A 72,089-nucleotide genomic window follows, 5' to 3' on the forward strand; every position below is an offset into this window, starting at 1 on the left:
ACTCCTGGAATACGTTTTAGAACCCGAACATCTCTACTGAATTTTGAAATACTGAGAATATGTATCCAAAGCGCTGTGAAAGGTAGGATAGACTGTCAAGTGGTAATAATGTTGAAAGTGCTGGTATATTTGTAAAAAAGGTTGTTTTACCAAATTAGAATTCACAATGAAAAATCTTGAGACACTGGAAGAGAGAGACTCCAACTCCGGAAATTCACAATGATAACCTAGGTTAATATCTAAGAAAGTGCTTCAAACACTAGGAATACGTGAATAAAGGGCCTTAATATCTGTAACACATTGTTTCCTGACAAGGAAATCGTGTTCAAAGAACATAGAACCGAGTTGGATACTGGTTACATTTATTATCCCGGGACAATGAGTTGGCGATTTTGAAAGAAGCCTGGTTAGGCCATTAAACCGGATGTGATGACGTCACCAAGGGGGAGGGGCCACGAGGGCAGGCTTAATTGATCCCAGGTGATAATGATTTGGCTAGGGGACCAGCTGGGAGTGATGACGTCATCGAGATTAGTTCTGGTATTAGGGTTAGAGAATTGGGGCTCTGTTCATGCTTAGGGTTAGGATAAGGTTTTGGGCTAGGGAGGGTTCAGGATTAGGTGTGGGCTAGGTTTAGGGTTTGGGTTAGAGGTTTAGGGACAGGGTTAAGGTCACAGTGTAGTAATGTTGGCTATTCACAATGAATGAGCTTCAATCACTGGACAATTTGGTGTGTAGCACTCAGAACTTACGACTCCAGACTAGGGAAATATTTAGAAATGTGCTTCACACAATAGGAATACATATTCCAATGGACTGAATATCTGAACAGCACAATTTTGTCACTGGGAAATCTTGTTCAAACAGCTGAGAACCAAGTGTGACACTGTTTACATTTATTTTTCCCATGAAAAGGAGTTGGCGTTTTCGGGAAAAGGTTTTGGTGAAACACTGAAAAACTCATTTTCCTAGAGCTATAGAACAGTATGAAAGTATTGAGAACACGATGAAATTAAGATATTAGTTAGGCTAGGGTTCCAAGTAATGTTTTACTGTGCCTTTAAAAAGCCGGAATGACACCCGTGTTAAAATGAAAAGTCTCATAGCTCAAAACAGCAGACCAGGGGAATGGCAGAGTGTCTCTAGAACTCCTGGGATACGTTTTAGAACCCGGACATCTGTACTGAATTTTGAAATACTGAGAATTTGTATCCAAAGCGCTGTGAAAGGTAGGATAGACTTTCAAGTGGTAATAATGTTGAAAGTGCTGGTATATTTGTAAAAAAGGTTGCTTTCCCAAATTAAAATTCACAATGAAAAAGCTTGAGACACTGGAAGAGAGAGACTCCAACTCGGGAAATTCACAATGATAACCTAGGTTAATATCTAAGAAAGTGCTTCAAACACTAGGAATACGTGAATAAAGGGCCTTAATATCTGTAACACATTGTTTCCTGACAAGGAAATCGTGTTCAAAGAACCTAGAACCGAGTTGGATACTGGTTACATTTATTATTCCGGGACAATGAGTTGGCGATTTTGAAAGAAGCCTGGTTAGGCCATTAAACCGGATGTGATGACGTCACCAAGGGGGAGGGGCCACGTGGGCAGGCTTAATTGATCCCAGGTGATAATGATTTGGCCAAGGGACCAGCTGGGAGTGATGACGTCATCGAGATTAGTTCTGGTATTAGGGTTAGGGAATTGGGGCTCTGTTCATGGTTAGGGTTAGGATAAGGTTTTGGGCTAGGTAGGGTTCAGGCTCAGGTGTGGGCTAGGTTTAGGGTTTGGGTTAGAGGGTTAGGGACAGGGTTATGGTCACAGTGTAGTAATGTTGGCTATTCACAATGAATGAGCTTCAATCACTGGACAATTTGGTGTGTAGCACTCAGAACTTACGACTCCAGGCTAGGGAAATATTTAGAAATGTGCTTCACACAATAGGAATACTTATTCCAATAGACTGAATATCTGAACAGCACAATTTTGTCACTGGGAAATCTTGTTCAAACAGCTGAGAAGCAAGTGTGACACTGTTTACATTTATTTTTCCCATCAAAAGGAGTTGGCGTTTTCGGGAAAAGGTTTTGGTGAAACACTGAAAAACTCATTTTCCTAGAGCTATCGAACAGTATGAAAGTATTGAGAACACTATGAAATAAAAATGTTAGTTAGGCTAGGGTTCCAAGTAATGTTTTACTGTGCCTTTACATAGCCGATATGACACCCGTGTTAAAATGAAAAGTCTCATTGCTCAAAACAACAGACCAGGGGAATGGCAGAGTGTCTCTAGAACTCCTGGAATACGTTTTAGAACCCGAACAACTGTACTGAATTTTGAAATACTGAGAATTTGTATCCAAAGCGCTGTGAAAGGTAGGATAGACTGTCAAGTGGTAATAATGTTGAAAGTGCTGGTATATTTGTAAAAAAGGTTGTTTTACCAAATTGGAATTAACAATGAAAAAGCTTGAGACACTGGAAGAGAGAGACTCCAACTCGGGAAATTCACAATGATAACCTAGGTTAATATCTAAGAAAGTGCTTCAAACACTAGGAATACATGAATAAAGGGCCTTAATATCTGTAACACATTGTTTAATGACAAGGAAATCGTGTTCAAAGAACATAGAACCGAGTTGGATACTGGTTCCATTTATTATTCCGGGACAATGAGTTGGCGATTTTGAAAGAAGCCTGGTTAGGCCATTAAACGGGATGTGATGACGTCACCAAGGGGGAGGGGCCACGTGGGCAGGCTTAATTGATCCCAGGTGATAATGATTTGGCCAGGGGACCAGCTGGGAGTGATGACGTCATCGAGATTAGTTCTGGTATTAGGGTTAGGGAATTGGGGCTCTTTTTATGGTTAGGGTTAGGATAAGGTTTTGGGCTAGGTTGGGTTCAGGCTCAGGTGTGGGCTAGGTTTAGGGTTTGGGTTAGAGGGTTAGAGACAGGGTTACGGTCACAGTGTAGTAATGTTTGCTATTCACAATGAATGAGCTTCAATCACTGGACAATTTGGTGTGTAGCACTCAGAACTTACGACTCCAGACTAGGGAAATATTTAGAAATGTGCTTCACACAATAGGAATACATATTCCAATAGACTGAATATCTGAACAGCACAATTTTGTCACTGGGAAATCTTGTTCAAACAGCTGAGAAGCGAGTGTGACACTGTTTACATTTATTTTTCCCGTCACAAGGAGTTGGCGTTTTCGGGAAAAGGTTTTGGTGAAACACTGAAAAACCCATTTTCCTAGAGCTATCGAACAGTATGAAAGTATTGAGAACACTATGAAATAAAAATGTTAGTTAGGCTAGGGTTCCAAGTAATGTTTTACTGTACCTTTAAAAAGCCCGTATGACACCCTTGTTAAAAAGAAAAGTCTCATTGCTCAAAACAACAGACCAGGGGAATGACAGAGTGTCTCTAGAACTCCTGGAATACGTTTTAGAACCCGAACATCTCTACTGAATTTTGAAATACTGAGAATTTGTATCCAAAGCGCTGTGAAAGGTAGGATAGACTGTCAAGTGGTAATAATGTTGAAAGTGCTGGTATATTTGTAAAAAAGGTTGTTTTACCAAATTAGAATTCACAATGAAAAAGCTTGAGACACTGGAAGAGAGAGACTCCAACTCGGGAAATTCACAATGATAACCTAGGTTAATATCTAAGAAAGTGCTTCAAACACTAGGAATACATGAATAAATGGCCTTAATATCTGTAACACATTGTTTCCTGACAAGGAAATCGTGTTCAAAGAACATAGAACCGAGTTGGATACTGGTTACATTTATTATTCTGGGACAATGAGTTGGCGATTTTGAAAGAAGCCTGGTTAGGCCATTAAACAGGATGTGATGACGTCACCAAGGGGGAGGGGCCACGTGGGCAGGCTTAATTAATCCCAGGTGATAATGATTTGGCCAGGGGACCAGCTGGGAGTGATGACGTCATCGAGATTAGTTCTGGTATTAGGGTTAGGGAATTGGGGCTCTGTTCATGGTTAGGGTTAGGATAAGGTTTTGGGCTAGGTAGGGTTCAGGCTCAGGTGTGGGCTAGGTTTAGGGTTTGGGTTAGAGGGTTAGGGACAGGGTTATGGTCACAGTGTAGTAATGTTGGCTATTCACAATGAATGAGCTTCAATCACTGGACAATTTGGTGTGTAGCACTCAGAACTTACGACTCCAGGCTAGGGAAATATTTAGAAATGTGCTTCACACAATAGGAATACTTATTCCAATAGACTGAATATCTGAACAGCACAATTTTGTCACTGGGAAATCTTGTTCAAACAGCTGAGAAGCAAGTGTGACACTGTTTACATTTATTTTTCCCATCAAAAGGAGTTGGCGTTTTCGGGAAAAGGTTTTGGTGAAACACTGAAAAACTCATTTTCCTAGAGCTATCGAACAGTATGAAAGTATTGAGAACACTATGAAATAAAAATGTTAGTTAGGCTAGGGTTCCAAGTAATGTTTTACTGTGCCTTTACATAGCCGATATGACACCCGTGTTAAAATGAAAAGTCTCATTGCTCAAAACAACAGACCAGGGGAATGACAGAGTGTCTCTAGAACTCCTGGAATACGTTTTAGAACCCGAACATCTCTACTGAATTTTGAAATACTGAGAATTTGTATCCAAAGCGCTGTGAAAGGTAGGATAGACTTTCAAGTGGTAATAATGTTGAAAGTGCTGGTATATTTGTAAAAAAGGTTGCTTTACCAAATTAAAATTCACAATGAAAAAGCTTGAGACACTGGAAGAGAGAGACTCCAACTCGGGAAATTCACAATGATAACCTAGGTTAATATCTAAGAAAGTGCTTCAAACACTAGGAATACGTGAATAAAGGGCCTTAATATCTGTAACACATTGTTTCCTGACAAGGAAATCGTGTTCAAAGAACCTAGAACCGAGTTGGATACTGGTTACATTTATTATTCCGGGACAATGAGTTGGCGATTTTGAAAGAAGCCTGGTTAGGCCATTAAACCCGAAGTGATGACGTCAACAAGGGGGAGGGGCCACGTGGGCAGGCTTAATTGATCCCAGGTTTTAATGATTTGGCCAGGGGACCAGCTGGGAGTGATGACGTCCTCGAGATTACTTCTGGTATTAGGGTTAGAGAATTGGGGCTCTGTTCATGGTTAGGGTTAGGATAAGGTTTTGGGCTAGGTAGGGTTCAGGCTCAGGTGTGGGCTAGGTTTAGGGTTTGGGTTAGAAGGTTAGGGACAGGGTTACGGTCACAGTGTAGTAATGTTCGCTATTCACAATGAATGATCTTCAATCACTGGACAATTTGGTGTGTAGCGCTCAGAACTTATGACTCCAGACTAGGGAAATATTTAGAAATGTGCTTTACACAATAGGAATGCATATTCCAATAGACTGAATATCTGAACAGCACAATTTTTTCACTGGGAAATCTTGTTCAAACAGCTGAGAACCGAGTGTGACACTGTTTACATTTATTTTTACCGTGAAAAGGAGTTGGCGTTTTCGGGAAAGGTTTTGGTGAAACACTGAAAAACTCATTTTCCTAGAGCTATAGAACAGTATGAAAGTATTGAGAACACTATGAAATGAAAATGTTAGTTAGGCTAGGGTTCCAAGTAATGTTTTACTGTGCCTTTAAAAAGCCGGTATGACACCCGTGTTAAAATGAAAAGTATCATAGCTCAAAACAGCAGACCAGGGGAATGGCAGAGTGTCTCTACAACTCCTTGAATACGTTTTAGAACCCGAACATCTCTACTGAATTTTGAAATACTGAGAATTTGTATCCAAAGCGCTGTGAAACGTAGGATAGACTTTCAAGTGGTAATAATGTTGAAAGTGCTGGTATATTTGTAAAAAAGGTTGTTTTACCAAATTAGAATTCACAATGAAAAAGCTTGAGACGCTGGAAGAGAGAGTCTCCAACTCGGGAAATTCACAATGATAACCTAGGTTAATATCTAAGAAAGTGCTTCAAACACTAGGAATACGTGCATAAAGGGCCTTAATATCTGTAACACATTGTTTCCTGACAAGGAAATCGTGTTCAAAGAACCTAGAACCGAGTTGGATACTGGTTACATTTATTATTCCGGGACAATGAGTTGGCGATTTTGAAAGAAACCTGGTTAGGCCATTAAACCGGAAGTGATGACATCACCAAGGGGGAGGGGCCACGTGGGCAGGCTTAATTGATCCCAGGAGATAATGACTTGGCCGGGGGCCCAGCTGGGAGTGATGACGTCATCAAGGTTAGTTCTGGTGTTAGGGTTAGAGAATTGGGGTTCTGGCTATGGTTAGGGTTAGGATAAGGGTTCGGGCTAGGTAGGGTTCAGACTCAGGATAGGGCTAGGTTTAGGGTTAGGGTTAGAGGGTTAGGGACAGAGTTACTGTCACGATGTAGTAAAGTTGGGTATTCACAATGAATGAGCTTCAAGCACTGGACAAATTGGAGTGTAGCACTGAGAATTTACAACTCCAGACTTGGAAATATATTTAGAAATGTGTTTCGCACACTAGGAATACATATTCCAATAGACTGAATATCTGAACAGCACAATTTTGTCACTGGGAAATCTTGTTCAAACAGCTGAGAACCGAGTGTGACACTGTTTACATTTGTTTTTCCCATCAAAAGGAGTTGGCGTTTTTGGGAAAAAGAGTTGGTGAAACACTGAAAAATTCACTTTCCTATAGCTATAGAATAGTATGAAAGTATTTAGAACACTATGAAATCAAAATGTTAGTTAGGCTAGGGTTCCAAGTACTGTTTTAATGTACCTTTCAAAAGCCGGTATGACACCCGTCATAAAATGAAAACTCTCAGAGCCAAAACAACAGAACAGGGGGATGTGTCAGAGTTTCTCTAGAACTCTTGGAATACGTTTTAGAACACGAACATCTCTACTGAATTTTGAAATACTGAGAATTTGTATCCAAAGCACTGTGAAAAGTAGGATAGACTTTCAAGTGATAATAATGGTTAAAGTACTGGTATATTTGTAAAAAATGCTGTTTCACCAAATTGGAATTCACAATGAAGGAGCTTGAGACACTGGAGGAGAGAGACTCCAACTTGGGCAATTCACAATGAAAACCTAGGTGAATATCTAAGAAAGTCCTTCGAACACTAGGAATCCTACATAATAAAATGGTAATATGTAAATTACCATAACTCCGCTACGCCCACGATTGGGCCAGCAGGATGCGCAGGGGGCGGGACTCAGGGTGGCCAGGGTAGCTGATTGGGCCAGCAGGACGCTGAGCTCACGGCGCCACTGGCGCCCGAGCTCAGCGTCTGTGCCATGGCTGCCACGGAGACTTTCGGAAGGCCTGGGGCACCGGCAGACAGCCGGCCAGGTCCCCCGCGATCAAAGGCCAAAGTGGGGGACCTGGCCGGCTGTCTGCTCCGGCGCAAGGCCTTTCGAAAGCCTCCACAGCAGCTGGAGGCTTTTGGAAGGCCTGGGGCACCGGCGGACAGCCGGCCAGATCCCCCGCGATCAACGGCTAAAGCGGGGGACCTGGCCGGCTGTCTGCTCCGGTGCAAGGCCTTTCGAAAGCCTCCGCAGCAGTCGGAGGCTTTCCGAAGGCCTGGGGCACCGGCGGACAGCCAGCCAGGTCCCCCGCGATCAAAGGCCAAAGCGGGGGACCTGGCCGGCTGTCTGCTCCGGCGCAAGGCCTTTCGAAAGCCTCCGCAGCGCCGGAGGTTTTCGGAAGGCCTGGGGCACCGGCGGACAGCCAGCCCTCTGGTGCACCAGGTGCATGATTAAATCATGCACTGGGCCTCTAGTATGTAAATAAAGGGCCTTAATATATGTAACACATTGTTTTCTGACAAGCAAATCATGTTCAAAGAACATAGAACCGAGTTGGATACTGGTTACATTTATAATTCAGGGACAATGAGTTGGCGTTTTTGAAAGAGGCGTGGTTAGGCCATTAAACAGGAAGTGATGACGATACCAAGGGGGAGGGGCCACGTGGGCAGGGTTAATTCATCCCAGAAGATAATGATTTAGCCCCGGGCCCAGCTGGGAGTGATGACGTCAGCGAAGTTAGTTCTGGTGTTAGGGTTAGAGAATTGGGGTTCTGGCTAGGGTTAGGGTTAGGATAAGGGTTCGGGCTAGGTAGGGTTCAGGCTCAGGTTAGGGCTAGGTGTAGGGTTAGGGTTAGAGTGTTAGGGACAGGGTTATGGTCTCTGTTTAGTAAGGTTTGGTATTCTCAATGAATGAGCTTCAACCACTGAACAAATTGGAGTGTACCACTGAGAATTTACAACTCCACACTAGGAAATACATTTAAAAATGTGCTTCACACAAGGAATCCATATTCCAATAGACTGAATATCTGAACAGCACAATTTTGTCACTGGGAAATCTTTTTCAAACAGCTGAGAACCGAGTGTGACACTGTTTACATTTATTTTTCCTGTCAAAAGGAGTTGGCGTTTTTGGGAAAAGGAGTTGGTGAAACACTGAAAAATTCATTTTCCTAGAGCTATAGAATAGTATGAAAGTATTGAGAACACTATGAAATCAAAATGTTAGTTAGGCTAGGGTTCCAAGTAGTGTTTTAATGTACCTTTAAAAAGCCGATATGACACCCGTGTTAAAATGAAAACTCTCAGACCTCAAAACCACAGACCAGGGGCATGTGTCAGAGTGTCTCTAGAACTCTTGGAAGATGTTTTAGAACACGAACATCTCTACTGAATTTTGAAATACTGAGAATTTGTATCCAAAGCGCTGTGAAAAGTAGGATAGAGTTTCAAGTGGTACTAAAGATTAAAGTACTGTTATATTTGTAAAAAAACGGTGTTTCACCAAATTGGAATTCACAATGAAGGAGCTTGAGACACTGGAAGAGAGAGACTCCAACTCGGGAAATTCACAATGATAACCTAGGCTAATATCTAAGAAAGTGCTTCAAACACTAGGAATACATAAATAAAGGGCCTTAATATCTGTAACACATTGTTTCTTGACAAGCAAATCGTGTTTAAAGAACATAGAACTGAGTTGGATACTGGTTACATTTATAATTCAGGGGCAATGAGTTGGCGTTTTTGAAAGAAGCCTGGTTAGGCCATTACACCGGAAGTGATGACGTCAACAAGGGGGAGGGGCCACGTGGGCAGGTTTAATTCATCCCAGAAGATAATGATTTAGCCCCGGGCCCAGCTGGGAGTGATGACGTCATCGAAGTTAGTTCTGGTGTTAGGGTTAGAGAATTGGGGTTCTGGCTAGGGTTAGGGTTAGGATAAGGGTTCGGGCTAGGTAGGGTTCAGGCTCAGGTTAGGGCTAGGTTTAGGGATAGGGTTAGAGTATTAGGGACAGGGTTACGGTCACGGTGTAGTAAGGTTGGGTTTTCACAATGAATGAGCTTCAACCACTGGACAAATTGGAGTGTAGCAATGAGAATTTACAACTCCAGACTAGGGAAATATTTAAAAATGTGCTTCACACACTAGGAATACATATTCCAATAGACTGAATATCTGAACAGCACAATTTTGTCACTGGGAAATCTTGTTCAAACCGCTGAGAACTGAGTGTGACACTGTTTACATTTATTTTTCCCGTCAAAAGGAGTTGATGTTTTCGGGAAAAGGAGTTGGTGAAACACTGAAATATTCATTTTCCTAGAGCTATCGAACAGTATGAAAGTATTGAGAACACTATGAAATCAAAATGTTAGTTAGGGTAGGGTTCCAAGTATTGTTTTAATGTACCTTTAATAAGCCGGTATGGAGAGGGGTAAGATGGCGGCTGGCAGGACAGAGTGGAGAGAGAGGAAGTGAGTGAGTGAGGGTATAAAAGGAGAGTGTGTGGTTGTACGTGGGGTGTGTGAGAGTGAGTGAGGGAAAGTTAAATCTCGCAGGAGCCGCAGGGTCTGGCAGAAAGCCTCTTCTTGACAAAGAGAGACTACCACTGCTGCGGGCACTCCCGGGATGGCGGGACCCTAGCACAGAGGCAGCCCACGCCATCTTGAGCGGAGAAAGGCCTTAGGTAGAAACTCATCAACACTATTAACAAGACAGGCCTTGGAACTGCCCCGCAACCCAGCACCCACTCCAACCAATATCCTGCTACCCCAGCTGCAGACTCGGGGAACCTGGGACCTCCACCTCCAAAGACACAGCTTTCAGCAGCCGTAAGTGCAACTCCCCCTCCCCAATAGCGGAACCCCTGGTTCCCGCCCGCGCGTGCAGGAGCATGCACTCGTGTGGTCTCATTCCCCAGGACACTTCCCTCCGGGTGTACACCCGAGGGTGAGATTCTGTGCAGACGTGGGCCCGCGGCCCCGCAGTGGAAATTCCTTCTTCCTTCTTCCTTGAGGGTTGCCTACATTAACCCCAGCTGCGCATGCACTTGCGCGTTCTCAGCCCCAGGTCACTTTACTTCAGGTTTGCACCCGAGGCTGTGATTGTGCGCAGACGGGGGGGAAAGCTCAGCGGAAATTCCAAACTCCCCCAACCCGGAGGGCTGCCCACATTAACCCCAGCTGCCCGCAGCTGCTTACGCACTCGCGTGCTCTCATCCCCAGGTCACTTCACTCCAGGTTTGCATCTGAGGGTGAGATTCTGTGCAGACGGGGGCCCACGGCCCCGCAGTGGAAATTCCTTCTTCCTAGAGGGTTGCCCACATTAACCCCAGCTGCGCACGCACTAGCGCGTTCTCAGCCCCAGGTCACTTTGCTCAGGGTTTGCACCCAAGGGTGTGATTCTGCACAGACAGAGGCGTGCGGCCCTGCAATGGAAATTCTGAATTCCTGGAGGGTTGCCCACATTAACCCCAGCTACTCAACCAAAGTGCCAGGACCCCTCAGAGTGCATCAGAGATCTGCGACCAGAGAGTGCCCGTCCACAGATACTAACACACTGAGCCCAACCAACCACAGGGCGCTAGTGGGAGCCACCGTGAGCTCTCCTTGGGTGTGATCTTGAACAAGCAGGGGGTGCATGCCCCTCCAGCAGTAGAAGCTTTGAACTCACCGTGGATACCGGCCCATAGGCACCCCAATTACCCGGCTACACTGCCAGGGCCCTTCAGAGCCCTTCAGTGTGCCTCACTGGCAAAAGTTCCGAGGGTGCTCCTGTAAAACACCGCTGGGAGTAAGAACCTATCCACCACAGGTGCAACAGAAAAAGCTGGGTCTGCTCACCCCACGACTTCAGATCTCAGGGCACCACAGCAACGACTTTCAAAGACCAGATCCCCTGAGCCCCAACATCCCAACAGAAGGTACCTGGGGGCCACTGTGAGTCCCTGCTGGGCAGGTGTGATTACAATTAAGGGTGCAAGACAGCAAAAATTGAGACACTCCCACCCACAGCTGCTGACATCTAGACACTGCAGTTGTGCCTCTCAAGCTCGCAGGCCTACATCAAGAGAACCCAAATAGATCGAGTAGGAGCTACACTAGATTAACAAACCCAGGAAAACTGAGATTAATCCAGTAGCACCATCCCCAAAAGAACCTGGGCAGCAAAGCAACTGGATCTACAATTAAAACATTACAGGAAAACATGGGGAGACAAAAAGGAAATCCCCAAAGGAAAGAAAAAGAAGAATCACCAGAAAAGGAGTTAAATGAACTTGAGGCTAGCAGCCTAAAAGAGAAAGAATACACAGTATTCGTTATAAGGATGTTTAAGCGGATGGATGACAAATACACACAACTCAATGAGAACTATAAGGAGCTGAATGAAAATGTCACCAACATGAAAAGAAACCAAGAGGAGATGAAGAATGACATAGCTGCAATAAAGAACACAATGGAAGGCCTAAAGAGTAGAGTAGAAGAGGCTGAGGACCGCATCAGCGAATTAGAAGACCAGGTAGGAAAAAACACACAAACACAGCAGCAATTGGAAAGAAGACTTAAAAAGCAAGAGGAGAGTCCAACAATCTGTAACACATTGTTTCCTGACAAGGAAATCGTGTTCAAATAACATAGAACCGAGTTGGATACTGGTTACATTTATACCTCAGGGACAATGAGTTGGCGTTTTTGAAAGAAGCCTGGTTAGGCCATTAAAGCGGAGGTGATGATGTCACCAAGGGGGAGAGGCCACGTGGGCAGGCTCAATTGATCCCAGGTGATAATGATTTGGACAGGGGACCAGCTGGGAGTGATGATGTCATCGAGGTTACTTTTGGTGTTAGGGTTAGAGTTTTGGAGTTCTGGCTAGGTTTAGGGTTAGGATAAGGTTTCGGGCTAGGTAGGGTTCAGGCTCAGGTTAGGGCTAGGTTAGGGTTAGGTTAGAGGGTTAGGGACAGGGTTACGGTCAGTGTGTAGTAACATTGGGTATTCACAATGAATGAGCTTCAATCACTGGACAAATTAGAGTGTAGCACTGAGAATTTACAACACCAGACTAGGGAAATATTTAGAAATGTGCTTCACACACTAGGAATACATATTCCAATAGACTGAATATCTGAACAGCACAATTTTGTCACTGGGAAATCTTGTTCAAACAGCTGAGGACCGAGTGTGACACTGTTTACATTTATTTTTCCCGTCAAAAGGAGTTGGCATTTTCAGGAAAAGGAGTTGGTGAAACACTGAAAAATTCATTTTCCTAGAGCTATAGAATAGTATGAAAGTATTGAGAACACTATGAAATCAAAATGTTAGTTAAGCTAGGGTTCCGAGGAGTGTTTTATTTTTTTTATTATTTTTTTAAATTTCTTTATTGAAAAAAATATTTGTCCTCATCCCCCCATTCCCATCCCACACCCCTCCCCACGGATGCCCCAACCCCCTGTTGAACTTAACCATTGATTAGGCTCATATGCATGCACACAAGACCTTTGGTTGAACTCTCACCCCTACCCCCACCCTCCCCTATCCTCCCTCTGAGGCCCGATAGTCCGATCGATGCCTCCTTGTTGCTGGTTCTGTTCTTGTTCATCAGTCTATGTTGTTCATCATTTCCCCTAGATGAGCGAGATCATGTGTCACTAGAGATATACTTATAAGAACTGAATGTGAGTCGAGCAATAGTAGTTATGCTGACAGGCTAATGAATCAGTCTGTAGTGAGTTTCTTTCTGGACCAACAGTTCTTTTGAGACCCAATATCAATGTCCACCAGTTCCTTATGTGTACATGTTGGCACTGACCCCTCAGCTCTGGATGGTGGACAAATGGTGGTAATGCAGGTCCGACTCCCTCTGATTTGGTCTCTGCCGGACCCAGCGGCACGGCTTAACATGGACCCAGGGGGTGCATGGCCTCACCTGGACCCAGGTGCGCGTGGCTTCACCCCTGACCCGGGATCCAGCTTCACCCGGACCCAGGGGCGCATGGCCTCACCCGGACCCAGGGATGCGCGGCTTCACCCAGACCCAGGGGGGCGTGGCCTCTCCCAGATCCAGGGGCATGTGGCCTCACCCGGATCCAGGGGCACACGGCCTCACCCGGACCCAGGGGCGCGTGGCCTCACCCGGACCTAGGTGTGCGCGGCCTCACCCGGACCCGGGACCCAGCCTCACCCGGATCCAGGGGCACACGGCCTCACCTGGAGCCGGGATCTAGCTTCACAAAGACCCAGGGGCGCGTGGCCTCACCCGGACATAGGTGTCCCGGACCCGGGACCCAGCCTCACCCGGATCCAGGGACACATGGCCTCACCCGGAACTGGGATACAGCTTCACCCAGACCCAGGGGCGCGTGGCCTTACCCGGACCCAGGGGCGCGTGGCCTCACCCGGGCCCGGGACCCGGCCTCACCCGGATCCAGGGGCACACGGCCTCACCCAGACCTGGGATCTAGCTTCCCCCAGACCCAGGGGCGCGTGGCCTCTCCTAGACCCAGGGGTGCGTGGCCACACCCGAACCCAGGGGCGCGTGGCCTCTCCCAGACCGAGGGTTGCACGGCCTTACCCGAATCCAGGAGCCCAAGGCCTCACCCAGACCCAGGACCCAGCCTCACCCTGATCCAGGGGCACATGGCCTCGCCCAGACCCAGGATTCAGCTTCACCCGGATGCAGGGGCGCGTGGCCTCATCCGAACCCGGGGCGCGTGGCCTCTCCCAGACCCAGAGACGCGTGGCCTCACCCAGACCCGGGACCCAGCCTCACCCAGATCCAGGGGCATTCGGCTCGCCCAGACCCAGGATTCAGCTTCACCCGGACGCAGGGGCGTATGGCCTCACCTGGACCCAGGGGCGCGCGGCCTCACCCGGACCTGGGACCCAGCCTCACCCGGACCCAGGGGCGTGTGGCCTCACCCGGACCCAGGGGCACGTGGCCTCTCCCGGGCCCGGGACCCAGCCTCACCCGGATCCAGGGGCACACGGCCTCGCCCGGACCCGGGATCTAGCTTCCCCCGGACCTAGGGGCGCGTGGCATCACCCAGACCTAGGTGTGCGCGGCCTCGCCCGGACCCGGGATCTAGCTTCCCCCGGACCTAGGGGCGCGTGGCATCACCCAGACCTAGGTGTGCCGGACCTGGGACCCAGCCTCACCCGGATCCAGGGGTACAAGGCCTCACCCGAAACTGGGATCCAGCTTCACCGAGACCCAGGGGTGCGTGGCCTCACCCGGACCCAGGGGCGCGTGGCCTTACCCGGACCCAGGGGCGTGTGGCCTCACCCGGACCCAGGGGTGCGTGGCCTCACCCGGACCCAGGGTCATGTGGCCTCACCCAGACCCAGGGGCACGTGGCCTCTCCCAGACCCTGGGGCGCGTGGCTTCACCCGGACCCAAGTGCGCGAGGCCTCACCCGGACCCGGGACCCAGCCTCTCCCGGATCCAGGGGCATACGGCCTCACCCGAACCCGGAATACAGCTTCACCCGGTCCCAGGGGCGCGTGGCCTCACCCGGAACCAGGGGTGCGTGGCCTCTTCCAGACCCAGGGTCGCGTGGCCTCACCCGGGTCCAGGGACGCACGGCCCTACCCGGACCCAGGTACAAGCCTCACCCGGACCTAGGGGCGCCTAGCCTCACCCGGACCCAGGGGGGTGGCCCCACCCGGACCTGGGACCCAGCCTCACCCAGACCCAGGGGCGTGCGTCCTTACCGGGATCCAGGGGCATGTGGCCTCACCCGGACCCGGGACCCAGCCTCACCCTGAGCCTGTTCCCAACCTCACCCAGACCCAGGGGCGCGTGGCTTCACCCGGATCTGGGACCCAGAGGGGTTTCGTCTTCTTGATCCCAATTCCTGTTGGTCAATTCCCTCTCAGCAATTCCTTCGGCCATTTTCTCAGAGCTCCAGGGCAGCCACCGCAGAACTCGTTGGGCGGTGGGCTTGGCGAAGCTCCGGTGTGCCCGGTGCGCGGCAGCGGGCTGGTCCGGGTTGGCTGCGTCGGCCCTTGGGTCTGCAGCGGTGGCCAGTCGCCGAGCGTGCGCACGTGGCCGCTTCCGGGGCATTGAGATTCTTGAAGGACTCGGAGGTCAGCAAGCATGGAGTCTCCCACCCCATGTCTCCCAGGGGCTCGTCTGTCCGTGCTCGGCAGCGAGTGGAGCCGTCCCCTCAGCCAGAGACCGCCGGGGGAACTGCGCCGAGCACGTTCCAGGCCGCCATTGTGTCGCCTGAACCGTAGTTCTTAAAGTGTGATCTTTGGGTCACCAGCATCAGCATCATCCCGAGTACCCCTCTCTTTTATTCTAGTTGTAGAGCATCTGCTCAGCCAGCCCTCCGGTTGTTCTAGATGGTGTCTGCTCTGCTCTCCCGTCATAGACTCAAAATTGTTGTGGTAGGCAACAATCAGGCTTCCGCACTATGCCTCCATCTTGGTCCTCCTTTGTATAGTTAAGTCTTGATTGTTGTTGGTGTCACTGGGAGGAATTGTCCTCCAGGCCAATTGGCCGTGCGGACCCTCTGTGTCTATAAAGGAAGAGTTGCTGTGCAGGAGACACGTTTATGGGCCGGGTCTTGGTGCAGCAAGGCTTTGGCGCTCACCGAGTCTGCCTCTTGAATGTGTCCCTTATGCGAGTGGTTGAAATCTGGTGTCATCTCACACCAACCACTAGAAGCCCTCGTTTCTGGGTCTCCAATGGAGTCTATGTCTGCTACTGCCTGAGGCCACTCAGCAGGAATTACAGCATCCCTTATATTCATGACCTGTTTCAGTGTCTTCCCCTTTTGGCTGCCTCCCTATCGCTCAGCTTCCCCAATCTCCCTAGGTGGTCGCCCTTGATATCCCCCTTTGTGGGCGGAGTGCAAAGTCTTGGTGTTGTTAAGCCTTGATTGCTGTTGGTACACTGGGAGGATGTGACCTCCAGTCAAATTGGCTGTGAGGATCAGGTGTGTCTATGCCGGGAGACAGCCTTATTCAACTAGACTCGCAAAATTGTAAAAGCCTCTGTGCTCAGCTTGGATGGGGTGGAGTTACAGGGTGGAGCCTACAGCCTTGGGTTCGCGTCAGCCCCGCCCTATGAGGTTCCTTTGTCTCAGTGTCCCTCTGTACTCCCTGCAAACACCTCTGAGAGAAAAGCGCCCTGTAGTTTCGCCTGCTACCAAACAGTCTAGTCTCTCCCCCAATGAATCTGGATTCCCAGATTCTCGCCCGGAACTGGGTTTCAGTGTAGTCGGCACTGGGGCTCAGCGCAGTCTGGCGCTTTTGTCACCTTCCCACCAGGGCAAGCCAGCGGCACAGTCAACAGACCATCCTCTGCGCACATTCCCGCGCGCGCCTCCAGTGCTCTGCCTTTCGCCGCTTCTCTGCATTTCCGCCTTACAGCCCAGATTCCCCCAGTATGAGCCTGGCTTCCCCGGGTCTTTCTCGGAACTGGGGTTCAGTGCAGTTGGAACTGGGGTTCAGCATGGTCCGGAGCTTTTGTCTCCTTCCCACTAGGGCAATTCATCGGCACAGGCAACAGTCCCTCCTCTGCGCGCTTTCACATGCGCGCCTCCGGCGCCGCTCCTCTGTGCCTCCGCCCCACAGCCCAGATTCCCCCAGCAGGAGCCTGGCTTCCCAGGGTTTCTCCCAGAACTGGGGTTCAGTGCAGTCGGAGCTGGGGTTCAGTGCAATCTGGAGCTTTTATCTCCTTCCTGCTAGAGAACGCCAGCCAGGCCGTCAGCCTCCCCTTCTTCTCCAGCTCCTTCCTCCCCGCACACGCACATGCTCGTGTCTCTGCCCGTGTCTCCATACCACAGGCTTTTACAGCTTCTCTGATTTTCCTTGTGATTTTCTCTTTCCTTCTAGTTGTGGGCATGTCAGTCAGCCAGCTTTCCTGTGGTTCTGGATGATGTCCGTTTTGACTTTTAGTTGTATTTTTGAAATTGTTGTGCCAGGCTGTAGGTTAGGTGTTTAACCTATGCCGCCATCGTGGTTTCTCCCCAAGTAGTGTTTTAATGTACTTTTAAAAAGCCGGTATGACACACGTGTTAAAATGAAAACTCTCAGAGCTCAAAACAACAGAACAGGGGGATGTGTCAGAGTTTCTCTAGAACTCTAGGAATACGTTTTAGAACACGAATATCTCTACTGAATTTTGAAACACTGATAATTTGTATCCAAAGCGCTGTGAAAAGTAGGATAGACTTTCAAGTTATAATAATGGTTAAAGTGCTGGTATAGTTGTAAAAAATGCTGTTACACCAAATTGGAATTCACAATGAAGGAGCTGGAGACACTAGAAGAGAGAGACCCCAACTCGGGAAATTCACAATGATAACCTAGGTTAATATCTAAGAAAGTGCTTCAAACTCTACGAATACATGAATAAAGGACCTTAATATCTGTAACACATTGTTTCCTGACAAGGAAATCGTGTTCAAAGAACATAGAACCGAGTTGGATTCTGGTTACATTTATAATTCAGGGACAATGAGTTGGCGTTTTTGAAAGAAGCCTGGTTAGGCCATTAAACCGGAAGTTATGACGTCAAAAAGGGGGAGGGGCCAAGTGGGCAGGCTCAATTGATCCAAGGAGATAATGATTTGGCCAGGGGACCAGCTGGGAGTGATGACGTCATCAAGGATAGTTCTGGTGTTGGGGTTGGAGATTTGGGTTTCTAGCTAGGTTTAGGTTTAGGATAAGGGTACAGGCTAGGTAGGGTTCAGGCTCAGGTTAGGGCTAGGTTTAGGGTTAGGATTAGAGGGTTAGGCACCGTGTTACGGTCACGGTGTAGTAACGTTGGGTATTCACAATGAATGAGCTAAAATCACTGGACAAATTGAAGTGTAGCACTGAGAATTTACAACACCAGACTAGGGAAATATTTAGAAATGTGCTTCACACACTAGGACTACATAGTCCAATAGACTGAATATCTGAACAGCACAATTTTGTCACTGGGAAAGCTTGTTCAAACAGCTGAGGACCGAGTGTGACACTGTTTACATTTATTTTTCCCATCAAAAGGAGTTGGCATTTTTGGGAAAAGGAGTTGGTGAAACACTGAAATATTCATTTTCCTAGAGCTATAGAATAGTATGAAAGTATTGAGAACACTATGAAATCAAAATGTTAGTTAGGCTAGGGTTCCGAGTAGTGTTTTAATGTGCCTTTAAAAAGTCAGTATGACCCCAGTGTTAAAATGTAAACTCTCAGAGCTCAAAACAATAGACCAGGGGGATGTGTCAGAGTGTCTCTAAACTCTTGGAATACGCTTTAGAACCGAAACATCTCTACTGAATTTTGAAATACTGAGAATTTGTATCCAAAGCTCTGTGAAAGGTAGGATAGAATTTCAAGTGTTAATAATGGTTAAAGTGCTGGTATATTTGTAAAAAACGCTGTTTCACCAAATTGGAATTCACAATGAAGGAGTTTGAGACACTGGAAGAGAGAGACTCCAACTCTGGAAATTCACAATGATAACCTCGGTTAATATCTAAGAAAGTGCTTCAAACACTAGGAATACGTGAATAAAGGGCCTTAATATCTGTAACACATTGTTTCCTGACAAGGAAATTGTGTTCAAAGAACATAGAACCGAGTTGGATACTGGTTACATTTATAATTCAGGGACAATGAGTTGGCGTTTTTGAAAGAAGGCTGGTTAGTCCCTTAAACCTGAAGTGATGATGTCACCAAGGGGGAGGGGCCACGTGGGCAGGCTCAATTGATCCCAGGTGATAATGATTTGGACAGGGGACCAGCTGGGAGTGATGACGTCATCGAGGTTAGTTCTGGTGTTAGGGTTAGAGAATTGGGGTTCTGGCTAGGGTTAGGGTTATCATAAGGGTTCGGGCTAGCTACGGTTCAGGCTCAGGTTAGGGCTAGTTTTAGAGTTAGCGTTAGTTGGTTTGGGACATAGTTAGAGTCACGGTGTAGTAACCTTGGGTATTCACAATGAATGAGCTTCAATCACTGGACAAATTGGAGTGTAGCACTGAGAATTTACAACTCCAGACTAGGGAAATATTTAGAAATGTGCTTCACACACTAGGAATACATGTTCCAATAGACTAAATAACTGAACATCAAAATTTTGTCACTGGGTAATCTTGTTCCAACAGCTGAGAACCGAGTGTGACATTGTTTACATTTATTTTTCCCGTCTAAAGGAGTTAGCGTTTTCGGGAAAAGGAGTTGGTGAAACACTGAAAAATTCATTTTTTTTAGAGAATAGAATAGTATGAAAGTATAGAGAACACTATGAAATAAAAATGTTAGTTAAGCTAGTGTTCCAAGTAGTGTTTTAGTGTGCCTTTAAAAAGCCGTTATGACACCAGTGTTAAAATGAAAACGCTCAGATCTCAAAACAACAGACCAGGGGTGTGTATCAGAGTGTCTCTAGGACTCTTGGAATACGTTTTAGAACCCGAACATCTCTACTGAATTTTGAAACACTGAGAATTTGTATCCAAAGCGCTGTGAAAAGTAGGATAAACTTTCAAGTGGTAATAATGGTTAAAGTTTTGGTGTATCTGTAAAAAACGCTGTTTCACCAAATTGGAATTCACAATGAAGTAGCTTGAGACACTGGAAGAAAATGACTCCAATGCGGGAAAATCACAATGATAACCTAGGATAATATCTAAGAATGTGCTTCAAACGCTAGGAATACGTGAATAATGGGCCTTAATATCTGTAACACAATGTTTTCTGACAAGGAAATCGTGTTCAAAAAACATAGAACCGAGTTGGATACAGGTTACAATTATAATTCAGGGACAACTCGTTGGCGTTTTTGAAAGAAGCCTGCTTAGGACATTAAACTGGAAGTGATGACTTCAACAAGTGGGAGGGGCCACGTGGGCAGTCTCAAGTGATCCCAGGTGATAATGATTTGGCCAGGGGACCTTCTGGGTTTGATGATGCCATCGAGGTTAGCTCTGGTATTAGGGTTAGAGAATTGGGGTTCGGGCTAGGGTTAGGGTTAGGATAAGGGTTCGGGCTAGGTAGGTTCAGGCTCAGGTTAGGGCTAGGTTTTGGGTTAGGGTTATAGGGTTAGGGACAGGGTTAAGGTCATGGTGTAGTAACATTGGGTATTCACAATGAATGAGCTTCAATCACTGGACAAATTGGAGTGTAGCACTGAGAATTTACAACTCCAGACTATTGAAATATTTACAAAAGTGCTTCACACACTAGGAATACATATTCCAATAGACTGAATATCTGAACAGCACAATTTTGTTACTGGGAAATCTTGTTCAAACAGCTGAGAACCGAATGTGACACTTTTTACATTTATTTTTCCCGTCAAAAGAAGTTGGAATTTCGAGAAAACGAGTTGGTGAAACACTGAAAAATTCATTTTCCAATACCTGTACAATAATATGAAAGTATTTAGAACACTATGGAATCAATATGTTAGTTAGGCTAGTGTTCCAAGTAGTTTTTTAGTGTGCCTTTAAACAGCCAGTATGACACCCGTGTTAAAATGATAAACTCTCAGAGGTCAAAACAACAGCCAGGGGGTGGGGGGGCGGGCGGTGGAAGATGTCAGAATGTCTCTAGAATTCTTGGAATACATTTTAGAACCCAAACATCTCTACTTAAGTTTGAAATACTGAGAATTTGTATACAAAGCGCTGTTAAAGGTAGGATAGACTTTCAAGTGGTAATAATGGTTAAAGTGCTGGTATATTAGTAAAAAATGCTGTTTAACTAAATTGGTATTCACAATGAAGGCGCTTGAGACACTGGAAGAGAGAGACTCCAACTCGGGAAATTCACAATGATAACCTAGGATAATATCTAAGAATGTGCTTCAAACCCTAGGAATATTTGAATAACGGGCCTTAATATCTGTAACTCATTGTTTCCTGACAAGGAAATCGTGTTCAAAGAACATAGAACCGAGTTGGATAGTGGTTACATTTATAATTCAGGGACAATGAGTTGGCGTTTTTGAAAGAAGCCTGGTAAGGCCATTAAACCGGAAGTCATGATGTCACCAAAGGGAGGGGCCACGTGGGCAGGCTCAATTGATCCCAGGTGATAATGATTGGCCAGGGGACCAGCTGGGAGTGATGACGTCATCGAGGTTAGTTCTGGTGTTAGGGTTAGAGGATTGGGATTCGAGCTAGGGTTCGGGTTAGGATAATGGTTCGGGCTAGCTAGGGTTCAGGCTCAGGTTAGGGCTAGGTTTAGTGTTAGGGTTAGAGGGTTAGGGAGAGGGTTATTAGGGTCACGGTGTAGTAACATTGGGTATTCACAATGAATGAGCTTCAATCATGGACAAATTGTAGTGTAGCCATTTCCTGAGAGTCTGACTTAGTTGTCTTGAAATTATTGTATGGAAACATGTCCAGTCATGACAGATAAACATTTGTAATAAACACATACTGTTTTTATCAGGTCAACATGCACTTCACCTACGTTTATTTTTTTCAGGTTGCTGCTTTGGAGAAGAGAATGTGGAGGCCCCGACTGAACAGAAGTTTTCAGTAATAGTGTCACAGGCAAGGAATCCCAAGGTAGCCTTGTCTTCTCAGAAGAGCCTTCCCTGTGAGATTTGTGAACTAGTTTTGGGAAACATTTTCCACTTGACTGAGCTGCAGGAAACACAGCACGGACAGATACTGTTGAGATGTGGTGCATGTGCAAAACGATTTTATTTCAGTGCAAAATTTCACCAACATCATGTGAGAGAGAAGCTTTTCATTAGAGGTGTTATAAGGAATTCATGTGCAAACAGCTTCGATTTCAATGTGTCCCAGAATCGTTTCACATGCGGGGAGGTTGGGCAGGGTGTTCTTACTGGGTCAGGACCTCTCCACCTAAAGGCTACTCAGACCAGGGACAGTCCAACGGCAATTTTGATGTGTGGGATGACATTTGAAAGGAGAAACAATTATTACAGTAGAAAAGAATGTAAGGAAGACATTAGTTGTGTCCACACGTTTATTCAGGAAAAATGTGTTCATCTTGGAAGTCGGTGTTTTGTGTCCTCTGAATGTGGAAAATATATTGCTAAATTATCTATCTTTCATTATCAACAGCGAGGTCACACTAGAGTAAAGCCTTATCACTGCAGTGAGTGTGGGAAATATTTTACCAGGATCGGTGATCTTCACTCTCATCAGAGAGTTCATACAGGAGAAAAGCCTTATACATGCAGTGAGTGTGGAAAATCTTTTACATGTAGCAGTACTGTCCAATATCATCAAAGAGTTCACACTGGAGAAGAGCCTTATCAATGCAGTGAATGTGGAAAATCTTTTACCACTAACAGAATACTTCATCGTCTTCATCATCATCATCAGAGAGCTCACACAGGAGAAAAGCCTTATAAATGCAGTGAATGTGGAAAATCTTTTACACGGAGAAATGCTCTCCAATGTCATCAGAGAGTTCACACTGGAGAAAAGCCTTATCAATGCAGTGAATGTGGAAAATCTCTTACCACTAAGAGAATACTTCATCATCATCGTCTGAGAGTTCATACAGGAGAAAAGCCTTATAAATGCAGTGAATGTGGGAAATCTTTTCTTGCTAGTAATGACCTTCATTGTCATCAGGGAGTTCATACAAGAGAAAAGCACTATAAATGCAATGAATGCGGAAAATCTTTTAAACGTGGCAGTGATCTCCAGTATCATCAGAGAGTGCACACTGGAGAAGAGCCTTATCAATGCAGTGAATGTGAAAAAATCTTTTACACGGAGCAATGCTCTCCAATATCATAAGAGAGTTCACACTGAAGAAAGCCATTATGAGTACAATAAATGTGAGGTATCTCTCAGCAAAATTTCTCAATTCACGCTGCACCTATGAGTCCAAATGTGAGAAATTTCTTTGATGTGTAGGAAATGTAGTTTTTTAGTACTTAATAATAAAAGAAAATTTGTGAATCCTCATTTTTCTGAATTGTATCCCATATATTTAATCACATATATTATGTAAAGTTCCCATAAGTGTTTTTTTCTGTTATGTTGGTTTGTTTTTATGTTGGAACACTATGTAATTATGTTGCACTTTCTAATATACAGAGATGTACTGCCAGATCTATGTCATTGCATATTTCTGTTGCTGACGGTTTTTCCCCTGAACTACCTATCAGGTCCCTACAGATGGCATCAATCACCATCCTTATGTGCCCAGGGAAGCTAATTCTGTTGTCTAATTTGTTGAAGAAAATTAGGAATACCTGAGCCCTTGATTCTTACTTGTTTCCCTGTCATGAGTTTTCCCATAGGACTGATTACTCTCGGTGCCAGCAAACATAATGTTGCAGAGGGACTGCTATTTTCAGGGACATGCTTTGCCTGAATGCTGGTGATGAATTTATTGAGTGCCTCCGTCATCAGTGGAAGAACTGCCAGTCTCATGTCTCTTTGGTTTGTAAAATAATGAAGGCTTTTTCCTAAGACTTCTTTAATCTTGGGTGTTCTATTTACTGTGTGGGTTAGCTTATAGGAAGATCTGGGTTCTCCAAGCATGATGAGGTGAAAAATTTTGTGGGGGTCTCAAATATTTTTACCCTTGGAGGAACAATATGGTGTAGAAATTAGCTCAGCAGTTTTGGCAAATTTACATTGTGCCCATATTTTCCTTGGAAGCACTGTGTACTTTCTAATCTTCATGTGATTTCTGGATGCTTTGAGACACAGAGATCCCTCCAAAGAGGGGGTTGCTGTGACAACCTCAATGATGTCTGGGAGCATGAATTTCTTTTATTGTTTTCAAGGGATGCCAATACATGTGAAGGGAATCTGTTGTCCAGGTGTTGCAAAGAGCCATGTGCCCTAAGGCCTACAAGTTCACTGGTAATGGTCTGTGATTTGAGCACCATAGCAGTGAGGGGAAACCCTTTCACTGTAGAAACACTGACCTAATTTTTTAAAAATATATTTTATTGAGTTTTTACAGAGAGAAAGGGAGAGGGATAGTTAGAAACATCAATGAAGAAGAAACATCCATCAGCCACCTCCTGCACATCCCCCACTGGGGATGTACCTGCCACCTAAGTACATGCCCTTGACCGGAATCGAACCTGGGACCTTTCAGTCCACAGGCTGACGCTCTATCCACTGAGCCAAACCAGTTTTGTCCTGACCTAATTTTTGTTGGGCGAGACTGCGGCCCATTAGATGGAATGGTCCTCATCTAAATATGCATCCAGGAATTATTTTGAGGAAAAGACTATAAGAGCTGTGTGTACACAGATGTGAAGTTCTCCAGGGATGTTTATCTTCTGTGGAGCAGTCATTGTCATTGATTATAATCAGGATGTTTTGTGGCTCCTGTAGCTTCTCAGATGTTCCCATCAGAGCCATTGATGTGCTGGCAGGAATACAAAGATGGAGACAAAGGCTGTCTTTAGTCCAGGGATGTGGCTTTTGTGGGTTTGGGTGAAAGTTCTTCATTGTTACATTTTCTCTCACTGAGATGAGACTCACCCAGAGGGCATAAGTATGTGGATTGAATATAATGTTGCCAAACCTGTTCTTCCAGAATTGGTCAACATACATTTGTTTTATCTTGAACCATTGTTAACAGCTATAATGAGTAAATTACATGCCTTAAGTATAGTGTTTCATAAATCTTGACATGTGCATGAAACTGAAACCATCATTATAGTCATAATGATGACCATATCTGTCTCTGTGTAATTGCTTCATTACCTCTTTTAACCTCTCCCTGTTCTTCACAGCTTTCCTAGTTTCCATGGATTAACATTCCATTTTCATAGAGAACTTTATTTTTCTAAGTGTTTTTCTGCTTTATGTGTCATAAATACTTGGAGATTTATTAAATTTATACTAATAAATCATCTTTTTTCTGATAGATGTCCTTATCATTGCTATATTGCCTTCAGTTTGTCCATTTTCATAAATATTTGGTTATTTCTAATAAAGCTGGTACAAACATTTCTGTATAATTTCTTGTATGTATATAAGTATAATTTACCTTTGTGAAAAATGAAGTGCATAATCTGAGTTTTTTATCTAGATGCATGTTTAATTTTACTGAGATTAGCAAATTGAGATCTAAATGGAAAATATCACCATGGCTGGTGTGGCTCAGTGCTTGGTCATCATCTCATGTAGCACAGGATGTGAATTTGATTGCCAGGCGGGGATATGTGCTGAGTTGTGGGCTAGATCCACAGAAGTGGGTGTGCAGGAGGTCGCTGGCCAATATGGCACTGTTTTCCATCAATATTTCTATCTCTCTCCCATATCTCTCTAAAAATTAATAAACTATTCTTTTTTTAAAAAAAGTATATTTTATTGATTTTTTACAGAGAGGAAGGGAGAGGGAGAGAGAGCTAGAAACATCGATGAGAGAGAAACATCAATCAGTGGCTCCCTGCAACCCCCCCCCCCCTCACCGAGCATGTGCCAGCAACCAAGGCACATGCCCCTGACCGGAATCTATCCCGGGACTGCTCAGTCCACAGCCCGAAGCTCCATCCACTGAGCCAAACAAGCCAGGGCTAATCAACTATTCTTTAAAAATGAATAATAAACCTTACCCCAGCCGGTTTGGATCAATGGATTGAGCATCTGTCTGCAAACTGAAGGGTCCCAGAATTGATTCTGCCCAAGGGCACATGTCTGGGTTGGGGGCTGAATCCCCAGTAGTGGTTGTGCAGGAGGTGTCATCAAAGATTGACTCTCCTCTCCCTCTCTGAAATCAATAAGGAAATAAGTTTAAAAACGAAAAACATCAGTGTGTATGAGCATGTCTCACTAAGAATGGAGCGACTCAACCAATAGCCTGGCTCTATGGTATGCTAATATTTAAATTTTTTTTGTATTTTTTTGTTTTTAAAATATATTTTTATTGATTTCTGAGAAGAAGGGAGAAGGAGGGAGAGATAGAAACATTAATGATGAGAGAGAATCATTGATTGGCTGCCTCCTGCACACCCCACACTAGGAATCGAGCCTGTAACCCAGGCATGTGCCCTTGACTGGAATCGAACCTGGGACCCTTCAGTCCGCAGGCCAAAGCCCTATCCACTGAGCCAAACCAGCCAGGTCTAAAGATTGTTTTTAAAAAATTAATAAACTAACTGATAGTACTTTTTTGCATTTTTCCAGTAGTGTGTGAGGGATTCACATTCTTCACATTCTAGAGGATATTTTGTTTGGTCAATCATTCTTTATTTAAACATTTTATTTTGTAAGTTCGTCATGCTACCTCACTGGTTGGTTGTACTTTTTCTAGAAATTTATGGTGAGTCTTTTCTCAGATGTATATTTGCTGTGTCTGCATCTTTGTTAAAACTTCTGATCATATGTTCTGCCTAATGTTTTATGAGTTTTGGCAATTTTCTTGAACAAAAAGACAATGGAATAACAAATATCAATGTTAGAATTTCACTCATTTTGTTCCTTTTTGCTTTAGGAAATAAATTTTTGTATTTGTATAGAGTGTTTTAATAATTTTTACCTTTTAAAGATATATTTTTATACATTTTAAAAATATTTTTTATTGATTTCAGAAAAGAAGGGAGAGGGAGAGAGATAGAATCATCAATAATGAGAGAGAATCATTGAAGGAAGAGGGAGAAAGAGATAGAAACATTAATGATGAGAGAGAATCATTGATTGTCTGCCTTCTGCACAACCCCTATTGGGGATCAAGCCTGCAACCCAGGCATGTGCCCTTGACCGGAATCGAACCCTGGTCCCTTCAATCCGCAGGCTGATGCTCTATCCACTGAGCCAAATCAGCTAGAGCTGAACATTTTCTCCTTTAATTCTCACATAAACCTGGGAAGTCTAAACTGATATTGAACTGTTGGGAACATCCTTGATTATAGAAATGAGGAAGATTTTCCAAGTTTACTTAACAATGCCAGGGCTGACCAGCAGACTATGAGTGATGGATGAATGATTACTCTGCCATGTTTTTTTGTGAAAGAAAGGGCTAAGGGGCTGCCTACATATCAGAACCAAACATTCCCATTCATCTGCCTCTTTAGGCTTTTATTGTAACAAATTCTTGAATTAAAATTAACTATCAGATTCTATCAGTAGGGTAAGCATCCTTGAGAACACACATGAGTCAGCAGTGTCCTTTAAGCAAGGACAAGTAAAGACTAAGCATAAAGATTCTGGTAAACACCCAGAGCCTTGCATGTAAACAGACTTGCTCCCCCACAAAACAAGTGTCAGATATAAAGGCTGGATTGCAACCCAGTGTTGGGCCTGGATTGCCAGTGGGGAAAAGGGCCTGGTTGTAGGCTAGATCACTAGAAGGTGTGTGCACAAGGCTGCTTGTCTAGGTTGCACTCTCACATAGATGTTTCTCTCCCACTCTCTAATATTTTCTCTAAAAATCAGTACAATATTCTTGAAAAATGAATATAAATTGATTGTGCATTTTTGCATTATACTAGCAGTATGTGAGGGTTCACATTGTCCACATCCTAGAGAATATTTTCTTTGGTCAATCGTTCTTTGTTTAAACTTTTTTTTTTCTTTTAACTTTGTTGCACTTCCTCTATTGCTTTTTTATTGTATTTTTTTTTCTAGGAAATTAAGGTGAATCTTATCACAGATGTGCATTTGCTATGTATGTATCTTTGTTAAAACATCTGATCCTCCAGACAGGTCCAGATGAAACAGGAAGTGATATATTTAGGCACTTGTAAAACAAATAGATGGTGTGAGACCAAGTTTTGTTGTTCCTCAGAATTTATCCCATCACGCTCTTGCGTGTTCTGACCCCTCTACATACTTTACATGACACTTATTGTATTTTCTGGGATATTGTATTTTTTTCCCAAGAATATGACATATATCTGGACAATAAGTTTACATAATTTTTGTTGTTGTTAACCCTCAACCTCAGTGATTTTTCCATTGATTTTTAGAGAGCGGAAGGAAGGTGAAGAGACACACAGAAACATCTGTGTGTGAGAGAGAAATCCTTTGGTGGCCTTCCACACATGACCTCACCTGGCTGGGTACTGAGCCCCCAATGAGGTACAGGCCTTTGCCCAGAATGAAAGCCTTGACCCCTCAGTCCACAGGCCAAGGCTCCATCATTTGAGCCGAAGTATTTGTTGTATAGAAGGCTACCATGCTGGCACCATTCAAGGTTTGGAAAGTGGGCATCTGTACCTGAGATAAAGGTTTTAGATCCTAGGGTCTCACAACCGTGCTTGGAAATAATTATTTCACCTGTTAATGCAGTTCCAGTGTCTGCATGTGGAATGAACATTATTTATGGAAGAGAATATTGCTAGAGCAAACTATATACAGGCATAACGGAGTTATTCAATGAACAGTGCTTAGATAGCTAGAAGACAAAAGCCTCTATGAAGCTGAGTACAGGTAGGTCTCAATAGGTGGTAAATTAAAGGCACTGATTCCCAAGAGATGAGAGAATTAACCTTAGATATGGCTATGCTGAAACATTGGCTACAATGAAATTCTTTTTCCTACAAATGTGAGACCTCGTCATTCATGACAACTTGAGGAAAATATAGTGAGCTGAGAAAATATAATACAGTGTGAGCAGAAAAATTTAAAATCGTGGAAGAAAAGCCACAGCATGATGTTTCATGGCTTCAGCCATCTTTTACTAAGGATCCCATTTGCTTCTGATGCTGAACTGTCCTGTGTTACACAGCAGTGCATAAAGACACATGTTCCCAACAAGGCTTGTTCAAAGGCTTTGTGGATGAAAGGAGATATTGACAGCAATACAATCATAGTAGGAGACTTTAATACCCCACTATCACCATTGGACAAATCCTCTAAACAAAAAATCAGCAAAGAAACATCGATCCTAAATTACTCACTAGATCAGATGGAATTAATTGACATCTTCAAACATTTCACCCCAAAGCCACAGAATATACATTCTTCTTAAGTGCACATGGGTCATTTTCAAAGATAGACCACATGTTAGGTCATAGGCAAAATCTCTTCAAATTCAAGAAGATATAAATCATATCAAGCATCTTCTCAGCTCACAGTGGCATAAAACTGGAAGTCAACTACAACAAAAACAATCCAAGAAAATAAAAATAAAAATCAAACACATGGAGACTAAACAGCATGCTATGGAACAGTGACTGGGTTACCAGATAGATCAAGGAATAAATAAAAAACATCATGGCAACAAATGACAATAAAAACACAACAATCCAAAATCTATGGGACACAGCGAAAGCAATCTTGAGAGGGAAGTTCATAGCTCTACAAGCCTACTACAAAAAACAAACAATGGTAACAACTTACCTAACCCTACAACTCAAGGAGTTAGAGAGCAACAAGCAAAGCCCAGTGTAAACAGAAGGAAGGAAATAATAAAGATAAAAGCAGAGATAAAGGACATTGAGACCAAAAAAAAAAAAAATACAAAAGATCAACAAAACCAAGAGCTGATTCTTTGAAAGGACAAATAAGATTGATGAACCTCTAGCCAGGCTCACCAAGAAGCAAAGAGAGAAGACCCAAATAAACATAATCAGAAATGAAAGAGGTGAAATAACAGCAGACCCCACCAAAATACATAGGATTGTTAAAAAATACTATGAATAACTCTATTTTAACAAACTGGACAACTTGGAGGAAATGGACATATTCCTAGAAAAATATAACCTTCCAAAACTCAATCAGGAAGAACCTAAACATCTCAATAGGCTGATAACTATGGAAGAAATTGAAGCAGTCATCAAAAAACTTCCAGCAAACTAAGGCCCAGGGCCAGATGGCTTCACAGGGGAGTTTTACCAAACATTCAAAGAAGAACTAAAACCTATCCTCCTCAGACTATTCCAAAAAATTCAAGAGGAAGGAACACTTCCAAGCTCATTCTATGAAGCCAGCATCACCCCAATACCAGAACCAGATAAAGACAACACAATGAATGAGAATTACAGGCCAATATCCCTCATGAATATAGATGCCAAAATCCTTAAAAAAAATTATAGCAAATCGGATCCAACACTACATCAGAAAGATTATACACCAGGAATGTATTCCAGGAATTCAAGGATGGTACAATATCCGAAAATCAAGAAACGTGATACATCACATAAACAAATTGAGAGATAAAAATCAGAGTCATATCACTTGATGCAGAAAAAGCATTTGACAAAATCCAACACTCTTTCTTGATAAAAACTCTCAACAAGGTGGGAATAGAAGGATCATACCCAAAACAATAAAAGCTATATATGATAAACCCACAGCTAACATCATACTCAATGGGCAAAAACTAAAACCCTTTCCCCTAAGAACAGGAACAAGTCAGGGATGCCCACTCTCACCACTCATGTTTGACATAGTACTGGAAATATTAGCCATTGCAATTAGACAAAAAGAAGAAATAAAAGGCATCCAAATTGGAAAAGAATAAGTAAAGCTGTTTTTATTTGCAGATGACATGATATTGTACATAGAAAACCCGAAAGACTCCATCAAAAAACTAATAGATTTAATGAATTCGGCAATTTAGCAGGATACAAAATTAACGCCAAGAAATCTATGGCATTACTATATGCCAATAAAGTTTGGAGCTATATATACATAGGTCATCTTTCAATATGAATATGTATTTCATTTACTCTAAGTATAATTTGTGAATATTTGTGTAATCTTATCTCATTGAGAATGCCTGAAATATCAACTCTGTTGACATCTTAAATTAAGGTGACCAGATGTCCCGCTTTTGGCGGGACAGTCCCGATTTTTAACAATTTGTCCCGCGTCCTGCGGCGTTTTAAAAAAGTCCCGATTTTTGGAAAGAATGCACGACAAGCTAGGGAACAGCGGGAGAACGGGAAGGGAATATACGGTTTTCAGCGGCCATGTGGCTATTTAGCCAAAATATGAGTTTTATATTATTTTTTGTTAATTTTGTAATGTTAAACTTTAATAATAACAAATAATTGTTGAGAACTGATTATTGAGAACTGCTTATCAAAGTTCGCATTGTTGATCAGTTTGTTAGAATTTGACCACCATTGTTTGGACTTAATGAACAATGGCATTTTTTTGGGATTGGCAACGACGGAAACATTTTGTAACTGTCTCTCAGATGATACACATCGTACTGCGTGCTAGTAAGCTAGTTAAACAAGTGATGTCATTACAAATCAGCTATTCAGATAATTTAGGTAAGTTATTTATTTATTTCATAAATACATAATTTTTTTTAATTTAGCAGACAGTACTCGTATTATTTATATTTTATAGTGGCGGCAAAAAGTCTAGCGCCAGCCTTGAAAGTGACACTTACGACTTACCTTAATCAAGAACCCCCCAACCCCCCCCCCCCCCCCATCAATGGTGTCCCACTTTACCATTGTTAAAATCTGGTCACCTTATCTTAAATATGTCCTTAAAGGACAAATTATCTTTCACTATTATAATTACAGTAGCATCTTCACATTAACAAAAACACCAGGTACTTTGCCGGGATTTAAGTCTGCCACAGTTTTAAAAGTGTATTTATCTTTATTGATGTTCAAGTAAAAATTAAACAACAGAATTCGATTTAAAGTTTATATTACACATATTCTTTATTTCAAATATATGCCCCACATTCTACCTGTATAATATAGATTCTATATTATGACAAGCTGCATTGGTCTCACAGATAATGTGTTTTCATAAAAAGGACTCCAGTCCCTTTGAAGTATGGAAGCAACCATACTTAGGTAAAAACTGCTGTTTGAATTTTAACCCTGCTATTCTGGCTTCTGCACGCACTTGCTTGCTTGGACAATAGGGTGGTTACCTCAGCTTCCAGACTGAGACCTGGAGACTCACAGAGGTAATTTTCCTGTGCCTGTGGACCAGGACTACAGGAGATTGATTCCCACTGACTCAGTATCTCCAGGAGTAGAAACTGTAGATAACCTTTAGAGATTACTGACTCTGCTTGGGTCTGCTTCTGTAAAAACCTGCTTTCCCAAGATAGGGCCACATTCCAATAATGTCCAGAAGGGGCTGGGAACCCCCTCACAGGCTGTTCCCAGCCTTTAGAATTTAGAATTTAGAACAAAGGAAAATTTTTGTGGTTTGGACCTTTAAAAGGACTGCCTACACCTGGGACAGCTAGGTCGTGAGGGTGGCCACCTGCTTGTGGCCAATTCAATAAATCCTTGCCTGCTTTTTTAATCAATCAGCAGCCTCCGGTGGTCTTATTTTTGACTCCAGGGTTCGACCCCACAACACCTTTACCAGGAAAAACGACAACTCTTTTAGCCATTTTCAAGATGTCTCTTTCATGAGGAAGGTCATTTCCCAGTGCCCCTACCAGCAGATGTCGCTGTTTTCCTTGGAGTGATATGGAGAAACCTTCCACCACCATCTTGGACTCTGGAACCCACATTACCCAGAAGGCCTTGTGTGGAATACCGCCGGCTTAGCCAATGAAATGTCAGAAAAGGCCTTTCTTTTGCCTCACGCGCGAGCGGGGGGCGGGACGTGGGGCGCACTCTGGGCGGCTATTGGTCTTCACCCAGAATTTACTCATTCCGGGTCGAAGGCCTCAAGCGGGGCGGCGGCAGAGGCAGATACTTGGCGGGAGAAGGCCAAGTCCTTGCCCGCTCAGCTCGCACATGGGAGTGAAGTTCGCTGACGCCACCGGGTTCCCCACGTCCGTGATGGAACACAGACCCTTTACTCCCCCTCCCACCGCCCCTGCTTCTTACCGCGGCTCCGGCCTCTCCGGCCTAGATCCGAGCACAGCGTTCAATGGCAACGGCCTTGCTCAGGGGCTCAGCTGAGGTGAGTTCCCGTCCCCCACCCCGCCACACCGGCCCTCCCCGCCTCCTCACACTCCACCCAGCAGCCTGGGGTCAGGGTGAAGTATGGTAGCAACCATACTTAGGTAAAAACTGCTGTTTGAATTTTAACCCTGCTATTCTGGCTTCTGTACACACTTGCTTGCTTGGACAATAGGGTAGTTACCTCAGCTTCCAGACTGAGACCTGGAGACTCACAGAGGTAATTTTCCTGTGCCTGTGGACCTGGACTACAGGAGATTGATTCCCACTGACTCAGTATCTCCAGGAGTAGAAACTGTAGATAACCTTTAGAGATTACTGACTCCGCTTGGGTCTGCTTCTGTAAAAACCTGCTTTCCCAAGATAGGGCCACATTCCAATAATGTCCAGAAGGGGCTGGGAACCCCCTCACAGGCTGTTCCCAGCCTTTAGAATTTAGAATTTAGAATTTAGAACAAAGGAAAATTTTTGTGGTTTGGACCTTTAAAAGGACTGCCTACACCCGGGAAGGCGCGGTCGTGAGGGTGGCCACCTGCGTGTGGTGCCCTCGTGGCCGTCCTGGCCAGTTCAATAAATCCTTGCCTGTTTTTTTAAATCAATCAGCAGCCTCCGGTGGTCTTATTTTTGACTCCAGGGCTCGACCCCACAACAAGGGCGCCTGTCACGTCCTGCAGCTCAGGTCCCGGTCAAGGACCCCGAGGAAGGTGGAGGGGAGAGAGGAGTGTTGTGAGATCTGAGGACACAGGAAGTGCAGGGCAGAGTGGACAGGGGTGACTTGTATCTGAAATTCCCCTGCGGATGTGGGTGGTGAGTATTGAATCCAAGGTCAGAGACGGGCAGGGAGGATTTCAGAGCCGCCTTCCCTGCTCTCCCCAGGCTGTGGGGTCCATCAGGAATCAGGTTGTGCCAGATCCTTCTGAAACATCTCAAGCACTCTCTGGGTGCCATAGGCCAAGGTCATGGGCAAGTCCAGAGAGGTCCTGTGCTGTGGAGCAGGAAGTGGGCAGAGCTGAGACAATGAACCTGGGGTCTGAAGTTGTGATGTCTGGACATTACACAGTGGTGTGCACATCTGGAGGAAGTGTGAGCTGATGGTACTGGAAACCTTGTATTGGGACTTTAAAAAAATAGTTTTTAAAATTGATTTTAGAGAGGAAGGCAGAGGGGGAGAGAGAAAGAGAGAAAAACATCTATTTTTTTTAAACATCTTTTTAAAAAAAAAATTTAATAAATTTTTGTTGTTCAGATTATTACAATTGTTTCTCTTTTTTTCCCTCCATATCTCCTCTCCACCCAGTTCCCCCCCCCCCCATCCTCTGCCCTTACCTCTCCCTCGCTGTCCTCATCCATAGGTGTATGATTTTTGTCTGTCCAGTCTCTTCCCAGACCACCCCCCCCAACACACACACACACACAGACACCCCTTTCCCCTGAGAATTATCAATCCACTCCCATTCTATGCCCCTGATTCTATTATATTCACCAGTTTATTCTGTTCCTCAGATTTTTAATTCACTTGACTTTTAGATTCACTTGTTGATAGATATGTATTTGTTGTTCATAATTTTTATCTTTACTTTTTTCTTCTTTTTCCTCTTTTTAAGAATACCTTTCAGCATTTCATATAATACTGGTTTGGTGGTGATGAACTCCTTTAGCTTTTTCTTATCTGTGAAGCTCTTTATCTGCCCTTCAATTCTGAATGATAACTTTGCTGGGTAGAGTAATCTTGGTTGTTCATTCTTGCTATTCATCACTTTGAATATTTCTTGCCATTCCCGTCTGGCCTGCATAGTTTCTGTTGAGAAATCAGCTGATAATCATATAGGTGCTCTCTTGTAGGTAACTGTTTTTCTCTTGCTGCTTGTAAGATTCTGTCTTTGTCTTTTGCCCTTGGCATTTTAATTATGATGTGTCTTGGTGTGGTCCTCTTTGGATTCCTTTTGTTTGGGGTTCTATGCGCTTCCTGGACTTGTATTTCTTTTACCAGGTGGGGCAAGTTTTCAGTCATTATTTCTTCAAATAGGTTTTCAGTGTCTTGCTCTCTCTCTTCTGGCATCCCCATAATTCTGATGTTGGTATGCTTGAAGATGTCCCAGAGGCTTCTTACACTATCTTCAACTTTCTGAATTCTCTTCTCTTCTTGCTTCTCTGGAGGCGTGTCCTTTGCCTCTTTGTATTCCAAATCTTTGACTTGATTCTTGCGTTCCTCTAGTCTACTGTTGGGTTTCTGTATAATATTTTTTATTTCAGTCAGTGTATGTTTAATTTCTAGTTGGTGCTTTTTCATATCCTCGAGGGTCTCATTAAATTTATCAGCCTTTTTCAGGAAATTCTTGAAAAACCTTATAACCGTTGTTTTTAACTCTATGTCCAGTCGTTTGTTCTCCTCCATTTCTTTAGTTTGTGATCTGTTTCCTTGTCTCCTCATTTTCGCTGCTTCCCTGAGTTGGTAGGGTAGCTTTGTGTACTAGGTGTCCTATTGGTTCAATGGGTCAGCCTCCCAGTTACCTGAGGTGGACACTCTTGGTGCACCCCTTTGTGGCCTGTGTACACAGCCTTGTTGTAGGTAAGTCTTGATTATTGTTGGTGTCACTGGGAGGAATTGACCTCCAGGCCAATTGGCTGTGAGGACCCGTTGTGTCTATAATGGAAGAATTGCTGTGCTGGAGACACGTTTATGGGGCAGGACTTGTTCCAGTAGGGCTTTGGTGCTCACTGAGTCTGCCTCTTGAATGTGTCCCTTATGAGAGTAGTTGAAATCTGTTGTCGTCTCACACTGATCACTAGATACACTAATTTCTGGATCTCCAATGGGGTGCAAGGCAGCTACTGTCTGAGGAACTACAGCAAGAACTACAGTTTTCTCCTGTTTGCTTGGGGTTTGGTGGTTTGAGAGCAGTCTGACTGGAGCTGCAGTTTATTTGGATTCGCTTCCACAGGGCAGGCCATTTATATGCAAAAGCCGCTGTGTGGAGCCTGGGTGGGTTTGTAGAATGTGCGGGGTGGGGTCTCAGGGCAGGGCGGGATCTGAGGATGTCACTAGGCTAGGGCGTGGCAAACGGCGATGGCTGCTGTCAACCGTCTCTGCCTTTCCGCATCTCCAAGTCCTCGCTTCCCACGCTGCAGCGCAGCAAACAAAGATTGCTGGGCGCACCTCTGCAAGAAAGTCACTCTCACTTTCCGAACCGATGGCCGACAGCCCAGCTTCTCCTCGTAGGCGTCTGGGTTCCCCACGTGTCCCCAGAAACTGGACCTCAGAGCGATCGGGAACCTGTCTCCCTTCGAGTTGAAAAAAAAAGCCGCCCACCCAATCGCCCGCCACCAGCCCGATTCGCGTGCCTCCGCACCTCAGCTTGTCAGCGTTTGTGCTCCTTTCTCTTTCCCCCTCAGCTGTAAAACTTCCAGTCAGCCAGCTTTCCTGTGGTCCTGGGTGGTAGACGTTTTGTCTTTTAGTTGTAGTTTTGAAATTGTTGTGCGAGGCGGCAGCTTAGTTGTTTACCTTTGCCGCCATCTTGGTTTCTCCCGAGAAACATCATTGATGAGAGAGAAACATCCATAGGCTGCCTCTGGAAGCCCATAGTGGGTATGAGGTCTGCAACCCAGGCATGTGTCCTTGATGAGAATCCAACTCGGGATCCTTCAGTCCACAATCCAAAACTCTGTCCACTGAGACAAACCAGCCACGGCTGGTATGAGAACTATAGGATGAAGCTTAAACCTTTGGCTTTGTCTTGGAGGCATGATCTGGGAGACTGCAATAGTATTGTTTGGCAGGAAGGCTGGGGCCCTGCAGGCGTGGCCCAGTGCTTAGATGGTGGTTCTCTGCTGTCCCTTTTCCCAACCCATGTGTTGTGCTGAGGGCAATAAATTTGACTAATGGGACTGTGGTAACAGAGCAGCCAGCACAGGCATTAGGACCTGGTGTCCACACTAAACTGAGGAGCCCTGGAGGAGGTTGAGGGTGAGGAAGATGTGTAAGGAGTAGGATTGCTAGTTCTCAAAATTTCAACTGGTTTCAATTATCTCAATTCTGACAGGTTGGCGTGACCTTTGAGGACATTGCCCTGTACTTTTCCGGAAGGAATGGAGCCTCCTTGATGAGGATCAGAGACAGCTGTACCTGAATGTGATGCTGGAGAACTTTGAACTTGTATCTCCCTGGGTAAGACCCTCACTCTGGCTGGTTCCTGGGAATTGGCTTTGCATTTCTTATGCCCCCTCACTTCCAGGGATGCTCTGTCCTCACCTGTGGACTGTACACATTGCTTGATTTGTCCAGTTTTCTAGGTTTTTGCTGTGGTTGGCAGGGTTGGTTTGATTGCACTGCTCCATTCTATCCTTTAATCACAACACCTGCTGTACCAAACTGGTGGGAGGGTTTGTGGTTGATTGTGTGGCAGGGAGTCTAATGGATTCCAATTGAGTAGTGAGTAAAAACATATTCTTTATTCCTGTTAGTCACTTGTACGTATTTTTTTAAGTAGTGTCTACATCCTTAGTCCTATATTTTTTCAAATATTTTTTAATTGATTACAGGGAAGAAGGGAGAGAGAGAGAGAGAGAAAGATCATGAGAGAGAATTATAGATTGGGTATCTCCTGCATGCCTCCTTCTGGGGATCCAGTCCACAACCGGGCATGTACCCTAACCATGAACCTAACCGTGACCTACTGGGTTCACAGATGGATGCTCAACCCCTGAGCCAAACCAGCCAGGGCTTTCTTCCAATTTTTAATCATATTTATTTGCTATTGTGTGTTTTGAATACTTTTTCTAGTTTATAGTAAAATAGATCTCCTTTTGCATATGTTGAATTGTGCTTTCCAAATATTAAATTCTTGTTTTATTTACAAACTAGTGGTCCACTGCTCGGATTCCAGCACATTGAAAGGAAATTAATTAGAAGAAACATCTTAATATCACTACTGGCCCCTTCTCTATAACTGAAGTGTCAGAGATGAAAGAAAATTAGTAAAATGTATATGAAAATAGTATATAAATTGATTAATAAATAGAAAATTACAGCATGATATGACAACAAAGACTTACAAAAACATGATATAGATAAAATATTGATGAAAGCAATGACTGATAATTGATTAAACTTATTCTAATATCTCCCTGTTTACCACATTAAGAGTAAAACCCTTTTCAGAGTGCTTGACTAATTTCCTTTGTGATAAAATATTTACAACTTTAATGTCACAGGCTCCTGCAACTCGAGAGGAAGCAAAATATAACTGACCATGTCTGAAAAGGGATTTAGGTAGGAATATTCCTACTCTGTCTGGAGTTTGTCCTTGTGATTTATTAACAGGTACATTTTGTCATTGACACTGCTTTCTTTCAGCTTCAGAATGTCAACAGAAATGACCAAATTCATGATCCACAATGACAGATTGAACCACACGTACGCGATTGGCACCAGCTAGCACTTTATATGTATTTGCATTGTGAAAGTCAACTTTTTTTTTTATTATTGATTACAGAGAGAAAGAGAGGGGAAGAGAGAGAGAGAAATATCAGTGGTAAGAGAGACACATCAATTGGTTGCCTCCTGCATCTGCCCAACTAGGGTTGATCAAGGCTGCAACTGAGGTACGTGCCCTTGACTGGAATTTAATCCAGAACCTATTTGTCCTCAGGTTGATGTTCTATTCAATGAGCCAAACCGGCCAGGGCATCAAGGTTTAGTTTTAAATTGCCAATGCGCGTCCCGTGTACGGGATGGTTGGTCGACGGACTTACCGTCAGTCACTTATTCTTTCATATATACAGAAGATTCCATGTTTTTGGCAACTCTGCATTCAGGAAGTCTAGTGTGGCTATTTTTCCATCAGGCTCAATTTCTACCAGTGTTTACCCATAAAGTGATTTTAATGAATTGATGCAGAACAGTGTTCGGCAAACTGTGGCTCTCAAGCCACATGTGGCTCTTTGGCCCCTTGAGTTTTTAGCAAAGGCCAGCTTAGGAGTACCCTAATTAAGTTAATAACAATGTACCTATCTATATAGTTTATGTTTAAAAATTTTGGCTCTCAAAGGAAATTTCAATCGTTGTACTGTTGATATTTGGCTCTGTTGACTAATGAGTTTGCTGACCGCTGATGTAGAATGTTTTCAGCAACACTGTTGTCTTCTTCATGGCCTTTATTATTGTGTTACATAACATGACTTTCTCTCTGTATCACAATATTTGCTTTATTTGGTTGATCTGATCCGAATGCACATATCTTCAATATATTCCTATGATTTCCAAGTATGGTCTCCCACCCTCCAGTTGATTTCCTTTTCATTTAATTTTGTTATTGCTTTTGTGCTGGGAAAAAGCACTTTGATTTGTTTTAGCTCTGACTGTTGATTTTCTCTTTTTTTGCCCAGTGGTTGGTGCCACATCCCAGAAATCATGTCCAAAACAAGTCTCCAATCGGTTTCCCTGGGTCGTCTTGAAGAACTTCAAAGTTTTAACATGGACGTTTAATATTTTCATGCAATCTGAATAAATGTTTATCGGTGCTTTTGTTGTTTTCCATATGAGTACCTGTTTTTTCAATAACCCTCATTGAAGAAACTGTCCTTTTTTTCTTCTTTTTTTTTAATATATTTTACTGATTTTTTACAGAGAGGAAGAGAGAGGGATAGAGAGTTAGAAACATGGATGAGAGAGAAACATCGATCAGCTGCCTCCTGCACACTCCCCACTGGGGATGTGCCCACAACCAAGGTACATGCCCTTGACCGAAATCGAACGTGGGACCCTTAAGTCCACAGTCTGATGCTCTATCCACTGAGCCAAACTGGTCCGGACGAAACTGTCCTTTTTTAAGATTTCTTGTGGTTTTGTCAAAGATTACCTGAACCTATGGGCCTGGGTTTATTTCTGTGTTTTTTGCCTTTGTTTTTGGTTGTATTTCAATACCAAACTGTTTGGTTGCTTTGGCTTTGTAATAGATTGAAAACAGCAAGTGTGATGCCACCTCGCTTGTTCTTGCTTAAGATTAAGTTTGCTATTTGAGATCATTTGAGGTTTCTGAGATTGGAGTTATCATCCAGATTGCATTTGATTTGGAGATTGCTTTGGGCAGAACAGGATTTTAAGGATATTAATTTTTCAAATGCAAGTACACCAGATATCTTTTCACTTTTTGTGGTTTCTCCCATTCTTTCACCACTGTGTTCTAGCGTTAGGTGTACAGATGTTACATCTTTATGGTTAAATTTATTCCTGAGTATTTTATTCTTTTTATTGCTATTTTAAACTTGACTATTTCCTTCACTTTTTTTTAATGAGTTGTTGATTTTTTAGAAGGAGAGGAATGGAGAGAGAGAGAGTGAAACATCCAGCTGAGAAACAGCGATCAGCTGCCTCCTGCACGCTCCCTACCTGGGTTCTTGCCCACAACCTGGGCATGTGCTCTGACCAGCAATAGAACTGGTGGCCTGTCAGTTCATGGGAAAATGATCAATCAACTGAGCAACACCATTGAGGGTCCTTTCTTCCTTTCTTTATCAAAAAATCCACTGTTGGTATTTAGAAATGGAACTGATATTTGTATGTTGATATTTTATCCTGGAACTTTTTTAAAATTTTCTTTTTTATTTAATACTGGTGGCCAGGTGCACAGATTCTTGCACCCACCATGTTCCCCAGGCACACCAGCCCTACTGCCCCGCCTCTGCTCCCAGCCTCTTGGTCTCAGCCAAGTGGACACCCACAACTTGGATGCGCACTTTCATCAGGGCAGCGGCTGTGCAGAGCCAAGCTGGCTCCAGGCCTAGGTTGGGTGCACCCTTCCCCCACCCCAAAGTCCTCTCCTTCGCAGACTCTGGCGCCCCAAGTCCACTGGTGCACAGGTGTTGACAGAGCCGGCAGGGGTGCTGGAAAGTGTTGCACATGGAGGCTGAGAGCCCAACCTGCCAGATCCACAGTCCTGGGCTTGTGGCCACCCAGCTGCTCTCTCTCTGTGGAGTCAGAAGGAGATGACGCCCGAGGCGGGGCATGGACAGGGAACACGGGACAGGGGGCCTGGAGTGGGGCCTGTGTGAAGGGGCTTGTTTTTCTCGCTCCGACTCAAAGTTGTTTGGGATCCTGGTCTCAGCTGCACGATCGCAGGGCTTCACATTTTGACAGGATATCCTGGAGCTCTCCAGAAGTGGCCTTGTGAATCAGTCTACAGCTGTCCCACGTCTATATTTATTTGGGCCTTATTTAATCAGGGATTGGTGCCTTCTTTACTTCTCTCCAATCCTCTTTAGGGCAGTAGGCTGGACGATGGGGGGGTCCCCTACCCACTCACACCCCCACACACACACCTGTCTTGGCTGTCGGCCTGCGTCCTCTTGCCAGCTCCCACAGGGGTGGGGGTGGGAGGTGGGGATGAGGAAGAGCAGCTGCTGCGTTGAGCGTTTGTTCCCTGGTGGTCAGTGCTTGTCATAGCGACTGGGCATTCGGCCTTTTGGGCGATTTGCATATTATATTTTAGTATATAAGGTAGGATTTGTTTATTGCTTTTAAAGTGAGTGAGACACAGACATTGTTCTCTTCCACCCATATTTTTATTCATTGGCTGCCCGCTGCATGTACCCTGATGGAAAATCAAACCCACTACCTTGGCCCATCGGATCCACACTCTCACAAACCAAGCCACCTCGCTAGCGCTCTGAATTTTTTAAATTAATTTTGGAAGTTTATAGTGAGTTTGATAGAGCTAAACTAGGTTGACTCCATGAAGTTTTTTTTTTGTTACTTTTATAATGCTTCTTTTGTTCTGTACCCGCCGTTCTGCAACTCTTCTTGCTGCCCTTCCCTGTAAACCGTGAGAATGTAACAGTTGCACAAACCTGCCAATAGGAATGCAGAGAAGTGGACTCAGTCCAAATTAGGCAAACTGCACAGTACCCCTGTGTAACCAGACCCCTGATCCTGCCCCCTGACCAATCGACGGGGGCCACGAACGTTCCCCCTGCCCACTGCTTTGGACCCCCTATAAAGCCTTTGTTCTCCCAAGCTTCTCTCTCTCTCCCGCTGCTGCGCCGGTGACTGTTGGAGATGGGAGCTCGTGCTAGCACGAATAAAGGTTCTTTTGCTTTTGCATCAGTCTCAGCTGTTCCCTGGTGGTCTCTGGGGATCATGAAATCTGGGTATAACATTTGGGGGCCCACCCGGGATCCCCAAGACCCCGGAGGGACCTCAGACCTGGAGAACCTGACTGGCCATGGTAGGTGTCTGTTTGTCTTTTGTCTCTTGTGTGAGCTCGAATCTGAATTTCTGGCAGTGCCTGAAGCGGTCTAGGTGGACACACTGGAAGACCACGGGTGGGAGGAATCGGGAGACGTTCCGATTTTCCTTCAGGAGGGACGTGTATTCCCCTTACAATCTGAGACGAGGCGGGTCGCTCCTGCCGGTCGGCGTGAGGCTGTCGTCTAGCTTTTGGTTTTGCTTCCACGGAGTTGGAAGACTGTTCTCTGGGGCCCTTTGTTTGTCTGTGTTTGTGTTTCTCTGTTTTATTCTGTGAACTTACTGGATGGACATTATGGGACAGACTCAGCCCACTCAAAGTGAGTGGAAGGGGGGGCTTGATAGCCCCCCCACCTCCGGAGGCCATAGAGCTTCCTCAGACAAATTAATCAGGAGTCAGGAATCAGGTGACTGTTGAAACTCTGGTAAATATATGGTAGGAGCCAAAAACTCAGACTGTTTGGTATATAAATGTAAGTGTAAGAGTCTATGTAAAATAAAAACTACTCTGTGCTATCTGGCTGTACACATGAGAGTATTTGTTATCTCTTTCTATTGTTTAATTTGTTTAAAGATAAAACCTGCTGTGATAGTCTGCAAACGTCTTAAGCAGCGCTGCTGAGTAATTTTTTTCTCAGAGATGTTTGCTCTCTACCATGGTGGGAGGGAATCATCCCATTTAGTTAATAGAAATTTCTCTCTCTGTTTGTATGTTTGTATAGGTAAGAGTTTCAGTTTGCTCTGATTTGTGAGTTTGCTACATTTCAAAGAACAAAGAACTTTTATTTATGGCTTTCTTATCTCTTTTGGTGCTGGGAGACTTCCAAGGACAGGGCTCACAGCTCCACAGGGCAGAGAGATTTACAGGCCCTGTCCCTGCTGGTGACATCATAGTCCAACATGGAACTAAGGCTGAAGTTATTATTAACTCTCTATAGACCCCGTTAACTGTTTGTTTAACTTACTGTTTTCAGTTATTAGGATCCTCATAGAGGACATAACCTGGACTTTCCCTTCCTCTCTCATCCTGATTCTGATAGCATCTGTAACTGGATTAAAGATCTTTTCTTTCAGGAGGCCATCCAAGCTTTCAGCTTGCAAGAAATCTCCCTCCTGAGGGAGAGGAGAGGGACCCCCCAGAAGGGGCTGGAGGCTCTCCCTCCTGACAGGTGTTTGTTTTGTGTGTTTTCGTGTTGGTGTCAGGACTGTTTGTTTTGTCTTGTTGTCTTGGTTTGTCTGTCATATTTAGGCCCTATGTGTGTATTATTTGTTGAGTTTTGATTTGTCAAGGTTTTGTCAGTTTGTTGTCAGTTAGTTGAAATCCTCTTAGAGGACATTGAGTGGTTCTTCCCTTCCTGTTTAACCTTTGACTGTATGATTAAATTACTGTGCTTTTTACCAAGGTTCCTTGCAAGGTTTTGCCTCTCCTGGAATAACCCTCTATGTATAACCTGTCCCTCCCCGAGCCAGACTGCAGGATGACTTTTCCTTCACAGTCTCTGGCGGACTCCAGGAGTGTTTTAACTTTTTTTCCTTTAACACACTGGTCCTGCCCAGTGGCCTGCGGTGGTGGTGTCAGCGGAGCCAGAAAAAGCGGTGGCTGTGGCGGGGCCGCGGAGTTTGCGAGTCTATTCATCTTGTTTCCTTTGTCCAACATGAGTGCCATTTCTATTTTGCTGAAACATGGGTCAAGAATCCTGTCTTGGGATATGGGAAAGGGAAGCCCCCATCAGGGGACTTAGAGGCAGTGTTCCTGTTATCTGCTCAGGTCCCAAGACTATAAGAATACTTGTTTACTAAAATGGTATAAGTACAGATGTTTATTTAATATTTTGTTTGTCTGCCTGGTTGTAATTATTTGTTCATATGTAGAAGTCTGTAAGAAGGAGGAGGGAAAAAAAAAAGTCACCCAGCCTTCAGCACCCCTCTACTCTGTCTTACAGGGGGGAACCGAAGAAGAATTAATTTTTCCTCCCCTGTATTAGCCCCCAGGATGCCGAGAGACGCAATCCTCCCCCTCCTGGGGAAGCAGACCCTGTTCCGAGAGCAGGGGGCGGAGGCGCTCCAGTGGGAAGCCCGCCCATTACCAGACAAAGGGCTCAAAGGGAGCAGACTGCCTCCACCGCTGACTCCACCATTCTATACCTGCAAGCCACCGGTTCCCCAAACGCGGGGGGAAATCAGCCCTATCACTACTGGTCTTTCGCCACTAGTGACCTTTACAATTGGAAAGCTCAGAATCCTAAGTTTTCTGAGAAGCCGGCAGGGCTTATTGATTTACTAGACTCTGTCCTTTTCACCCATTAGCTGACTTGGGATGACTGTCAGCAGCTTTTGCAGGTCCTATTCACCACCGAGGAGAGGGAGAGAATACTCAATGAGGCCCAAAAGTTAGTTCCGGGCGCAGACGGGAATTCTACCACCAACCAGGCTCAGATAGATACCTCTTTTTCTCTAACTAGGCCTGAATGGGATTTCAACATGGCAGAAGGTAAAGAGAGGCTCTGGGTCTACCACCAGACTCTAATGGGGGGTCTCCGCATGGCTGCTAGGAAGCCGACTAATCTGGCCAAGGTAGGGAATGTTCAACAGGGAAAAGATGAGTCTCCAGCGGCCTTCCTAGAGCGAGTCATAGAGGCATTCCGTACCTATACCCCCATGGACCCAGAGGCTACCGAAAGCAAGGCGGCTGTTGTCATGGCCTTTGTAAACCAATCGGCTGCAGACATTAGGAGAAAATTGCAGAAGGTAGATAGATTAGGAGAGAAAAATCTGCAGGACTTGCTGATAGTAGCCGAGAAGGTGTACAACAATCAGGAGCCGCCTGGAGATAAACAGGCTCACGCTGTGGCGGCTGCCAGCAGTAAGCAAACCCGAGACCTAGCTAAGATCCTGCTCGCCACCACCACAGACTCTTCCAAGGAACAGAACCGCCGTCTCCGCTGACTCGCCAGCAACCAGGAGGACGGTAAGGGGACCTCCCGGGGCGGGAGGCGGAAGCTGCAGAAAGATCAGTGTGCTTACTGTAGGGAGATTGGGCACTGGAAACAAGAGTGTCCTAAAAGGGAGGCGAAGCAAATCGAGTGAAGGTCCTGGAGCTAGATGAACTGAGTGATTAGGGGAGTTGGGGTTCAGACCCCCTCCCTGAGCCCAGGGTAACTCTTAGAGTGGAGGGGACCCCTATTGACTTCCTTGTCGACACTGGAGCGCAACACTCGGTCCTCCGTACGCCTCAAGGAAAATTAGCAAATAAGAAGTCTTGGGTGCAAGGGGCAACTGGTATGAGCCAGTATTCATGGACTACCCGAAGAACGGTGGATTTAGGGACGGGACGGGTATCCCACTCTTTTATGGTAATTCTGGAATGCCCCTACCCACTGTTAGGACGAGACTTGCTCACTAAGATCGGAGCTCAAATAACTTTCAGACAAGGGGGGCCTCAGGTTACTGATGGCGAGGGCCACCCCATTCAGGTCCTGACCATGAGGCTGGAGGATGAGTACCAGCTTCACCAAAAAGCCTCTCCAGTAGAGGACAGCATGGACAAATGGCTGCAGAAGTTCCCCACGGCTTGGGCGGAGACAGGAGGAGTGGGGCTCACCGCCCACAGGGCCCCAGTCCTGGGAGATTTAAAACCAGGGGAAGGCCCGGTGAGAGTCAAATAGTACTCCATGCCTCAGGAAGCCCGGAAGGGAATTCAGCCAAACATTCGGAGACTGAGGGGTATAGGGGTGCTGGTCCCCTGCCAGTCTGCCTGGAACACCCCCCTCCTGCTAGTCAAGGAGCCCCACACGAATGACTACCAGCCAGTACAGGACCTCCGGGAAGTAAATAAAAGAGTTATGGACATACATCCAACGGTCCCCAACCCATACACTCTCCTAAGCTCTCTGGCGCCCTCCCATGTCTGGTATACTGTGTTAGATTTGAAGGATGCCTTTTTCAGTTTGCCGCTGGCACCCCACAGTCAACCCCTGTTCACCTTCGAGTGGCATGACCTCGAAGAGGGCTACAGCGGACAACTGGACCCGGCTGCCTCAGGGGTTCAAGAACTCGCCCACCATCTTCGACGAGGCCCTGCACGAGGACCTGGGTGAGTACCGGAGAACACACCCCAACCTCACTCTCCTTCAGTATGTGGACGATATCCTGATTGCAGCAGACACGGCTGAAGACTGCAAGCAGGGGACAAGGGACCTGCTGGCCTCCCTGGGGGCCCTTGGGTACCGGGCTTCTGCGAAGAAGGCCCAGATATGCAGAGAAAGGGTTAGTTACCTGGGATACATCCTGGAGGGTGGACAGCGGCGGCTGTCAGATGCCAGAAAAGAGACTATGCTGAAAATCCCAACCCCCACCTCCCGAAGGGAAGTAAGGGAATTCCTAGGATCGGCTGGCTACTGCCGCCTCTGGATACTGGGTTTTGCAGAGATTGCCAGGCCTCTATACGAGGCAACCAAGGAGGGAAAGGCATTTGAATGGACTGAGAGAGAGGAGACAGCCTTTAAGTAGTTAAAGAAAGCCCTCCTAAATGCTCCAGCCCTGGGCCTGCCAGACATCGAAGCCCTTCCATCTCTTCGTAGATGAACACAAAGGAATAGAGAAAGGGGTCCTGACTCAAACCCTAGGCCCCTGGAGCCGCCCAGTGGCTTATTTGTCCAAGAAGTTAGACCCTGTAGCTGCCGGCTGGCCGCCATGCCTAAGAATTATTGCGGCGACAGCGCTCTTAGTCAAGGACGCCGATAAACTGACCCTGGGGCAGGAAGTCTGGATCACAACCCCACATGCAATAGAGGGAGTCCTGAAACAGCCTCCTGATAGATGGATGAGCAACACACGGATGACCCATTATCAGAGCCTCCTGCTCAACCCTCCCAGAGTGCGGTTCCACCCCAGTGCGGCCCTCAATCCTGCAACCCTACTGCCTGACCCTGACCTAGATGCCCCCCTACATGACTGTGCAGGAATCCTAGAGCAAGTGCATGGGCTCCGGAAGGACCAGACCGACCAGCCCCTTCCTGATGCAGATGTCACCTGGTTTACGGACTGAAGCAGCTTCGTACAGGACGGAAGCAGGTATGCGGGTGCAGCTGTAGTCACTGAAACGGACACTGTATGGGCAGAGGCCCTGCCCTCTGGGACATCAGCCCAGAGAGCAGAGCTTGTGGCCCTCACCAAGGCCCTGACACTGGGAGTTGGAAGGCGGCTCAACATCAACACAGACAGCCGTTATGCGTTTACCACCGCTCATGTTCATTGGGGCAATCTACCATGAAAGAGGGTTACTAATAGCAGAGGGGCAGACTATAAAGAATAAACAGGAGATACTCGACTTGCTCTCGGCCTTATGGCTCCCCGCCAAATTGGCCATCATACACTGCCAAGGGCACCAGAAGGCTGACGACCCAGTGGCAAGAGGAAACCGCAGGGCTGACCAGGTGGCCAAGGCAGTAGCCCTTTCTCCAATCCCCACTATGGCCCTACAGCTTCCAGACCCAGGGGACCAAGTACTGCCAGTTCAGCCAGGATATTCCCTGGAGGAGTTACAGCGCATTAGGAACCTTCCCCAAGCACAGGAGGAGAAGGGGTGGTGATACCACAAGGGGAGCTCATACTGCCAGACCAGCTTGGAGTCTCCATGATAAATCACATGCACCGGTCCACTCACCTGGGGGCACGAAAATTAAAGGACTTAATCCGACACGAAAGAATTAATATCCACCAGCAGGACATTAAAATAGAGTAGGTTGTATCTGCCTGCAAGACCTGTCAACTCACAAATGTGAGAACCGGGCCGAGTGAAAAAGGAACCAGGCTCAGAGGAACCAAGCCTGGAGCACAACGGGAGGTCAACTTCACTGAGGTTAAACCAGGAAAGTATGGCTATAAATATCTTTTAGTATTTGTAGATACCTTCTCCGGACGGGTAGAAGCATACCCAACTAAGCATGAAACAGCTCAGACGGTAGCTAAGAAGCTGCTGGAAGACATCTTGCCCAGGTACGGTTTTCCCGCTGAGATAGGGTCGAACAATGGACCAGCCTTTGTCTCGCAGGTAACACAGGCAGTGGCCAAGGCCATTGGGGCAAATTGGAAATAGCATTGCGCTTATAGGCCCCAAAGCTCAGGGCAGGTAGAGAGAATAAATAGAACTCTAAAAGAGACCCTTACCAAATTGACCATGGAGACTGGCGGGGACTGTAGCTCTCCTTCCATATGCCCTTTACCGGGTTAGGAACTCCCCCTACATCCTGGGTTTTACTCCTTATGAGATCATGTTCGGCCGGCCACCCCCTATTATCCCTAACCTTAAAGCTGAATTTCTTGCAGAATTTGAAAGTCAAGAACTGTTTCTTTCCTTGGGAGGGCTCCAGAGGGCACACGAGGACATTTGGCCACGCCTCCGTGCTATCTATGAGATTGGCTCAGCCCCGACTCTTCATTAGCATAAGCCCGGGGACTGGGTCTACGTCAAGAGACACCGCCGGGAGACCCTTGAGCCACGTTGGAAGGGTCCCTATGTCGTGGTGCTGATGACCCCCACCGCTCTCAAAGTAGACGGTGTCACGACCTGGGTCCATCACACCCACGTTCGGCCAGCAGACCCCTCAGCGATCTGGGAAGACTTCATCGCCCAGTGGAGCATTACTCGAGACCAATGCAACCCGATCAAGCTCAAGCTGCGATGTTCTCAACCTGCCTGATGCTGGTAACCCTGCTTGCGGCCACTCCCACCACTGGGAGTCCTCACACCCCCTTCAACATCAACTGGCAGATCATAGACACGAGCTCAGGAACTATACTTAATCAGACTTCCCAGTTACACCCTAGAGACACGTGATTTCCAGAACTCCAGGTAGACCTCCAGACTTTCTTTCCCGACATCCGGTACTCCCCCGCATTCTTCGGAGGGTATAATGATCCAAAGGCTCTCTGAACCCTGTACTTCTATGTTTGCCCTGGTTAACCACCCTCGTCTCCACCCTTATTGGGCCCCTTATAATCCTACTCCTGCTGCTGACCTTCGGCCCCTACATCATCAATAGATTAGTTTGGTTCATCAAGGAACGAGTAGTGGTCGTACAGATGATGGTATAAGCACACTAGGTATAAGCATCTACCAACGGAAGAAGAAATGGGAGTACCAACCGACCCATGATTGGGCCTGGAGGTCTCATGACAAGGGGGGAATGATAGAGCTAAATTAGGTTGACTCCATGAAGTTCTTTTTGTTACTTTTATAATGTTTCTTTTGTTCTGTACCCACCGTTCTGCAACTCTTCTTGCTGCCCTTCCCTGTAAACCGCGAGAATGTAACAGTTGCACAAACCTGCCAATAGGAATGCAGAGAAGTGGACTCAGTCCAAATTAGGCAAACTGTACAGTACCCCTGTGTAACCAGACCCCTGATCCTGCCCCCTGACCAATCGACGGGGGCCACGAACGTTCCCCCTGCCCACTGCTTTGGACCCCCTATAAAGCCTTTGTTCTCCCAAGCCTCTCTCTCTCTCCTGCCACTGCACCGGTGATTACTGGAGATGGGAGCTCGTGCTAACACGAATAAATGTTCTTTTGCTTTTGTTTCGGGCTCGGCTGCTCCCTGGTGGTCTCTGGGGATCATGAAATCTGGGCATAACAAGTTCTTTACAGTTTTCTCCATGTAAGTTCATGTCATTTGTCAACAATTCTTATGCACCATTGTGCTTCAATGTCAGGTGTAATGTCCTGTCTTTCATTTATACTACTTTTACTTCTTTTCCAATTTGGATGCCTTTCATTTCTTCTTCTTGTCTGATCACTATGGCTAGCACTTCCAATACAGGTGTGGTGAAAGTGGGCATTCCTGTCTTGTTCCTGTTCTTAGGGGAAATGGGTTTAGTTTTGGACCACTGAGTATAATGTTGGCTGTAGGTTTCTTATATAATGCTTTATTTATGTTGAGGTATGATCCCTGTACTCCCACTTTGCTGTGAGTTTTTATCAAGAAAGGGTATTGGATTTTGTCAAATGCTCTTTCTGCATCAGTTGATATGATTATATAATTTTTGTCTTTTAATTTGTTTATGTGATGTATCATGTTTATTGATTAGTGGATATTGTACCATCCTTGCATCCCCAGAATAAATCTCACTTGGTCATGGTGTATGATCTTTCTAATGTAATTCTGGGTCCGATTTGCTAGAATTTTGTTGAGGATTTTAGCATCTACGGGGACTACTGTGAATACAGTGGGAGAGCTGCTGTGCAGGAGACACCCCTATGGAGCAGGACTTGCTTCATTGGGGCTTTTGTGCTCAGTGAGTCTGCTCCTTGAGTGTGTTGCTTATGGATGTAAAGAGTTGTAAGCTGGTATGGTATGACACTGCCCACTGGGTACAGTGGCTCTTGGGTCTCTAGGGAGGTGTAAAGTCAGCCACTGACTAGGGCCACCCAGCAGGATCTACAGAGAAATCTGCAGAATCTCCTCTTTGTATTGGGTTTGGAAGGGCCCCGACAAGGCCCAGCTGTGAAGCAAGGAAGGCTAGTGCTGGTGCCAGGTCTTGGGCTTTATTGATAGTTTTGGAACTTCTTGACCCAACTGCAACTTGTTTGACAGATTTTAGCCTGAGCAAGGACAGGCCATTCGTATACAAAAGCTGCAGCACACAGCTTGGGTGGCTTGTAAAGTGGGTTTGGTGTGGTCTCAGGGAATCACCAGGGCGAAGCAAACAGAAATGGCTGCCAGTCAGCCCTGGGACCCAGAATGTCCCAGCATAGGTGTAATGACTGCTGTTACCACCTCCATCTGGTAGAAAGCCGCCCTCAAGTTCCATCCCCGATGCCAGTCCATTTTCACTTCATAATTGTCTGGGTCCCCCGCCTTCCCCCCTTCTGAGGTTTGTCCAACAGTGTAATTCAGAGGAAGCGGGAGCTTGTAAATTCAGTTTGTGGTGCTGGCATTGTAAGAGGAGCAACTGGGGTCACCTGCAGCCTCTGTGTCACTGAGCCCCAATATGCAATGGTTTTTACAGCCCGTAGTTCTTACTGCCAGTAGGGTGTTCTCCCCAGCTCTGAGGCCCTGGGCTGGGCATCTTCTGTGGGATTGGGACTCCTTGCTCCTCCAGGTGACCTCTGCAGAGACGACCTCGCTCCCAATTAAAAAAGTGGCCCACATGGGTACAGGACCTGCACCTTCTGTGCCTCCGCACCTCCTACCAGTCTCCGTGTGCTGTCTTCTTTACTTCTCTAGTCATAACACTTCTTTCAGCCAGCTTTCCAGAGGTTCTGGCTGATGGTTGTTCTGTATTTTAGTTTTAATTTTGATGGGGTTGTGGGAGGCAGCGAGTACAGGCCTTTGCCTATACCGCCATCTTGGATGTCCTCTCCCGTAACTTTTCTGAATTTCATTCCTTATTCTTCTTTTATCTTCACCCGAAGAGTGAGAATATTTTTTCCACTGATTTTTTTCTTAGGGATAGAGAGGAGAGACGAGAGAAAGAGAGAGAGAGAAACATCATTTAGTTGCCTCCCTCATGTGCTGCCACTAAGAAGGGGGATCAGACCTGAAATCCACGTCCCTGCACTTTACTAGGAATCGAACCCGTGACCTTCCAGTGTACAGGCAGGCACTCTCAGCACTGAGCGACATGGGCCAGGGCTCTTTATTTATTCTTTAAATTCTTTATTTTTAAAATATATTTTTATTGATTTCAGAGAGGAAGAGAAGGAGAGAGACATAGAAACATGAATAATGAAAGAGAGTCATTGATCAGCTACCTCCTGTATGCCCCCCACTGGAGAGTGAACCCAAAACCTGTGCATGTGCCCTGACAAGGAATAGAATTGTAATGTCCTAGGTTATGGGCCGATGCTCAATCACTGACCTGTACTGGGCAGCCTTTATTTATTGATTTTAGAGACAGGAATGGAGACAGAGAAAGAGAGGGAAACACTGATGTGCTGTTCTACCCATCTACGCATTCATTGATTCTCCCCTACATGTGCCCTGATGGGGGATGGAACCCACAACTGTGGTGCATCGGGACCACATACTCAACAACTGAGCCACCTGGACAGGGCTCTGAATTTGTTTATTAATTTCAGAAGCTCAAATAGGATCTTGACAAATTTCTCTATGGAGGGTCATTTCATTTCCTAACATCAACATCTCTTATGATGTTTTGTGGTTCATAATGTGAGGTGCATTGTCTTAACTTTAATTTCTTTTTTCATTTCTTTGAAGCTTGTTTTCTTGTTTGTTTTTTGCTTTAGTCTAGCTCCAGGTTTGCCAACTTTTGTTTTTTTAAAAAAAAATACCCATCAGGTATCCTTTTATTTTATCTTATCTACCTTTTATTGATGCTTGTTCAAATATTTGTTGTTTCCTTCCTTTGCAAACTTTGGGTTTACGTTCTTGTTGTGTTTCTAGATTCCTGAGATGGTAGGTTAGGTTTTTTTGAGATCTGTTTTCATAATGTAAGCATTTATCCCTATGAAAATTCCTCTTAGAATTGCATTTTCTGAATTTTGTAAATGAATTTTTGTAAGTGGTCTTTTTATTTACTTTGTCTCTAAACTTTTTTGAGTTCTATTTTGTGTTTGGGTACTTGAAAATACATATATATATATATATATATATATATATATATATATATATATATCTTATTGATTTCAGAGAGGAAGGCAGAGGGAGAGAGAGATAGAAACATCAATGATGATAGAAAATCATTGATTGGCTGCTTCCTGCAAGGTCCCGCCCCCCCACCCCCACCACCGCCCCCACCCCGGGATCGAGTCCACAACCTGGGCATGTGCCCTTGACTGGGAAAGAACCTGGGACCTTTTAGTTTGCAGTCTGATGCTCTATCCACTGAGCCAAACCGGCTATGGCTACCTTGAAGTTCTTATTTCTTTGTTTAATATTGGTTTCAGATAAAGAGGAAGAGAGAGGGGGGGGGAGAGAAAGAGAGAGGGAAAAAGAGAGAGAAGGAAGGAAACATCAGTGTGAGGGGAAAACATCAATCAGCTGCCTTCTGCACACAAACTAACTTGAAATGGAACCCGCATACTGATATGTGCCTTGCCTGGAAATTGAATACTAGACGCTTTGTTATACAACCAACTGAGCAATACTGGCCAAGGCAGTCTGTGGTTTTTAAACACAATGATTTCCAGTATTTTTTGAAGAATCCACTATGGCCAATGATAGCAGAAGCACAGAGGCTGCTGGAGGACCCTTGTTTTTGACTGTGGGTATCTTCACGTATGTTTGTTCACCCAATCTTTCCAGTCATCCTTTCTGTACAGTTCTCCTTTATTTGTGTCTGTAATGCTATTTGTCTTCATGGTACCCTGATTCCCATTTCCTGTGGGCTTCTTTGTTTATGCATAGCTGTCTATTTACACTGGGATGGGGGGAGATGCTCATATTTCTGCTCCTGCCAATTTTCTGATGTCACTCACATAGGTCTTTTGCCTGTGATCTCATTTGTCCTTTGTTGTCTACCACAGCGTTGATCATCCATATTTTCTGTTTTTCTTTGAAGATTCGCATCATTTATCCCATGCAATGGCTCAAATGGGCTTTAAGGGGAAGAATCATTTGTGCATCACAGAAGAAACGTGACTTTATGAATGACACAGTAGACCCACAGGCGGTCTTGCCTTGATGAAGCGTCGTTGGGGAAGCTTTCACGCCTGGCCTTTGTTACATTCATAACTAGAAACTCATTTTATTCATCAGTGTTTTCTTACTGTTGCCCAGTCCTTACCCAGTTATGCTTGTTTTGGGTTATTATTGATATTTTGCCAACGACACAGGTTGAATAGTGATCATTTCTACTCCGATTCCCAGCCCACAGATAACCTTAACCTCTCTGGACTTTGCACCTTTGCCTCTTTCACAGGTCTCTCTTTACTGCAAACCAACGTTGGACCATGCCTGAACTACCTTGGAGTGCACAAGTATTATTATATTGACGTTGAACCTCGTGTGCTCTAATACAATTAATGTTTATGGGATGAGCACCTTCAAATGATTCTATACGGACTCACATGGCCAGCAGGTAAGGTCCTCAGAAAAGCCTTTGTGCAGGAACAATGAGTAGAGAATTCTTCTCCTCTTTGTATCCCATCCTGTGCTTCTGTCCTTCCAGTGGTGATATTTTCATTGTTGACTGACCACGTTATGTACTTTAAGAGTGATTTCCTCAGAGTCTACTTCACTTGTCTAGAAAATCTCTCTAGTCATAACCGATAAATATTTATGGTAAAGATACTGTGATTTCATAATATCAACATGTACTTTACCAGATTTTCCTTTTGTTCAGGTTGCTGCTGTGGAGCAGAGAAAGTTGAGACCCCGACTGAACAGAAGGTTTCTGTAAGAGTGTCACAGGCAAGGAATCCCAAGGTAGCCTTGTCTTCCCAGAAGAGCCATCCCTGTGAGAGTTGTGGGCTCGTCTTGAGAAACATTTTCCACTTGACTGATCTGCAAAGAACACAACACGGACAGATACTATTGAGGTGTGGCGCATGTGCAAAACCGTTTTAAAACCGTGTAAAATTTCACCAACAGCATGTGAGACACTTTCAACACAGGTGCGGACAGGATCTCATTTGCAAACAGCTGCAATTTCAATGTATCACAGAATCGTTTCACATGTGGGGAGGTTGGGCATGGTGTCTTTAACTGGTCAGGACATCTCCACCTAAAGGGTACTCAGACCAGGGACAGTCCAACTGCAATTTTGACGTGTGGAATGACATTTCAAAGGCGAAAAAATGATTACACCAGAAAAGAATGTAAGGAAGACATTAGTTTTACCCACATGTTTATTCTGGAAAAAGGTGTCTATGTTGGAAGTCAGTGTTTTGATAGCTGTGAATGTGGAAAAAATGTTACCAAATATTCTAGCTTTCATTATCAACAGCGAGGTCACAATGGAGAAAGGCCTTCTCAGTGTAGTGAATTTGGGAAAGCTTTTAGCAGTAGTAACAGCCTAGGTAATCACAAAGCTTTGCACACTGGAGAAAGGCCTTATGAGCTCAGTGAATGTGGAAAAACTTTTACCGGTAGCAGTGTCCTCCATTATGAGCATAGAGTTCACACAGGAGAAAGGCCTCATGAGTACAATGAGTGTGGGAAATCTTTTACCAGTAACAGTATTCGTCATTGTCATCGGAGAGTTCACACTGGAGAAAAGCCTTATAAATGCAGTGAATATGGGAAAGCTTACAGCACTAGCAGTCATCTTTATTGTCATCAGAGACTTCATACAGGAGAAAAGCCTTATACATGCAGTGAATGTGGAAAATGTTTTACCTCTAAACGCATCCTTCATCAACATCAAAGAGTTCATATGGGAGAAAAGCCTTATAAATGTAGAGAATGTGGGAAAGCTTACAGCACTAGCAGTAATTTTTGTCATCATCAGAGTTCATACGGGAGAAAAGCCTTATAAATGTAGTGAATGTGGGAAATCTTTTACCCAGAATACTAGCCTTCATAGTCATCAGAGAGTTCATACAGGAGAGAAGCCTTATAAATGCAGTGAATGTGGAAAATGTTTTACTCAGAGCACTACCCTTCATTATCATCAGAGAATTCACACTGGAGAAAAACCTTATCAATGCAGTGAATGTGGGAAATCCTTTACCCATCGCATTGCCCTTCGTAATCATCAGACACTTCATACAGGGGAAACGCCTTATAAGTGCAGTGAATGTGGAAAATCTTTTAAAGGGTGCAATGCTCTCCAATATCATCAGAGAGTTCACACTGGAGAAAAAAAGCCTTATCACTGCAGTGAATGTGGAAAATGTTTTACAAATAGCAGTGGTCTCCAATATCATCAGAGAGTTCACACTGGAGAAAAGCCTTATCAATGCAGTGAATGTGGGAAATCTTTTACCCATGGCACTGCCCTTCGTAAACATCAGAGACTTCATACAGGGGAAAACATGGTGACAAAGACTATCTTTAGTCCAGGGATGTGGCTTTTTTGGGTTTGGGTGAAAGTTCTTCATTGTTTGTTACATTTTCTGTCATTGAGATGAGACTCTCACCCAGAGGGCATAAGTAGGGGGAATGAATATAGAGTTACAAAACCTGTTCTTCCAGAATAGCTGAACTTATATTTGTTTTCTCTTGGACCATTGATAAAAACTGTAATGAGTAAATTACATGTGTTGACTATAGTGTTTCATAAATCTTGACATGTGCATGAAACTGAAGCCATCATTACAAATTCATAATGCTGACCATATCTGTCTGCGTAATTGGTTCATGACCTCTTTTAATCTGTCCATGTTCGTCGCAGATTTCCTAGTTTCCATGGATTTACATTCCATTTTCATAGAGAACTTTATTTTTCTAAGTATTTTTGTGCTTTAATTTATGCTTCAGAAATACTTGGAGATTAAGTAAAGTTACATTAATAATGCATCTTTATGGTGGGGGTTGATGACAAATATGTGATACCTTAATCAATAAAGTAATTAAAAAAATAATGCAACTTTTTTTCTGATAGATATTCTTTTAAAAAAAAAAAAATATATATATATATATATATATATATATATATATCCTACCTAATAATAGAGTAAAATGCAAATTGACCGCACCTTCGCTATGCCTAAGCCACGCCCACCAACCAATCAAGGTGAGTATGCAAATTAACCCAACAAAGATGGCGGTTAATTTGCATATCAAGACAGCGTAGAAAGAAGCGAAGCTGTGAAGAAGCAAGCAGGCAGGGCAGCGGAGAAGGGAGGCAAGCCAGTGCTGCCTGACTTAGCCCGATTGGTCCAGGCCGCCATGGACCCAGTAGGCTGGTGGGCAGCACCTGATGTCACCCACAAGGTCCAGGCCATGATAGTGACCGGGCAGACTCGGCAGGCAGCACCTGACGCTGTCCGCAGGGTCCAGGCAGTAATCGGGACCAGGCAGGCCCAGCTGAGAGTGCCCGACATCACCCACGGGACCGGGAAGCCATTGGGACTAAGCATAGCAGCTGTCTGCGGGGTCCAGGGGGCGATCCGGTAGGGCAGGCGGCATGGACAGCGCCTGATGTCACCCGTGGGGTCCAGGCGGCAATCAGGACTGGGCTGGCCCGGCAGATGGCGTCTGATGTCGCCCGCGGAGTCCAGTCTTCAAACGGGACCGGGAGTTTCAGCAGGCAGCACCTGACGCTGCTCACGGGGTCCAGCGGGAGATCAGGACCTGGCAAGTGGCATGGACAGCGCCTGACACTGCCCGTGAGGTCCAGGGTGCTATCGGGACCAGGCATGCAGCATGGACAGCACCTGATGCTACCCACGGGGTCCAGGGGGAGATCGGGACTGGGCAGGCGGCATGGACAGTGGCTGATACTACCCACGGGGTCCAGGCAGCGATCGGGACCGGGCAGGTGGCATGGACACCGCCTGACGCTGCCCGCGGGGTTCCCGCAGCGATCGGGACCTGGCTGGCGGCATGGACACCACCTGACGCTGTCTGTGGGTTCCAGGGGACTATCAGGACCTGGCAGGCAGCATGGATAGCGCCTGACATCACCCACAGGGTGCAGGCGGTGATCGGGACTAGGCAGTTCTAGCAGGCAGCGCCTGATGCTGTCTGTGGGATCCAGGGAGCTATCGGGACCAGGCAGGCGGCATGGACAGCACCTGATGTCACCCGCGGGGTCCAGGCAACGATCAGGACCAGGCAGGCAGCATGGATAGCACCTGATGTCACCCGCAGGGTCCAGGGTGCAATCGGGACTGGGCAGGTAGCGTGGTCAGTGCCTGACTTTGCCTGCGGGCTCCGTAGGTGGAGGTGGCCAGGGTCTCTGGGATCACTGTCTGCCCTGGGCCACCTGAGGACACCAGTGGAGCAGGCCAGGGTTGAACATTTTAATGAAAATCCGATGCCTGTGCCCTGCCCCACCACGCCCTGTCCCTGGAGAGGAGAGGGAAGTGGGCAGTTAGGAGGCACCGGGGTTCTGAAGTGGCTGGGAACAACCTGCAGGTGAGCTACCAGGAAGAGGTGCTGAACCATGAGGATGCAGAGGGCTGGCTGATGGAGGTGAGCAAAGATGCAGATGAGGCGGCTCTTGCCAGCACTGAGCTGGAAAAGTGCATCGAAAGCCTGATGGACAAAATCGCCTTTCTGAAGAAGGTGCATGTCCAGTATGCTCAGATCTCCGTGGAAATGGACATGTTCTCCAAGTCCGACCTCTCCACTATGCTCAAGGACATCCGCACCCAGTATGAGAAGCTGGCTGCCAAGAACATGCAGAATGCTGAAGAATGGTACAAGAGCCGTTTCACCATGCTGACAGAGAGCACTGCCAAGAGCACCTACATGGTGCGGGCCAGCAACTGCTCAAGGCCAAAACCCTGGAGACTGAAGCAAGCTGGGGCATGAACAAAGCGCTGGGAAAGCAGCTGCAAGAGCTGGAGGATAAGCAGAACACTGATGTTAGTGCTATGCAGGACACAATCAACAAATTAGAAAATGAGTTGAGAACCGCAAAGAGTGAAATGGCAGGATACTTAAAAGAATACCAGGACCTCTTCAATGTGAAGATAGTTTTGGATATTGACATTGCAGCTTACAAGAAACTCTTGGAAGGTGAGGAGACCGGCTCAGTTTCACCAGCATGGGAAGCATAGCCAGCAGCTACTACCAGAGTTCCCAGGTCTTTGGTCGATCTGCCTACGGTGGTTTACAGACTAGCTCCTACTTGATGTCTGCTCACTCCTTCCCTTCTTAATACACCAGCCACGTCCAGGAGGAGCAGATCTAGGTGAAGGAGACCATTGAGGCTGCAAAAGCCGAGGAAGCTAAGGATGAATCCCCTTCTGAAGGAGAAGCTGAAGAGGAGGAAAAGGAGAAGGAAGAGGCTGAGGAAGAGGAAGGAGAGAAAGAGGAAGAAGGTGCCAAGGAAGAATTTGAGGCTGCAAAGGAGGAAGGAGTTGGATGTGAAGGAGACGATGCCCAAGAAGCTGAGGACGAGAAGAAAGATGAAGGTGCTGGGGAGGAGCAAACAACCAAGAAGAAAGATTGAGCCCTCCTTTCCTTAATTATTTCAGGAATAATCCTCCCAAAACCAGGTCAACCCCGCCACCAACCAAGCAGTTGAGTTCCCAATACTATATGAATTAAGAAGTCAATATATATAACATTCTGAGGTGACTCAGGTTGGACATTAAATGTTATGCTATGACTTTTCTCATTATGCAAAGTATCTGTTTGCTTGCAGAGTGGCCTTCCTGGCTTGCTGCCAGCCTGTGCATGGTCCACACTTATGAGTTCAGGATCTATGACAATGTGAATAATTCAGATGTTTACAATAAAAACACATGAATACAGGAATTCACTAATGTTAATGTTAAATTTCATGGAAAAAATAATCCTTTGAATATTTGGTGGTTAGAAATTAAAGACCTCAAATCATGTGCAATAAACAGTAAATAAAGTTACACTGAATGACAAAAAAAAATACATTAGGGGCCAGGAAATGTCAAAAGAAGTGGGGAACCATTCCCAGATCAGGAAGGGAAGTCACAGGGTATATATTATTGCTACAAATACAGTATTTCCTACTACTTACAACATATACAATGTAATGTATTAGATGCCTTCCTATTGGATGAAGTATGTATTCTCATAGAGTAATACTGGTAGATATGTTATAGTTATGGCAGTATGTCATATCCTATCTATATTAATAAAAGGGTAATATGCTAATTATACCATGAGACCTTCCAGATGTCCTTCTGGACAAAGCCATGGTGGTGGGGATGAAGCAGAAGCGGTTATGGGTGATCAGACCAGGAGGGGAGGGCAGTTGGAGGTGAGCAGGCTGGCGGGGGGGTGTAGTTGGGGGCAAGCAGGCCAGCAGGCAGAGTGGTTAGGGGAGATCAAGCAGGCAGGCAGGTGAGCGGTTAGGAGCCAGTAGTCCCACATTATGAGGGGTTTGTCCAACTGCAGGTTTAGGCCCGATCCCACAGGGGTCCCAGATTGGAGAGGATGCAGGCCAGGCTGAGGGACCACCCCCTCTCCGTGCATGAATTTTGTGCACCGGGCCACTAGTATATATATATTATTGATGGTAAAGAGCGGAAGTGAGGTGTAGAGAGTTACAAACATCAATCAGCTGTCTCCTGCACAACTCCTACTTGCAGTGTGCCCGCAACCAAGCTACATGCCCTTGACCAGAATTGAACCTGGGACCCTTTAGTCTGCAGACCGTCTCTGTATCCACTGAGCCAAACCAGTAAGGGCTCTGATACATATTCTTATCATTGATATATCACCCTCAGTGTGACCATTTTAATAAATATTTGGTTATTTCTAACAAAGGTGGCACAAATTGTTCTGTATAATTCCTTGTCCTACCTAATAATAGACAAACATGTAAATTGACCATACCTTCACTATGCCCATAGCCAATCAGAATGAGTATGCAAATTAACCCAAAAAGAGGCAAGGCAAGTCAAGGCAAGAAAAGGCAAGGCAAAGCAAGGCAAGGAAAAAGGCAAGGCAAGGCAAAAGGCAAGGCGCAAGGCAAGGCAAGGCGCAAGGCAAGGCAAGGAAAAAGGCAAGGCAAGGCAAAAGGCAAGGCAAGGCAAAATGCAAGGCAAGGCAAAAGGCAAGGCAAGGCAATGCAAGGCACTGAGTTCTCTGTGAGATCTGACATTCTTTGTTCTTCTCCAGAATACCTCAAGGACAAATACATCACTTATTTATCCATGCATTCTTAATACCTAGCACAATTTGGGAATATGGTAGCAGTTCCTTAAGTACATCTGTGAACATCTGGGTGTCCCTACTATGGGGGTACAAGGGAAAAGCTCTGCCCAAGTCTCCCCATCCAAAATGGTGCCTCCACTCACTCTCCCTGCCCTTTCCATGCTTCTGTTCCCATCAATGCACTCATCAATGCTTGGCATAATTATATTTGTATTTGTTTTTCAGCTTTATTGTTCATCTTTCCCACTAAAGTAGCAGACCATGAAGGCAGAGACTGTTCCTAAATGTACTCACCTAGAACAGGATCAGGCCCCTAAAAGATGGTCAGTCACTGATTTCACTCCACAAAGAAGCGAACAAAGTGATTCAGGATGGTGGAGCAGAGAGGATAAGGGAGAGCTTCCAAACATCAGTCCTGGCGGCCCACCCCGACCCAGTCTCTTCCTATTATTTTCACCTGACACCCTGAACTCTCTGCCTGGGCCGTTTGGACCCACTACATCCTCCTTCCGCTTTCCCTCTACTTATGATCCCACCCGAGGCTTCTGTTGGAGGCCTCCTGGCCAAGGTGGCCCTCTGCCTCCTTCACAGGTACTGACAGAGGCGAGGCAGGTCTGTGAGAAATCAAGGCTAACGTCTTGGCCTCAGCCAACCTACCCAGGGCCAAGCCCTCAGCCAGCCAGCAGCCAGGCCTTTGCTGCTACTGGCTCCAGATTAGCGTACAGAGGGTTTCTCTGTCTCAGGCCCGGCCTCTGCCTTCCAGCTTCTCTCCAGGTTTTCCTTGTTTACAGCTTTTCTGTGTTCCTTTGCTCATCCTCGGCTTTTTTGCCAACCTAGGGTCATGGTCGAAAAACTGTGGCTCGCGAGCCACATGCGGCTCTTTGGCCCCTTGAATGTGGTTCTTCCACAAAATACCACGGCCTGGGCGAGTCTATTTTGAAGAAGTGGCATTAGAAGAAGTTTAAGTTTAAAACATTTGGCTCTCAAAAGAAATTTCAATCATTGTACTGTTGATATTTGGCTCTGTTGACTCATGAGTTTGCCAACCACTGACCTAGGGGGACTTGCAGTAAATGTGCATGGAGAGAATAGTGAGAGATGCGGGAAGCATGCAAAATGGCATTAAACATTTTGAGGAGCCTCGGAAAGTCGTTGCCCTGTAATTTCTCAGCAGCTTGGAAACGGTGTGCTATCCTGGTGACTTCTTGTGGTTTTCCCTACCCAGGCAGCATGTAGCAGACACATGGCCAGTTCTGCCTTCTCTCCCTTTTCGTGTGGCACAGATGTGGGGTTTATCACTTCTGCCATCTTCTCCAGGGACCTGTGAAGGTCTTTGCCACGTCACAGTCATTAGAAGCAGGAACCCCCCAGCCCACCTGGCCAAGAAAAGGGAGGGAAGATTGTGGCGGGCTGGCACGGCCATGGCATACTCAGCCCCAAGGCGCCTTCTGTGCCGTGCCAGCTCAGCCAGGTCCAGTGATCCTGAGTGGGGGTGGCTGAAAGGCTTAGAAAAGACAGACAAGAGAATGAAAGCTGGGTCTCGGTGGGACGCTGCTCCCTCATGGAGAGACAGTGCCACGGACTACAAGCCATGTCTTTATTTTATAGCAGTTGCCATGAGGCAAAGGAAGGGCATGGTCGAGATGTTTACAACATTCTCCTGGGTTTGGATCCTACTCAATTACATGTACCCCATCAAGCTGTGTTAACTGGCAGCCTATATCACTTAGGCACGTGGGGCCACGTGTTCGGACCATAGCTTCAAGCTTACAGCTATAGCTGTTGGCTATAATTGTGCTGGGAGGGCTCTGCCCTCCACGCTGGAACTTGCATGGGGCCATGAGAGGACTGTGCCTTCTCATCAGTCCAAGGTTTGAACCGGTCAAAACACTGTAGCTGCGCCCCACAGAAGATGTAGTCCGAAGCTGCAGTCCTTATGGGAGCAGAACTCCAGCAGGTTTGCTGCTTTCTCTGGCAGTTCACATAGGGGCCTCCTGCATCGCGGCATCCACTTGTGACCGTGTCCCACATACACCCTACATGTCCTAGGTGATTTCTGGCTGCAAAAAAAAAAATAAATAATAAAATACAACTTTGACATCTTCCCTGGCCTTAGAATCATGAACACTGGAGCTGAAAGGAATATTACAGAGCATCTGAGCCTGTCACTCCCGGCACCAGTTCACACACATATGACCTCAAAATTGTTTGGGACACGTGAAAAACACAGATGCCTCATTGGTGCCACCCAGATTCGGACCCAGTAGGTCTGAGTGGACCCAGGAATCTGTATTTTCACAGGCAAAGCACAGTGGCTTTTCAGGGGAGTGAAACTAAGCTGTATGAAATTATATAGGCGAATCCATTTGTCCAGAAGCAAAGAGTGAACCCTAATGGAAACGGTGGACTTGGGGTGGTGATGACATGTCAATGTTGTCAGTTGCAACTAATAGCTGTTGGCTATAATTGTGCTGATGTTGATACTGGGGGAGGCTGTCCATGTGGGTGTGGGGGGAACCTCTGTACCCTCCTGTCAATTTTGCTGTGAACCTAAAAGAGCATTTAAAGAGTCTCGCTGCCCTCACTCTTGTCTACAACTTGCCTGGAATTGAACCTAGGACCCTACAGTCTCCAGGCCCCAAGCTGATGCTCTATCCACTTAGCCAAAATCAGCTCAGGCTGCTTTCCCTTCTTCCCAAGGCAGTTTATAGGTTTCTAGGCATCACCTGTTGGCCAGAGCTGGGCTCAGTGCAGAGCCACAGAGATGAGAAACCTAGTCTCTGCCCTCAGATTTTTAGAAAGTGAGGAAAGGAGGGAGGGAGAGAGAGAGAGAGAGAGAGAGAGAGAGAGAGAGAGAGAGAGAGAGAGGAAGGAAGAGGGAGAGAGAAACATCTATGTGAAAGCAAACATCAATTGGCTGCCTCCTGCACATCTCTTACCAGGGATGGAGCCCACAACCCAGGCAGGTGCCATGACTGGGAATCAAACTGATTACCTCTTGGTTCATGGTTGTCACTCAAACACTGAGCCACACCAGCTCGGGCTACATTCACTTCTTCCTAAGGCAGTTTATAGATTTCTAGGCATCACCTGTGTGCCAGAGCTGGGCTCAGTGCAGAGCCACAGAGATGAGAAACCTAGTCTCTGCCTTCAGGTTTTTAGAAAGAGAGGAAAGTGAAGAGAGAGAGGGGAGGGAGGGAGAGGGAGAGAGAGGGAGAGGGGGAGAGAGGGGGTAGGAGATAGAGAGAGAGAGAGAGAGAGAGAGAGAGAGAGAGGAAGGAAGAGGGAGAGAGAAACATCTATGTGAAAGCAAACATCAATTGGCTGCCTCCTGCACATCTCTTACCAGGGATGGAGCCCACAACCCAGGCATGTGCCATGACTGGGAATCAAACTGATAACCTCTGGGTTTATGGTTGTCACTCAGACACTTAGCCACACCAGCTGGGCTATTCTGTCTTTCAATGTTACTCTAAATAAACATGCAGATGCTACAATGTTAGCTCCATGAAGCAGAGAGATTTCTGTCATTTCTATCCTTTTCTGTTCAATAACATAGTCCAAATACCCAAAATAGTGCTGAGCATGGAGTAGGCCCTTAAATATTTGTTGAATTAATGATAAGGATCAAATAAAATCTCTACTGACTCATTCCAACAATATCAGCTTCAAACAGCCCCAAGTTCTCTGTCAGAGCCACTGGCCTCTAGTCCCAATTTTGCCTCCCCAAGATCAAATGTCAGCCCGGTGCTCCATTTTCCTGATCTGTACAGGGGGAGCAGCATACCCTAGCCTGCTTGCCTGATAGGGCCTTTCTAGGGAACTCAAAGAGAGGCCCATGGGAGTGCAGACCCTGAGTAGTGCAGGCCCTCTCAGACCTAAATTCATGCACGTGCTGCGGAGCTCTTGTTCAGAGGCAGGCTCTGACTCAGATCTGGTGGGCCCACGACTCTGCCTTTCAAACAAGCTCCCAGGTGATGCTCTGCTCCTGGTCCTCAGGCCACACTTGGAGTAATCCGAGGTCAGTTCCGAAGCTAAAGTGATGCTTGGTCCCTGGAGTCGTGGGAGTTCTTACTTCTCTGACATGGCGAACAGAGATGGTTTGTGGGCTCATTGGCCCCTCACTTCCGGCTGTAACTGCAGATATTCAGTGCTGCTGATTTAGCGACCCTGCTCTCATTTTATTAGCTCGTCCCTGGCGAACATTAGCCAGGACTCCCTGGCTAAACACCAACTGGAGTTTGAAGCTTCGTGATCCTCTATTGGTATTTTGGCTGCTAACATGGGCCTGTTCAGTATTCATCAGTCCCCTTGATTTCCTTCTTTATTTGTTTTGGGTGTGACTAATCCCACACTGCTCTTGGGCCTGCAGCATTTTCCTGAGTAATTTGTAAACTGATATGTTTTCCAGGAGACATATAATCAGCGAATTATTGCTCGGCCTCAAATGGTTTATTGTGTAAGAGGCACAGGGATGCGGCCGGGGAAGAGGTTCTGGTGAAGAAACAGCATCCAAGGACAGCGGAAGGAGGCCACTCCTCCCACCTCCTCCTCTCTCACCCCCCACCCCCAGTTCACCGCTCAGCAGTCCCATGACAACAGATGTGCTGATTTCTGCATAACAGAAATATCAGTTCATGCCATAGCTTTAGGGATTGTCCCATGCAGTTTGAGAGTGAGTGACAGTTTTAAGGTTTTAACAGTCAGTGGAGGGTTTGTGTGGCTGCTGAGAGATGGGATGAGGAGGAGGCAGGGCTGGCATCAGAATGTAGGGATGGTTTACGATCTCATTTGCTCAGGTTGACATAGTAATGTTTTTTTTAATTTCTTTATTGATTAAGGTGTCACATATTTGTCCTCATGCCCCCATTCCCATCCCACACCCCTCCCCACGGATGCCCCCACCCCCCTGTTGTCCTTAACCATTGGTTAGGCTCGTATGCATGCACACAAGTCCTTTGGTTGATCTCTCCTCCCTACCCCCACACTCCCCTACCCATCCTCTGAGGCCCGACAGTCCGATCGATGCCTCCTTGTTTCTGGGTCTGTTCTTGTTCATCAGTCTATGTTGTTCATCATTTCCCCTAGATGAGTGAGATCATGTGTTACTATAAATATACTTATAAGAACCGAATGTGAGACGAGCAATAATAGTTATGCTGACAGGCAAATGAATCAGTCTGTAATGAGTTTCTTTCTGGACCAACAGTTCTTTTGAGACCCAATTTCAATGTCCACCAGTTCCTTATGTGTACATATCGGCACTGACTTTTCAGCTCTGGATGGTGGACAAATGGTGGTAATGCAGGTCCGACTCCCTCTGGTTTGGTCTCGCCCAAACCCTGGGGCGCGGCCTCACCCTGACTCAGGGGCGCGCAGCCTCACCCGGACCTGGAACCCAGCATCACCCAAGACCTGGGGCGCGTGGCCTCACCCGGACCCAGGGGCACGTGGCCTCACCCGGACCCGGGGGCGTGTGGCTTCACCCGGGCCTGGGACTCAGCCTCATCTGGACCCAGGGGCGGGTGGCCTCTCCCGGACCCAGGGGCGCGGCCTCACCCAGACCCGGGACCCAGCCTCACCCGGATCCAGGGGCGCGTGGCCTCACCCGGACCCAGGATCCAGCTTCACCTGGACCCAGGGGCGCGTGGCCTCTCCCGGACCCAGGATCCAGCATCACCCGGGCCCCGGGGTGCGCGGCCTCACCCGGACCCGGGGGCGTGCGGCCTCACCCGGGCCCGGGACCCAGCCTCATCTGGACCCAGGGGCGGGTGGCCTCACCCGGACCCAGGGGCGCGGCCTCACCCAGACCCAGGGGCATGCAGCCTCGCCCGGACCCGGGACCCAGCCTCACCCGGACCCAGGGGCGTGCGGCCTCACCCGGACCAGGGACCCAGCGGGGCTTCATCTTCTTGATCCCAATTCCTGTCAGTCAATTCCCTCTCAGCAATTCCTTTGGCCATTTTCTCAAAGCTCTGGGGCGGCTGCCACGGAACTCGCTGGGTGGCAGGCTCGGCGAAGCTCCAGTGCGCCCGGTGCACGGCGGCGGGCTGGTCCGAGGTCACTGCGGCGGCACTCGGGTCTGCAGCGGTGGCCGGTCGCTGGGCATGCGCACCTGGCCACTTCCGGGGCACAGAGATTCTCGAATGACTCGGAGGTCAGCAAGCGCGGAGTCTCCCACCCCATGACCCCCAGGGGCTCGTCTGTCCATGCTCGGCAGCGAGTGGAGCCATCCCCTCAGCCAGAGACCTCCGGGGGAACCGCGCCGAGCACGTTCCAGGCCACCATTGTGTTGCCAGAGCCATAGTTCTTAAAGTGTGATCTTTGGCTCATCGGCATCAGCATCATCCCGCGTCCCCCTCTCTTTTATTCTAGTTGTAGAGCATCCGCTCAGCCAGCCCTCCGGTGGTTCTGGATGGTGTCTGCTCTGTTTTCCAGTTGTAGTTTCAAAATTGTTGTGGTAGGCAACAATCAGGCGTCTGCCCTATGCCGCCATCTTGGTCCTCCAAAAGATTCTTAAGTAACCTTATAAATGTGGTTCTGAACACTGTGTCGTCCATTAGTTTACTTTCCTTCATCCCTTCTATTCGTGACCTTCTTTGGTGTCTCCACATTTTGGCTGCCTCCCTATGTTGATGGAGTGGCTTTGTGTGGTCAGTGACCTATAGGGGCTGGTAGCTCAGCTTCCCCAATCTCCCTAGGTGGTCGCTCTTGGTACCCCCCTTTGTGGGCTGAGTGCAAAGTCTTGGTGTTGTTAAGCCTTGGTACACTGGGAGGATTTGACCTCCAGTCCAATTGGCTGTGAGGATCAGCTGTGTCTACGCCGGGAGACAGCCTTATTCAACTAGACTTGCAAAATTGTAAAAGCCTCTGTGCTCAGCTTGGATGGGGCGGAGTTTCAGGGTGGAGCCTACAGCCTTGGCTTCCCGTCAGCCCCGCCCTATGAGGTTCCTGTGTCTCAGTGTCCCTCTGTACTCCCTGCAAACACCTCTGAGAGAAAGGCGCCCTGGAGTTTTGCCCGCTGCCAAACAGTCTAGTCTCTCCCCCAATGAATCTGGATTCCCAGATTCTCGCCCGGAACTGGGTTTCAGTGTAGTCGGAACTGGGGCTCAGCGCAGTCTGGAGCTTTTGTCTCCTTTCCACTAGGGCAATTCACTGGCACAGTCAACAGACCATCCTCTGCGCGCATTCCCGTGCGCGCCTCCGGAGCTCTGCCTTTCGCCGCTCCTCTGCGTTTCCGCCTTACAACCCAGATTCCCCCAGTATGAGCCTGGCTTCCCAGGGTCTCGCCCGGAACTGGGGTTCAGTGCAGTCAGAGCTGGGGTTCAGCGCAATCTGGAGCTTTAATCTCCTTCCCGCTAGAGAACGCCGGCCAGGCACTCAGCAGTCCCGTCCTCTCCGGCTCCGTCCTCCCCACACGTGTGCACGCCCCTGTCTCTGCCCGTGTCTCCATACCTCAGGTTTTTACGGCTCCTCTGATTTTCCTTGTGGTTTTCTCTTTCCTTCTAGTTGTGGGCATTTCAGTCAGCCAGCTTTCCTATGGTTCTTGATGATGTCCGTTTTGACTTTTAGTTGTATTTTTGAAATTGTTGTTCCAGGTTGTAGGTTAGGTGTTTAACCTATGCCGCCATCTTGGTTTTTTCCCATAGTCAGTAATGTTGAAATCCATGTTATGACCTTTAACCTCATGCTTTTGGTTGCTGGCACATAGACCTAACAAGTTAAAGTGCTGGAGTAACTAACCATCCCAGTTTACCTAGCACTTACCCAGTTTTCACATCAAAAGTCTCACATCCCCGTTTTAACATGGAAATGGTCTCCCAGATGGGACCAAGATTTGAATCCAGGACTATCCTACCTATTGCAGAGCCCTCCTTTTGCTGTGCCAGTGCTCCTCACACTGTAATGACAACCACTTGCTTAAAAGATAGAGTCTAGTTCAGCGGGTCCAGGGCAGGACCTGAGGCTTTGCATTTCTAACAAGCTCTGGGTGATGCCAGCGATGCTGTGGGCCAGGACCACACTTTGAGTAGCAGAGCTCTAGGCATTGCTTCCATGGCAGCCCTGAAGCTCAGCCCCCACACGGGCTCCCACCATGTGGGGCCTGGTATGGCCATCAGCCCAGAGAGCCCACCAGAACCATGAGTGATGGTCCTGCCAGTTGATCGGTGGGGATTCCAGGGACTTCTGGTGTAGCCCCTCCCCTCTCCACTGACCCCTCTGACCTCAGACAAGCCCTCTCTCTCCCCTGTGGGAGCCTCACCCAGCTGCCCTATTCCCCTGACATTTATTGAGGGACCTCAATGCCAAGTTTATGTCTCTCAGGTGCAGGCCTAGGAAAGCCCTCTAAAGGCTGCCTGCATGGGTGCTTCAGACCTGCAGGTCTGTCCCCTTGAGATCTGAGTGAGAAGAGCTTACTGCAGGCAAAACGCAAATTGTTTGTCTTAAGGACCTTGAATTTTGGGGACTGATCCAATTACTATGGTTAGGGATGCTTCTGCCTGCCATCAAATATATGTCTAGTTATAATGTGAAATTCTGGGATCCTCTGCCGTTTACAGCACCATTGAATAGGAACCATGTAGGTTAAACTTCAGAAGACTTGAGATAATATTGGCACTGAAGTACATCCAGGATCTGTCTGGCACTGTCCCTCTGATCTGGCCCTGCCTGAGTATACATCAACAAGACTGCAACATGTCGAACATCAGAAGTTACGCAGGTCTCATATAAAGTGTGATCTTGTAAGTGGCTTGAGTTCAGACTCTGCCACTTACAAGCTGAGCAACCTTGTATTAGTTGCTTCCTGAGCCTCAGTTTTCCTATTTATGAAATGAGTTTATTATTACCTGTCTCACCACACCACGGTGAGAATGGAGGAAGATCATAGGAAGCACTCAGTAAATACTACCATCACCACTATCAATTACTGTTATTCTTCTCTCAGGAGAAGATTCAGTTCCTCCCTTGCTCACTGCAAGGTGCTGAGAGCAGAGTCAGTGACTCCTGGGCTCCTGGTTGCGGGCTGAGAGGAGAGTATGATGCCTCCCAGGCTCCCAGCAGGGTGCTGAGAGCAGAGTCAGTGCCTCCCAGGCTCCCGTTTGGGTGCTTAGAGCAGAGTCAGGGCCTCACGGGCTCCTGGCTGTTTGCTGAGAGAAGAGCACGGTATCTCCCAGGCTCCTGTCAGGGAGCTGAGAACAGAGTCACTGCCTCATGGGTTCATGGTAGGGTGCTGAGAGCAGAGCACAGTGCTTCCTGAGCTCCTGGCAGGGTGTTGAGAGCAGAGTCAATGACTCCTGGGTTCCCGGCAGGGTGCTGAGGGCAGAGCATGGTGCATCCTGAGTTGGCAGGGTGCAGTGACTTCCAGGCTCACAGTTGGGTGCTGAAAGCAGAGCACAATGCCGCCTGGGCTCTCGGCTGGGTGCTGAGAGAAGATTCAGTGCCTCCTGAGCACCAAGTTGGGTGCTGAGATTAGAGCACAGAGGCTCCCGGGATCCTGGCATGGTGCTGAGAGCAGAATGAATGCCTCCCAGGCTCCCAGGTGGGTGCTGAGAGCAGAGTCATTGCCTCCCGGGCACCTGGCAGGGTGTTGAGTACAGAGCACAGTGCCTCTTGGGCTCCTCACAGGGTGCTGGGAGCATAGCTAGTGCCTCCCGGGCACCTGGTTGGGTGCTGAGAGCAGAGCACAGTGCCTCCCGGGCTCCTGGGAGGGTGCTGAGAGCAGAGTCAGACCCTACCGGGCTCACGATAGGGTACTGAGAGCATAGTCAGTGCCTCACGGGTTCCCGGTAGAGTGCTGAGAGCAGAGCATGGTGCCTTCCGAGCTCCCGGCTTGGTGCTGAGAGCCAAGTCAGTATTTCCCGAGCTCCCGACAGGGTGCTGGGAGAAGAGTCAGTACATCCTGGGCTTCCGGTTGGGTGCTGAGAACAGAGCACGGTGCTCCCGAGCTCCCAGCACGGTGGTGACAGCAGAGCATGGTGCCTGCTGGGATACGGACAGGGTGCTGCGAGCAGAATCAGTGCTTTCCGGGCTCCCAACAGGTTGCTGAGAGCAGAGTCAGTGACTCACGGGCTCCATTCAGGGTGCTGAAAGCAGAGATAGGGTCTCCCGAGCTCCGGGCAGGGTGCTGAGAGCAGAGTCAGTGCCTCCCATGATCCCGGTTGGGTGCTGAGAGCACAGCACAGTTCCTCCCGGGCTCCCGGCAGGGTGCTGAGACCATAGTCAGTGCCTCCCGGGCTCCCGTTTGGGTGCTGAGAGCAGAGCACAGTGCCTCCCGGGCTCACGGCAGTGTGCTGAGAGCAGAATCAGTTACTTCCGGGCTCCCGGTTGGGTGATGAGAGCAGAGTTAGTGCCTTCAGGGCTCCTGGTTTGGTGCTGAGAGCAGTGCCAGTGCCTTTCGGGCTCCTGGTTGGGAGCTGAGAGCAGAGCACAGTGCCTCCCGGGCTCCTGGGAGGGTGCTAAGAGCAGAGTCAGACCCTACCGGGCTCACGATAGGGTACTGAGAGCATAGTCAGTGCCTCACGGGTTCCCGGTAGGGTGCTGAGAGCAGAGCATGGTGCCTCCCAAGCTCTCGGCATGGTGCTGAGAGCCGAGACAGTACTTCCCGAGCTCCCGACAGGGTGCTGGGAGAAGAGTCAGTACATCCTGGGCTTCCGGTTGGGTGCTGAGAGCAGAGCACAGTGCTACTGGGCTCATGAAAGGGTAGTGAGAACAGAGTCAGTGCCTCCCTGGCTCCCAGTAGGGTGCTGAGAGGAGAGCAGGGTGTCTTCCGGGCTGCCGTCAGGGTGCTGAGAGTATGATCACTGCCGCACGGGTTCCTGGTAGGGTATTCAGAGCAGAGCACGGGGCCTCCCGAGCTCCCAGCACGGTGGTGATAGTAGAGCATGGTGCCTGCTGGGATACGGACAGGGTGCTTCGAGCAGAATCAGTGCTTTCCAAGCTCCCAACAGATTGCTGAGAGCAGAGTCAGTGACTCACGGGCTCCATTCAGGGTGCTGAAAGAAGAGACAGGGTCTCCCGAGCTCTGGGCAGGGTGCTGAGAGCAGAGTCAGTGCCTTCC

The 72,089-nt window shown here is 46.6% G+C and overlaps 1 protein-coding gene across 5 annotated transcripts; it reads left to right on the forward strand.

The window, feature by feature from the left end:
* The first annotated feature begins 32,858 nt into the window (after positions 1–32,858).
* On the forward strand, positions 32,859–56,650 carry LOC307110249 (uncharacterized protein). Of its 5 annotated transcripts, none has more exons than XM_079789259.1 (4): positions 32,859–33,075; positions 37,115–37,239; positions 54,198–54,356; positions 54,621–56,650. In XM_079789259.1, exon 4 carries the CDS (start codon positions 55,333–55,335, stop codon positions 56,347–56,349), a length of 1,017 nt encoding a protein of 338 aa, XP_079645385.1. In that variant the 5' UTR covers positions 32,859–33,075; positions 37,115–37,239; positions 54,198–54,356; positions 54,621–55,332; the 3' UTR covers positions 56,350–56,650. The 5 variants fall into 5 exon arrangements, with proteins under 5 accessions (XP_079645385.1, XP_079645386.1, XP_079645388.1 ...); XM_079789260.1 differs by lacking the exons at positions 32,859–33,075; positions 37,115–37,239 and adding exons at positions 46,332–46,408; positions 47,277–47,388; XM_079789262.1 differs by lacking the exons at positions 32,859–33,075; positions 37,115–37,239 and adding an exon at positions 46,345–46,408.
* Positions 56,651–72,089: the final 15,439 nt, after the last annotated feature.

This window comes from Cnephaeus nilssonii (assembly GCF_951640355.1).
Source record: "Cnephaeus nilssonii genome assembly, chromosome: 13".
Taxonomy (NCBI): Eukaryota; Metazoa; Chordata; class Mammalia; order Chiroptera; family Vespertilionidae; genus Cnephaeus; species Cnephaeus nilssonii.

Excerpts from the sequence above, each read along its gene's own strand:
- LOC307110249 (XM_079789259.1), top strand. The coding sequence starts at position 55,333 with ATGAGCTCAGTGAATGTGGAAAAACTTTTACCGGTAGCAGTGTCCTCC.